At 33.6% G+C, this 72,089-nt stretch overlaps 3 protein-coding genes, 1 long non-coding RNA gene, 1 other non-coding gene and 1 pseudogene across 6 annotated transcripts; 3 read left to right on the top strand and 3 right to left on the bottom strand.

Moving 5' to 3' along the window:
* The first annotated feature begins 10,028 nt into the window (after positions 1–10,028).
* LOC146910531 (small nucleolar RNA R71) lies at positions 10,029–10,135 on the top strand. The gene has a single exon (XR_015020942.1). It is a non-coding gene; the product is annotated as a small nucleolar RNA R71 (small nucleolar RNA).
* Positions 10,136–16,582: 6,447 nt separating this feature from the next.
* LOC146910530 (uncharacterized) lies at positions 16,583–32,322 on the top strand. Of its 2 annotated transcripts, XM_085731120.1 has the most exons (19): positions 16,583–16,685; positions 16,870–16,959; positions 17,915–18,057; positions 18,806–18,996; positions 19,133–19,257; positions 19,947–20,234; positions 21,304–21,453; positions 22,650–22,904; positions 23,041–23,184; positions 23,263–23,553; positions 23,724–23,897; positions 25,197–26,241; positions 26,646–26,764; positions 27,273–27,377; positions 28,453–29,355; positions 29,528–29,686; positions 30,311–30,697; positions 30,802–31,035; positions 31,985–32,322. In XM_085731120.1, exons 2-18 carry the CDS (start codon positions 16,927–16,929, stop codon positions 30,985–30,987), a joined length of 4,698 nt encoding a protein of 1,565 aa, XP_085587246.1. In that variant the 5' UTR covers positions 16,583–16,685; positions 16,870–16,926; the 3' UTR covers positions 30,988–31,035; positions 31,985–32,322. The 2 variants fall into 2 exon arrangements, with proteins under 2 accessions (XP_085587246.1, XP_085587245.1); XM_085731119.1 differs by lacking the exon at positions 29,528–29,686.
* Positions 32,323–32,492: 170 nt separating this feature from the next.
* On the bottom strand, positions 32,493–37,044 carry LOC146910529 (phenylalanine ammonia-lyase). Its single transcript, XM_085731121.1, has 2 exons — positions 36,496–37,044; positions 32,493–34,441 (listed from the first exon to the last, which is right to left on the bottom strand). Exons 1-2 carry the CDS (start codon positions 36,921–36,923, stop codon positions 32,692–32,694), a joined length of 2,178 nt encoding a protein of 725 aa, XP_085587247.1. The 5' UTR covers positions 36,924–37,044; the 3' UTR covers positions 32,493–32,691.
* A 5,347-nt stretch (positions 37,045–42,391) lies between these two features.
* On the bottom strand, positions 42,392–45,339 carry LOC146910528 (phenylalanine ammonia-lyase-like). The gene is made up of 2 exons (XM_085731118.1): positions 44,789–45,339; positions 42,392–44,256 (listed from the first exon to the last, which is right to left on the bottom strand). The coding sequence occupies exons 1-2, from the start codon at positions 45,211–45,213 to the stop codon at positions 42,507–42,509; spliced, it is 2,175 nt and encodes a 724-aa protein (XP_085587244.1). The 5' UTR covers positions 45,214–45,339; the 3' UTR covers positions 42,392–42,506.
* A 15,758-nt stretch (positions 45,340–61,097) lies between these two features.
* LOC146910527 (uncharacterized) lies at positions 61,098–61,849 on the top strand (annotated as a pseudogene).
* Positions 61,850–63,435: 1,586 nt separating this feature from the next.
* LOC146910526 (uncharacterized) lies at positions 63,436–65,475 on the bottom strand. The gene is made up of 3 exons (XR_015018725.1): positions 64,953–65,475; positions 64,729–64,873; positions 63,436–64,646 (listed from the first exon to the last, which is right to left on the bottom strand). It is a non-coding gene; the product is annotated as an uncharacterized LOC146910526 (long non-coding RNA).
* Between the last annotated feature and the right edge of the window lie 6,614 nt (positions 65,476–72,089).

The following is a 72,089-nucleotide window of genomic DNA, read 5'->3' as shown; positions in this document are numbered from 1 at the left end:
TTAATTGCAGTGCAGTCCTCGTCTTTTAGTTAATTGCAGATTTGTCCAAAGGAGTGTTCAAGTCAGGTGCCACGTGGCAAGCACCCATTGGTCCAATCCATACACATGGCATGCTATAAAAGGCAGTCAACAGGTCAATTTTCAGGGGTCCCCAATCATTACACATCTTCCAAAATCTGAGAAATCAGAGAGAGAAAATTTCTCTCCTTTTTCTCTTTCTCACGCGCCACCCTCCTCATCTGTAACTACTTTCAAACTCTCCAAAACTACCCTCTCTCCACCGTAACCGCTTCCTTTCTCCGCCGTAACAACCTTTCCCAACCTCTCAGACCACCATAACTGTCACCTTTAACCACCAAATTCATCCACAAACCATCGCACACCACCAAACTTACCACCATTCCGTCGCTGCTCATCACAAATCCTTCGAAATCGAAGCCAAACACCACGAATCTGGCTCTGCTTCACTGAATCATACACAAGATCGAAATCTCCAGTAGGCATCGCGTTGGATTGTGGATCAACGGTGACAGCACGTAAAGGCTCAGAGAAGAAGCAGGGTTCGTGACGGAGAAAGAATCAACAAAGGAACGCAACGTTCAACTGGACTGAAGCTCTTGGATTCATCAAAACGAGGTATCCCTAACTCTTTCTTCACTCTCAAAAATTTTCGAAGCTTAATCCCTAGATCTAGTCTGTTTTGTTGCTGGTTTCTGAAATCTAAACTGGAATACGAGTAGAGAAGATGAAGAGGAGCGCTTAGCTAAAAAAAATTTTTTGAAAAAAACGGAAGTTTCAACTTCCGACGCGGTGGCGCCGCCGCCTTGGCCGGCCAACCACCGCGTCAGACCACCTCCTCTTCATCTTCCCCGGCGAAGTTTAGTTAGAGAGAGGAGAGAGCATTTTTGTGTTGTGTGAAGGTTAGAGAGAGAAAGTGTAAAGAGAATGAGGATTTGTGAAGAGAACTTGCTTTTATACTCCCACATTCTGCGCTGGATCCCATGTGTGCTAGCCTACCGTGTTGCCATGCGCCCTAGGCCTTCCTGACGTTTGGATCTTGGATCTGATCCAACTGGATCGATCCAACGATCCCTGAGCCTCTTGGGAACCCGTTTTCCAACCTGAACTGGGCCTGGGTTTGATTTATATATCTACTTCGTTTTCTTGCAATGTTTTTGCTATTTTAACACTACTTAATGCTGTTTACACCACTGTCTTTCTAAAAATCCTTTAAAAAACTCCCAAAAAATTTTGTTCAATATTTTCTTGCTATTTTCATTAAATTTTGACATGTCTTACACGTTAATCTTGATGAAGATGCATGAAAATTTTTCTTTGTTAATTCAATTCTTTTTTTACTTTCTTTGTTAAAAAGCCTTGTTAAAAACTTGTAAAATTTTGGGTGAGCTTTATTGCAATGATGTCGATTGATTTAGGATTGTCTCTTGTGAACTTTGAGTGCTGGAAATTGATGGGGGGAATACATGGGAATTTGTGTGTGATTGATGTTGTGTTTTGGTCATATTTTGTGAAGCTTTTTGCACGTTTTAATTCCAATATCTTGGCTCATGATAATTGGTACTTGATGGGTGATCTTAGGGTGTTATTTGTTGCATAACATGTAGTGTTTGGTGCTGTTTTGAATGGGTAATAAGTGGTTGCTTAGTTAGCAAGTTATTTGTCATTTTAATATGTAAATTGGTGCAAAAATAGACCTAGTTTCATATCATGATTCCTTGGCTTACAATTTTCTTGTAACTCTCACATTAGGGCTGACCCCAAAACTCTTTGAAAAATGTTACAATGTGAGGGTTATGGGTCTTTTGTTTGCTTGGAATTTTGGTATCTTGTTAGATGTATTTTGTCATCTTTTCCTTGCCATTTTATCATGTTATCATGCCTCATTTCTTTGTCAATCTTTTCTACTAACACATGCCTATTATTACTAACCATTTGTTCACTTGTTACATACACCATGAGCATTCCATATTCTCATCTCATATTCTCCTTTATCTTCTTGCAATTTAATTTGTACCAAAGTTAGAATGTAAATACTTAGGGGGCTTTTGTAATATGTTACTTCATGCAATTTTTAATTTTCTTGGCAAAGAGGCCATAGAATGTATCTAGGGTATGATGTAAAGGACAATGGACTCTAATGATGTACACCGACACAAGCACCGACACATGCACACACATCACTTTAGACATAGCTAGAATATGCATGTTTAGATGTATGTTTAGGATTGTATGTTTAGATGTATGTTTAGGCTTTACACTTAGAAAAATCATTTCCCAAAAAAATATAATCAAACTTCACTCAAATAATTTTCATAATAAACCTTGGGGTCAAAACCCCATTGATTTTCCTTTCCATTTTCTTAATCAAATTCCAAATGAAAATAATCATACTTTGACCATATTTCGCAAATGACTAATTCCACCTCACAATTTTATAATCTCATGCCCTTGAGGCCTCTTTCTATTCTTCAAAATCCAATTTTTCAAATTTAAAATCAACCAACAAAAACAAAAACATTTTTGGAAGAGAACTACGGTGGATTTGATCCCTTAAACGGGTACGTAGGCAAGGAACAAAATTCCTTCAATTCAACTAAAATAAAAATTCAAACACATTCTTCTCCCTCCAATTCTTCATTTAGCAAATTTTAGGTGTAAATAACATTTCAAAATAGCATTTAAAAATAAAGCGCGCGCGTAGAAATTAAAGACGGTTCCTATAGGTTACTATAGTCGTTATGGGTGCCTAACACCTTCCCGTAGCGAAAACAACTCCCGGACCTCGATTCTCAAGGGTTTTGCTTACTTTTTCCCTTCCCAAGAAAAAATAAGATATCACCGGTTTAGAAAGGTTCAAACATAATCAATGTTTGACACCCGAAAACCAAGATAAAACACAGATCTCATGAGTGTTTGTTTCTAGGTTACTCTTCATCCCATAAGGGTTATAAATGTTTATCTCCTAGTGGCAGAATCTTCATCTCTAAGGATGTTCTCTTTAATGAATATAGATTTCCTTATTGTGATCTGTTTACTGATAAGCCTTATGACCATCTTACTCCTGTTAAGGATGTCTCTCTCTCATCTCCTCCTATACACAACTCTATTGTCAGTCTCTCTAAACCTTTTCCCACACATAAATCCCCATCCCCTCCTTCTAATACATCTGCCACTTCACCCATACCTATTGTCTCTGCTCCCAACACCGAGTCTGTATCTTCTGCTGATTCTTCTCAGCAGTTAGTTTCCTCCAAGTCTGTTTCTGTTCCAACTCCTACTCCTCCTATTAATACTCATCCCATGACAACTCGTTCCAAGTCTAGTATAGTTCTGCCACGTGTCAACCCTACTCTTATGTTGACTCACACTGAACCTAAAACTGTTAGACAGGCCTTGGCTGATCCTCAATGGAAAAATGCTATGCAGAAAGAGTTTGCAGCTCTTCAGAAAAAATCATACTTGAACACTTGTTCCTCTACCACCCAATAGAAAAGCAATTGGTTGTAAATGGGTGTTTAGAGTTAAGGAAAACTCTGATGGTACAGTCAATAGATACAAAGCACGCTTGGTTGCTAAGGGCTTTCATCAACTTCAAGGCTTTGATTTCACTGAGACTTTTTCTCCAGTTGTTAAGCCCATTACCATCAGGTTGATTCTCACTCTTGTTATTTCCTACAAGTGGCCTATTCAACAGCTGTATGTCAACAATGCCTTCCTCAATGGAATCCTTGAGGAAGAAGTTTATATGCAACAACCTCAAGGTTTTGAAAGTGGTGACTCTGGTTTGGTTTGCAAACTTCACAAGGCATTGTATGGTCTGAAGCAGGCCCCTAGACAGTGGTTTGATAGACTTAAAGTTACTCTTCTTCATTTTGGTTTTCAAGCAAGCAAGTGTGATCCCTCTCTATTTACCTAGCCAAACAGAAACAGGTTGTATATCTCCTTGTGTATGTTGATGATATCATCATCACAGGCAGTTCCTCATCCCTTGTTACTTCCCTGATTACTAAACTTGACTCTGTTTTTAGTCTGAAACATCTTGGTCAGTTAGACTATTTCCTTGGCATAGAGGTTAAACATCTTCCTAATCATAATTTACTGCTCACTCAGAGTAAATACATAAGGGATCTTCTCTCTAAAACCAATATGCTTGAGTGTAATTCCATCAATACACCTATGATATCAAGTTGCAAGCTCTCTAAACATGGTTCAGACCACTTTCAGGATATTTCTCTATACAGATCAGTTGTGGGCTCCCTCCAGTATGCCACTATCACAAGACCAGAAATTGCATACTCTGTCAACAAAGTGTGTCAATTTATGTCTCAACCTCTTGAATCTCATTGGGTTGCAGTCAAAAGAATTCTGAGGTATCTCAAAGGCACCCTACACTATGGTTTGAAGTTGTATCCTGGCCCAACCCATAAACCTCTCTCTTTACAAGTGTTTTATGATGCTGACTGGGCAGCAGACCCTGATGATAGAAGGTCCACATCTGGTTCTGCTATGTTCTTTGGTCCTGATGTTATCTCTTGGTGGTCCAGAAAGCAACCTGTTGTTGCCAGATCAAGCACATAAGCAGAGTACAGAGCCTTAGCTCAAGCCACTGCAGATGCTCTATGGGTTCAGACATTACTCAAAGAGCTCAGTGTTCCTTTTTCCTCCCGTGTTATTCTCTGTGATAACCAGTCATCAGTCTTATTGGCTCACAATCCTATTTTACACTCAAGGACCAAACATATGGAGATTGACCTCTTCTTTGTTAGAGAAAAGGTCCTGGCAAAACAGTTGTCTGTTATCCACATTCCTGGTACAGATCAGTGGGATGACATTCTTACTAAACCAGTATCTTCAGCCAAGTTTCTTCTTATGCGCTCCAAACTTAATGTTGCTGAAGCCCCACCTTGAGTTTGAGGGGGGTGTATAAGTGTGTATGTTAGGTTAGCCTTAAGTAGCTTGTATCTAGTGTTAACCTTGTAATAGCCAGCTGTTTACAACTGGCATCTGCACTGACATGTGTCAGTTAGATTCAGGTTAACCTGCTATAGCAGGTAACCTCTCAGGCTCATATATAAAGCCTCTTGTAACAGTTTCAATCAATCAAGGAAAAACAGAATTTGTGATAAAGAAGTTAGTTAGAGAATGCTTTCACTTTCTCTGTAGTTTTACAAATAATGCATCACACAAATAGGATCAACAATTAGCATCGACAATAATGCTCCAACAATGACAACGGTTTGTCAAGATGCAATGTTTTCTTCCAATTAACTTGCCAAGAATAAAAAAGGCAGCAAAATGTAGAGGCATCAATGTATGATGTCATTAATATAACTTAATTTTAACATACCAATATAGTTGAACATACCAATATATATCACATCCTAGAAATTGACAGAAGGATTTAGCAGCTGATATATCTCTGGCAAGTGCACCAAATACTATCGAAGTAGTAAAAATATCGATCCCACGAGGACTGTTTTTAACTTCAATAATTCAATTTCGTTATAAAAGTAGGATGTATAAAAGTTTATTTTGTTTTGCCACTAGGCAGTAGATTTGGTTTGATTTTAAGAAATCAAATAAAATAGTAAAGATTTGATTAAGAAAATAGGAGAGAGATGAGATCAGGTCTTCGAATCCTCTATGTTTCCCCTAATTGGTTACTGCACCTATTATTACTAATGATTCTCTAGTTTCACGATAGTTAACAAATTAGCCCTAATCAATCCCTTGAGTTAGGACCCTCTTTTTAAACTACAGCCCCTAATTCCTTAGGTGGTCTAATAATCATCAAAGGTTTAAGCACGTTAACCTAATATCACTAACAAACGATTATCCATTCCTAGACTAACCATGTTTATTAGAACAATTCAATTAGGTCTAAGTCGAAAGCTATGGTCAGTAGTCATTCGATCTCACAAAATCATGTTTATATTTGATCAGGATATAAAAAGCAGTAAGAACAATTGAATTGAATGAAAACTAGAATATCATTAATAAGTAATAGAGTTTCACAGCAACATATGATCAATTAGGGTTACATAGGTTCATCTCCGACCTAATCTCTAAGAGATTTAGCTACTCATAATTGAGTTTACAAATAGCATAATCAATGAAAGAATTAAAACATACATAAACTGGGTTAGAGATGATGAAATCCTCTCCGCTGCAGCCTTCTGGGTGTTAAAATCGCACTTTCGTTCTCCAAAATCGTAACCCTTGTTCTTCAGATTGAGTGCAGTATTTATAGAAGTCATGGGCCTGACCCATCAAAATCGCGCCGCGCCTTGTTAATTGGCGTGCCGCGATTTCCCTTAAACAGGGAGGATGTAATTTTTCTTCTAAAATCGCAGCACGGCTTGAAATTGGCGTGGCGCGATTTCCTTCGAACAGACTTCAACATTTAAGCTTTTTGCACTCCAGAACAGTAGAAATTGCATAAGAACTCTATCAAAATGTCACAATAAGTCCCTAATATTACGTAATGACAGAATGTCATCACAACCCCAAACTTAAACCATTCCTTGTCCTCAAGGAATTTGCTTGCAACAGTGACAAACGACAGTAAAATAACAGTTACCTGACAAAACGATAGTACCCAAAAGTTCATTCTCCTTCTAGCTAAAGATGAGCTAGTTTGACTTGTTCGCATCCACCAATTCACAACTCCTCGCATCAAATTGAAATAGGGTTCTACCAGTCGACATGCAGGTCTACATATTACCATATGCTTGAAAAGTTTCTAAACATCAATCAAAGTCAATATCATTACACACTTTTGAGGTCTTTAGGGTTATAACGGGGCTTAGGTGAAAGGTGGGATATATTTGGATAAGTAGGCTACAAAAAAATTTGAGTTAGGCATTCCTACGGAAGTTAAAGCACAAAATTCAATCCTTCATTCATTCACCTTGTGGAAATACAATCAATGCAAAGGTACTAGAGAATACTTTTAACATTTAGGGACAATCGAGTTTGAAGTTACTCGGATTTTAAATGTTTTGTCCCTTTTTCATCATTCAATTTCTCTTTTTTTTTTTTTTTTTTTGATACACCATTTTTGTGTATATATTGCATGACAATTTCATATTTCTTTCATTTTTTTGTTCTCTTATTCTCTAGTACCCCCACCCCAAACTTAGTTGGTTGCAAATTCCAATAGCAACCCCAAACTTAATCTTTAGCAACATTCTACAATGCCTTAACTCAGAAATTCATTAAGGGACAAGTCCTAAAAGTCTCTAGGCTTGTAATGTAGTTTGTCACCGAACAAAAAGTTCTAATCCTACCGGCTCACAATTGGTTAAGAAAGGATAAATTCAATTAATATCAGGGTAGGCTTCAAAAAGGCTCACAGGACCAAGCACTTTTGCCTCAGTGTGTAATTGACAAAGACCAATCAATAATAGAGAAACAATGCAAGTTCTAGAAATGTAGTTGCATGGAAAACTAATCTAAATATAAGTAAATTGAAAAACAAGATTTGGCAATGAACCTTATGGCTGAGATTTCTGGGAGTATGTGACTACCTAGCAACGCCGTACACTTCGCCTTTGAATCAAGTCACCCCTCCTTTAGAACTTTTTGGAATATCGTTTCATCAAACAACTGTTACTAAACTGGAATAGGTCACATGAAACAAAACAAATTCATTAATAATAAACAAGTGCAGGAGCAATTACAATAGGGAAATAAGTTCAATGGACTTCGACATTAAAAAGAAAATAAAAACTGAATGTATTGAAAAACAAAGTAAATCTAGTGGGTTGCCTCCCACCCAGCGCTTCTTTATCGTCACTAGCTTGACTGATGACCATCCCTAAGGATTAGTTGATGTGGCTCCCTCTTCATTGTTTGGGAGTCCTCCTTCACGGTACCGTTTCAGCTTTTGTTCCTTACCCTTGAAAGTTCCTTGTGCACCAGACTTCTTGATGTCTATAGCTTCATCAACAGGCTTGTTTCTTGCCATCCCTTCGTCACAGTACCTCCTAATTCTTTCCAAAGTATCAGAGAGAGTTGAATGCATACACCATCGAAAAGCAGCCGGCCCATTACGCATCCCACAGGGAATCCTTCTATAAGCCAATTTACCACCTGGACCAGTGGTAGTAGTCTTTATTTCATTTTTACCAGTTGCCAATCCCCCATACTTGTTGTCACGGATGTCTCCTGATGATTGTTGGTGCATCTGTTCTTTGCTTACTTCCAGTTGCTTAACACCCTCTATCTTTCCAACATCTTCAATCACTTCTTGTCTGTCTATAGATTCCACACTTTCCACCTCCTTAGATTGAATAGGTAGAGATTCAAGGGTTTTATCTTCGACTGTTTCTTCCACAACGTCAATCCGGTAACACTTGGGATTCTCATCTTGGTGCTTCATTGCCTCAAAGATATTGAAGACTACTTGCTCCTTATGGAACCTCAACATTAGCTCTCCACGTTCAACATCAATCAAAGCACGACCAGTTGCAAGGAAAGGTCTTCCTAGAATGAGTGGCATGTCTTCATCTTCAGCCATGTCTAGGACCACAAAGTCTGCTGGGAACACCAAGTCATTAACCTTGACTAGCACATCTTCAAGTATACCGAAAGGGTAAGAGATTGACCGATCAGCTAAAGTAATGGTCATTCTTGTTGGTTTTGGTTCCCCACACTTAAGCTTCTTCATCATTGAAAGTGGCATCAGATTTATACTTGCTCCCAAGTCACATAAAGCTCTTCCAATGTCTACCGGTCCAATTGAACAAGGGATAGTAAAAGCACCAGGATCCTTCAGCTTGGGTGGCAGCTTCTTTTGAAGAATAGCACTACAATTCTCAGAAAGTGCTATGTTCTCATCATCCTTAGGCTTCCTTCGTTTAGTCAACAAGTCTTTCATGAACTTAGCATACAACGACATTTGATCAAGAGCTTCACCGAAAGGAATATTCACCTGAAGTTGTGAGAAAAGTTGCATGAACTTCTTGAATTGGCCTTCATCCTTTTCTTTCTTCTTCGAAAGGTGAGGGTATGGAAGCTTCACATATGATGGAATAACCTGTGGTTTGTCTCCATCTTTCAAAATTTGACTCTTCGACTTCCTCAAGATTGAATCTTCATCAATTAACTTCTCATTTTTTTCTCCCTCTATTTTTTCCTTCCTTTCGTTTTCAACTACTCCATGATCATTTTTTTCAACTACATCATTCTCCTCCACCTCAACTACTTCATCAACCTTCTTTGGAGCTTTTGGAACTAAAGGTGTCAAAACCTTTTTGCTCCTCAGTTCAATAGCATTACAAGACTCATTCTTAGGGTTATCTTTAGTGTTACCTGAGAATCCGCCTTTGTTTTGTTCAGCCAACTGCTTAGCTAATTGCCCCAGTTGAGTTTCAAGCATCTTCCTAGAAGCTTCATTGTTCTTTCTTTCAGCTTCTTGACTCTTCTTCATCTCTTCAAAGTTGCCTTGAGTCATCTTCATGAAGTTCATCATAGTTTCCTCAAGAGCGGATGGCTTCCTTTGTTGTTGTTGAGGAGGAGTGAGCATCTGAGAGTTCAAAGCATTGTTATTTGAGTAGCTTAGATTTGGATGCTTATTAATGCCTGAATTGTAGTATTGATTCTGCCTTTGATATCCTCCCATGAAGTTAGCTTCTTCACTTGATCCTTCCGGAACACATTCACCGTTGGGATGTTCTTCACCACATAAGTCACACTTGATTGCAGCTACTTGTTGTTGCTTATGAGCCAAAGTGAAGCCTTGAAACTCCTTAGTTAGAGCTTCGATTTGTTTGTTCATAGCTGCTTGGTTAGCAAGGATAGCAGTTTGTTCACTCACCCCAAACACTCCTCTTTCTTTCTTTTTAGCTTGATCACGATACTCATTGCCAGCCATGTTTTCAATTAGAGCTTGAACTTCATGATCAGTTTTACTTTTGAGACTACCTCCCGCGGAAGCATCTAAGAACATTCGAGTGTTTGGTGTTACCCCCTCAGTGAAGATTTGGAGGTATTGCTTCTCGGTGAACTCATGATTAGGGCATCTCTTGAGAAGCAAATTGAATCGCTCCCAAGCATCATACAATGATTCACCTTCTCCTTGCTTGAAGTTAGAGATCTCCATCTTCTTGTCCCAATACTTAGACATAGGGAAGTATTTCTCCAAGAACTTCAGCTCTAACTCTTCCCATGTTTGGACAGTCCCGTTTGGAATTGTTAGCAACCAATCTTTTGCTCTTCCCGTCAAGGTGAAAGGAAACAGCCTTAACTTCTTTTGTGCTTCAGTCACGGTGGCTGGTTGCACACAAAACTCACAGGTTTCAGCAAAACGGCTCAAGTGTTCATGAGGACTCATAGCTTCAGTCCCATCGAATTGCTTGTCCCTCAAACCATTGAGGACAGTTGTCTTGATGTCGAACGCTACGGGGTTAGCTGGTTGAAAAGTGTGGGTCAGTTGACCGCGATGAGTGGCTAACCCGTAGTCTCCAAGCTTAGGTCTTGGTGGTACAACTCCTTCTCCTTCCATCGTTGCAGATTTAGGAGAAGAGATTGTTTCAGATTCACTTGAGAGTTGCTCCGGTACTTGTTCTCGAACACCCGGTGGAACGGATTGAGCTAACCTTTGCGATCGGACAGCTTTCCGAAGTGCTCTAGCAGTTCTTTCAATCTCCGGATCGTACTCTAAGTCGTCAGAGCTCTGTTTACCTCGCATAAACAGCAAAATACATTAGTAGCACTGCACAACGCAAAGTAATCAAGTGAATATGAAAACAGAAAAATAAAAATAAAAAAAAACAGAAAATTAAATTGCAAAAACCCTAAATTATAACGTAATTGCCTTGTTGAAATAATTCAACAGTCCCCGGCAACGGCGCCAAAAACTTGATATATCTCTGGCAAGTGCACCAAATACTATCGAAGTAGTAAAAATATCGATCCCACGAGGACTGTTTTTAACTTCAATAATTCAATTTCGTTATAAAAGTAGGATGTATAAAAGTTTATTTTGTTTTGCCACTAGGCAGTAGATTTGGTTTGATTTTAAGAAATCAAATAAAATAGTAAAGATTTGATTAAGAAAATAGGAGAGAGATGAGATCAGGTCTTCGAATCCTCTATGTTTCCCCTAATTGGTTACTGCACCTATTATTACTAATGATTCTCTAGTTTCACGATAGTTAACAAATTAGCCCTAATCAATCCCTTGAGTTAGGACCCTCTTTTTAAACTACAGCCCCTAATTCCTTAGGTGGTCTAATAATCATCAAAGGTTTAAGCACGTTAACCTAATATCACTAACAAACGATTATCCATTCCTAGACTAACCATGTTTATTAGAACAATTCAATTAGGTCTAAGTCGAAAGCTATGGTCAGTAGTCATTCGATCTCACAAAATCATGTTTATATTTGATCAGGATATAAAAAGCAGTAAGAACAATTGAATTGAATGAAAACTAGAATATCATTAATAAGTAATAGAGTTTCACAGCAACATATGATCAATTAGGGTTACATAGGTTCATCTCCGACCTAATCTCTAAGAGATTTAGCTACTCATAATTGAGTTTACAAATAGCATAATCAATGAAAGAATTAAAACATACATAAACTGGGTTAGAGATGATGAAATCCTCTCCGCTGCAGCCTTCTGGGTGTTAAAATCGCACTTTCGTTCTCCAAAATCGTAACCCTTGTTCTTCAGATTGAGTGCAGTATTTATAGAAGTCATGGGCCTGACCCATCAAAATCGCGCCGCGTCTTGTTAATTGGCGTGCCGCGATTTCCCTTAAACAGGGAGGATGTAATTTTTCTTCTAAAATCGCAGCACGGCTTGAAATTGGCGTGGCGCGATTTCCTTCGAACAGACTTCAACATTTAAGCTTTTTGCACTCCAGAACAGTAGAAATTGCATAAGAACTCTATCAAAATGTCACAATAAGTCCCTAATATTACGTAATGACAGAATGTCATCAGCAGCGAGTATACAATATCAATGATTTAAAACAGTGTATATATTGCCAAATGGAACACGTATATATTGTACTACCCTGCAAAAACAAATCAACAACTTAAATGATCATTTATGTTTCAGCACTATTAAGGATAAATTAATTTATGATGAATAGCAAAACAATACATACTTGTATCGATGCCAGATGAACGTATCAACCAAACAGCAACACCAATATCACTTCAGGATTGAAAAATTCACAAATTGCGGAAAACTTCTTTATATACCACGTTTGATGTAGTTTTGATGCAATTGTTGTCTTCATTTGTCAATAGAATTTTCAGACCGTTTCGCGAGGTTACTCTTGATTGCGCAACGTTGTATTTGGATGAAGCAGAACTATTAATAAACTAAAATCTGTGAATTAAACTTTCTTTTAATTTTACTTTGAACATTAATTAGTAGCTAATATTCCTGAGTAGTGGAGGATCACGCCCCTTAATAAGCAATCATAGATCAAATAATAACAAATTTATCATTTGTTTTTAAGTCTCTAAACTTGACACCCGATCTTTTTGCACTCAGTGTATGTAGAACCAAATAAATTTTGATTTGAAACTAATTAATTCCAACCATCTGGAAAACTTTTGAGCTCATCTTGCTTCCCGTTTAATATAATATCTTTTATCACAATCTCAAAAAAAGCCTTATAAAAAATATGTTGTGTATATAAAAAATAACCTGCACTACTCCAAAACTCAATTGCTCGTTGTATACACCTGTCACAGATCAAATTAAGAAAAAGTAAGAAACAATAAAAAAAAGTGAAATTTGAGAAGTAAACCAACTCAGATAAACAACGACAACAAAAAAAACTAAACCAAAACCTAAAAATAATGCAAGAAGTATACCATTGTGAAACATACTATCACTGCGGGCTGCTACAGGTAATCACCACTGCAAAATTGTCACCGTGAGCTGCAACAACATTGAGCGAAAGCAGTAATCACCGACACGTAAGCTATCACAGCGAGCTTTCTGCCAACAATATGGATTTTTTAGAAACTTCATTTCAGAAAGGAAAGAATAAAAACCAAGATAAATGGAACAATAAGAAGATGGGTTAAAGAAACGAAGAAAATGCACAAATTTTCAATTAAAAACTTAAAACCCATTACCATAAAGATTATCTTAGCATCGAAGGACTATAAATTAGAAATTCAACCCAAAATAGTTTTGTAATTGTACGCTCACTCATTTTGCACGCTCACTTCTTCCGCCTCAAATTCTGAAAATAAAATACCCAACAAAAAAGACACGGCATAATGAGACGAAAGCTATAAAAAACTAAATCAAAATAACAAAAAAAAAGAAGAGGAAAATGTGAAATAGCTGAGAGAGAAATAAACCTATCAAATTTTCACCTTCTCATCCTCTTCAACATTTGAATTAAACTATCTAGTTATATAAATCTATCGATCTGAATAATTTCAGCTTGTATTATATAATCACTAATATACTCTAATTAACATTACAAATAATAGTCTAGCCTATCAAATTTGATAGACCCCCCATATCTCAAAAAACTACACCAAATCCATCTGTCTATATTTGCGATATTCGAGAGATCTATAGACAATCAAATTTTTCTAGAGACAAAAATCATTCAGCTATCTTTTTTTTTGAGTCACGATTGAACCGATACAACAAAGCAATACAAACTAAAAACAATATTATCATCAACTACCAAAAATGAAGAATCAACCCCATACCATACCGAAAACATACAAATCAAGATCAATGGGTATACAAAATAAGCTCAAAATCAAATTTTTCCTAAACTATCAACCAATCATGATTATCTCCTCAAAAATCCTATAAACAAAATTTTTAAAAAAAAAAGAAAGAAATTTGAGCTATACCGTGTAGTGTGCACTCACGGAGATAATGCAAATCAATGAAAGGAATGAGTAAACAAATTGAGATGCTGAGATTGATCGAAGAAGCAGATGAGAGCGGTGGAGAGACAGAGATGATTCAAAATACAGAGAGTGATCGAAGAAGCAGATGAAGGTGCTACGACGGCGGTTGACGGCGTGGAAGATGAGACGACAGAGGGAGGCAATAAACAACATGTGAGGCAGAAGATGGGAGAGGCAGCGTTGCCGACGGGAAAGTGTAGAGGCGGTGTGTTGAGGTTGAGGCCAATGACCATGTGAGGGCAGGCGGTGGTGGACAGGGAGAAGCTTGAGGAAGAGAGAAAGCAGCGCTTGAATGACAGAGAAAAAGCCTTGGAAATTACACGCTAGAAGGGAAGAGAACGAGACTCATCTTCCCTATGCACGTGAATCAAATTTCAAGGAGTGAGATTTGATCAACGACTGATATGATAAACTCCCCTAATTACAATGATCCAACGGTCTGGATAGATTGGAGCCAAAAAAGTAGGGTTAGGTTCCCTATGCACGTGAATCAAATTTCAAGGAGTGAGATTTGATCAACGACTGATATGATAACCTCCCCTAATTACAATGATCCAACGGTCTGGATAGATTGGAGCCAAAAAAGTAGGGTTAGGGGTTGGGAATTAGGGTAAGCATGTTTGCTAGGATTAGATATAAATGATTGAAATAGGCGAAAAAAAAAACTGAATTTTAAAATATAACAATAAAACTTTAGAAAAATAACAATAGAGATCCCAAAAGTCTAAAAGTGTGCTTAAACCTTCTTTCTTCTATTGATTCTTATATTTATTGGTTTTGAAGTTGGTCAACGAGAAAGTTATTGTAAAGTTTGATTCAATATTTGGTCTACAATTATAGCTATTGACTTGTAAATTTAAGACTGCCCACCTTCAAATCATTATATCGTGTGTTATTACTGGTTGAGTTAGTTGGTATAATAAGTTGCCCAAAGCAACATTTGTTCTATAGTATGAATCTCAATATTAGTTAACCACTAACCACATCCTCCATAATTCTATATCTATGGAATATGCCTACATGCACGTTCTTATTTAGTATGTTAATATCTTGTTCTTACGGCTGAGCTAAGAGGAAGATATTAATGTTACAACTAATTGTCCATCGGTTGACCAACGCCTAACGATTCATGTTCTCCATATCCCTGTTTTTAGAGGAGTGTATGTGTTATCCATGTTTTTGCCCTTCAAACCGAAGTTGATGTCAAACATTATATATTATCTTCTCTCTTCGTAAACACCTCCCATGTCGTGCTATATATATATATATATAGGAAAGTGGTTTTATGACTTCTGACTTAATAAAATCTTCGATACAGTCATTTGAGCCCTAAGTATTACCACAAACTCAACATGGCCTATACCAACATCCAAACTCGTTTAGACTTGGTAGTTATGGTCAACTGTCATATGAGAACCGATTCAACTCAGCCAATTTTGCATCTATATTAGTTGGTTGTGATGGAGCTGATAGACAAATACTTCCACTTAACTCCAGTGACAAATACGACCCATATGATATTAACATGTGATGATGCAGATTTATTGTCTAACAATGTTAATCATCAATGTTTAATCACCACAAAATAACACCAACAACCACCTTGGATTCAAAGATTATAACCGACTCCTTTCACCTTCGTCGAATTGATGTTACAAAATTTGGCCAAGTGATTTTATCATGCCAGAGTCTCTTCGACACACACTTCCTAAACTTTAAGGTCGAGTTTAACAGGTGACAAGTAAATGAGGTCACACCCTTGCTGGGGTTGCTACATTATCAGTTAGTCCCAATATTTATTATCGTGGTCGTTGGTATAAACTCTCTGATTATTAATGAAATGCTATAAGTATATCTTTTCCTTTAAAAAAAAATTAATTATCTAAAACTAATAAAACTTAGGAAAATACTTAATGCACAAGTTAAGAAATCATCCATAATTTTTTTTTTTAAGAAACCAAATATAGAAACATATTCTTAGAAATTTTGCATTTAATAAAGGAAAATGTTAACCAGTGCTCCCAGGACATTGGTTAAGGGTCAAATATAGTAACATTTGCATTGAGAGGTGTGTAATCAGTGCATTAAAAACTGAAAAAGTATTTTTTTTATTTAAAATTTTCTTTTTGACTTCTCTAACCAGTGCCTCGGGGCACTGGTTAACATGACCCTTTAATAAATTAAAAGTTTAAAATCATATACCTCATGGGTCCATAATAAATGATTTTGTTGACTGTTTCACACTTGTTAATGCACATAGTATTTAATTATGTATTAATTGAGACAAATTCACCAACATTTTATATGTTACTATCAATTGTCTTTGTACAGACTAAAAAATATGATCAAAATATGTTTTTAATTCTATTTTTTAGACCCTTTAGTCCACAAGCTAAAAACCTAAAACCCACGTATTACAGCAAGACACGTATAGAAAGTAGTGGGCGTGTAAAACGCACACACCATGGCCCACCAGCACAGTCCTTCTCCACACCTCCATTCTTGTGTGTGTGTGTCACCTTTTTCGCAAGACTCTTCCTCTTCCTTCGCACGTCATTTTCATTCTTAATGTTTTCTTTACCTTAAAACCTGTAGGGTCCAAAAAATCACTATAAAGTCACATTAACCTTTTTTGCATAAAATTCTCTAGCAAAATTTCACCTCACACCACATTGTTCCCTCGTTTTCTTAAAGAAAATCAACGATTAAGAAGAAAGAGTAACGTTGTTGAACATACTCACAGAACAAGTAAGCTAATGTTGTTTGAATCATGCATAGGGTTTTGTATATTTTTTTTTGAAACGTTTTTTTATGAATGGTTTTGTGTTTTGTTTTTTAAGAGACGAGGTAACAAGAACGTTGTTTGAGTTTTGAGTTTTGAGCTGTTTTTGCAAAGGTTAAATAGGGTTTTCCCCCTTTTTTGTGTTTTCAGGTGCTACGTGATCGCTTGAAAATTATTCTTCAAGAGGACGAGATTTTTGTCCGTGACATGACAGCTAGGAAGAGGGATCGTGTTACTGATGTAGGTTTTTGTGATTTCGTTAATTTTTTCTTATGTTGCTTATATTCTCAGATTGCCTGTTTATTTTAAGGTTGTCACAGACATGATACTGTTACGTCTCGTAATAATTTGAGAAAATAGAATAATCAAATGTTACATGCGTCAATGTCGTGTGTCGGTGAGGGACACAACTTTTATCGAAATGTGGGTGTTATGTAGTGTTGAGATTCCCACATTGGAACCTGAAAATGTGTTTTATACACGGGGGTGGTCCTCACCTCACAATCTGGTTTTGTGAGGCTGTGTTAGACTCAACCACAAATTTTAAGATAGTGTCAGAGCCTATCCAATATCTCAGTGATGTGGCCTGAACAAGCCGCTTTTGTTCATTTTATGCATGATCTATTATGCATGTGCACAAAATATCAACTATTGATTTGTTAATTTTTTTTTTTTTTTTTAAATTGGGGAAGAAGATATTTTTTTTTATTGATTAAAGTGACACTAATAGTCATTTTACAACCGTCTCTGATGAAATTTGACCTCTGACCTTTGACCTTTGAAGTTATAAGGTCAAATTAACCGTCTCATGGACATGGATTCGTTCATTTGATTATAAGTACTTAACGAACTCTGATACATGTGCCTCAGAGAATTATTTTATTTTCATTAGTATTATATTTTCATGACCCTCACGGTTTATAGTATTTATTATTAAATCTTACAGTTTAAGTGCAAATTTTACAATGTGATATTCTCTAGTGTGTTTTGTTTAAAGGTTTTTCAAAAATCACCGTTTCTATTACACTAAAGTATAACATTTTCCACTTATTATCACTCACTTCACATTCTAAAGCAACTTGCTGATTTTAGAGGTGTCAAACTCAAATCCTTGTTTTTGGGGTCAAGAATTGCATTCTGTTTTCACATTTATTTGTAAGTTGCTGCGTTGATTTGAACTTATACATCTTGATAGGATGGAGGGAGTTCCTTTTCAAAGTGTGTCAAGAAATTGGCGGAAGAATACAAAGGAAAAACACGAGTGGATCCTCATGGGAAAAATGGAAAAGGAGATGGAGATATTGTATGTGACAAGTGTTTGCTTGAAGGAACACTCTTGTAAGTTTCTGGAATTCAGCTCATTGTAGATTGAGTCCTTTTTTCACCTTATAATCCTATGCTCTTCTCCTTCATAAATGTTTTGCTACTTAGAAGTTCAATTCTTGCCTTTTTCTCCATGATTTCTTCTGTAACTTATTTTTTGCAAGAACATTTTATATTTCTGTTTCCTTTCATTTCCTCCATGCTTGTATATGCTCTAAACTGCTTGTGTATATTTTTAACTTTGCAGCATTTTTATATTAACAGCAGCTCTGTGTTTGCCATAATCTTACTGTACATTTGCTATACTGTGCAGTACTATCTTGTATACTTTGATAATAACAATGTTGATTCTATCTTTACCGATTCAATTATTTGTGGTTTTGACAACGTATTAGTCTCTTCTGGTCAAAATTAAACACTTGCTTGTGATGATGGTCATGTATGATACTTAAATTTTATGTTACTTGATTGGACAAATGTAATGCATTTTTTAGCCTCTTTTTTTTAAATGTCCATGAGGATTTTTGAATATCTACCGAATCCACGATGAACTTTGCCCTATCTCTCAAATCCTATATTCTTCTTTGGTATTTCTAGCATTGTAGAAAACATTCCCTAACATAATTCCTCTTCAACGGCAACTTTCTTTATGTCAAATAATGGAAAATGGTTTTATGCGTGTCTGTATTTGTTTAAATTAACTTAAGCATTATTTATTAAGACATATTATGCTTTTGTTTGTTGACGTGGAACTATATTTTAGGTTCTGTTGTGGTAAAGGATGTCAAAGGAGGTATCACCCGTCTTGTTTGGATCCTCTTCTCAAATTTCTTCCTATAGGGTTTTGGCATTGCCTTTGGTGTGTTGAGAAAAAAATAAAGCTTGGTGTGCATTCTGTTTCTAAAGGGGTAGAATCCATATTGGATTCCCGAGAAGTCGTTTCAAAAGATAAAGGTACGGTTTATAAATTTTTTCCTACCTCCCCTAAATTTTGCTGTTATGTTTCACCTATACTTATTGTTCATGGAATATATATTAGATCCTAGTAAATTTGGTTATTAATTATAATTAGTTTATAACTTGTTGCTAGTGATCCAAAGGGAGTATTTTGTCAAGTATCAGGACCTCGCTCATGCTCACAACTGTTGGATTCCAGAAAAGCAAATTCTTATTGAGGCTCCAAAGCTTTTGAAAAAGTATAAGAATACAAAACAGGTTAAGTCACTGTTCATATTCTTACACGGATAAACATTAAAGTGAACAGGGAAAAATATAAGGGAGGTTGAATTAAATTTTCTTAACCATGAAAATGAGATAGGACACAAATAAGGGTCTTATCAGGTTTTTGTAAATATAAATTATTTCAATAAGTTTTTTAAAAAAGTTAGCTAAGATGAATTGACTTCAACCTCCAAGTTAAATGAAATTATACCCTAACTCCGTTATCAGCGATGAGATCCGAGAATCCAAAATCGATAGCGAATAGTCAAAATCTTTTATTAGACACACTTTAGTATCTGCATAGGAAGCACTATGCATAAGGCAGACAGATGAAATCTTCAGTCTTATATATCTTTCGATGGATTGAGTGTAAAGTCCTTTATCATGAGACACTTCATACTTTACTTTCCTCTTAGTTAACTCATTCTCAGAGATTTTTCTTAATGTCAAAAGAAGGTTCATGAAAATAAGAACTTTTCATTTTTAAAATATCATGTTACGTTGATTTCAGTCTGTACATGACAAAAAAGGTTAAACATACATTATAAACTTTGTTATTATCCAAACTCTTTAAGGATTGGATGAATCAGTCATTTCGGTTTCAACAAAACATTTTTTTTAGTTAGTACTTTCTTTAGATGTATCCATTAACAATGTTTCTTCTTTAAACATCAAATTACCAGGTTGTCCGGTGGAAAAAAGATTGGAGTATACCTCACCGGTTGCTGCTAAAAAGGAAAATTATATTGTCAAAGAAAAATGCTCACCTTTTTGATGGGAATGATGACAATGATTTAGTTTGCCAATATGAATGGCTTGTGAAATGGACTGGTCTTGGTTATGATCATGTTACATGGGAGTTAGACGACGCTTCCTTTATGACTTCATCTAAAGGCAAGGAACTCGTGGACAATTATGAAAATCGTCAAAAGAAATCAGATGGACCGTCAGCTTCTTTTGAAGCTAATGAGGTCCTCTTTATTTAACTGAATATAATTTATTTTTTGTTATTGTTCATGATAATGTCGTCATCTTTATAAAAGTTTTAATTTTCAAGTTTTTTGTTTAAATTTACTCAAGAGACCATTCTCATCTTTATTGAGATTGTATCATTGTAGGCTTCGACAATTTGGTCCCTACAAATTGTAATTCCACAATGATCCATGAAATTGAATATCTTCGATCATGTTAGTTTTTGGATCAATCAATGAAATTTTCCGTAAGGAATTAATGTGATAAACGATTTTCAATTTCAGGGATCATTTTGAAATTTTGTTAATTTGGAAGCCAAATTGTTTGACTGCTACAATTTTAGGGTCAAAATTGGCTATTTACTCAATTTTTGCTGTCTCTCAAAAGAGAATGAAAACATATAATATATGTATGGATAAGCATAATTTCTTTTACTTCGATATTAAGAATTGATTTTAATCTGAGCTGGTTTTCATGCATGCGTTCAATTGAAAGTTTTGTAAACTCAGAAAATGCACTTCAAGCACTCGTGGCAACATTAAATGATCACTTAATTTGTTGCTTCTGAAGTTGTCAACGTGTCTTCAGTCTGGAGTGATGTATTATTATATAAAGATTCCAGTAGCTTTGTTCAACTGGGTTATTTTGTAAGAAATTTGATCGGTTAAAGTTAAAATGTGAATGAGATAAATACGAGAGTAGGGATGGCGGTGCATTATTGCCTGTAATTATCACTAGTCTAAATTTGTTGCTTCCTGGTCCCAAGTGTTCATTAGCTTTTCAGATAAATACATTGATAACATGTCAAAGTGGAGAAAAATAACCTGTCACTGGAGAATTTAAGTCACTTATTATAATGACACAATTATTTATCAGATGATACTTTCAGTCACTTATTATAATGACACAATTATTTATCAGATGATACTTACTTTCACAACAGAAAGAGAACGTCTTTTGACTTGGTGGGCTAAATGTAGCTCTTCACATCTTGAACAATCATGTTTTAGATTTATATTTTATAGCACTGGTGTATTTCTCTAACGGGCAGTTTGTTTGACCTTGCAGGAGAGTAAAGTTTCCTTTACTGAATTATCAGAGCTATCATCTGGAGATTCACCAGGATTGTATAACCAGCATTTGAGTTATGTGAACAGGCTGCGCATGCATTGGCACAAAGGTCAGCGTGCTGTTATTGTTGATGATCAAATTGACCAGGTAATTTTTTCTCCATACACTCTTGTTTTCATCTTATATAATCAATTTTCTTAGCTTTTCATGCTTGTTTTCTACATTAATATTCATCTCTTTAGATACTCTGTAATTAAATAAAACTTTTGATGCTTGAGGTACCTCATTTAAAGAGCATATGATTCAAAAACAGGCAAGTTTGGAACAGCTTATTTGGGCTTATCTTACGAAATACTAAGTACTTGGCTAAGTATTTGGGAGAGCTTATGAAAATAATTTATGACATGTTTCTAAACTGTTTTCCGCAGCTCCCTAGAACTGCTTTTGAAAATAACACAATTTATATGAAAATAGTTTAATCCGATTCTCTCTTTGATTATAGAAATAATTTATACAGATAAACATTTATGCAATAAGTGCTTAATTAAGCTTTATGTTCAAATGCACCCCTCAATATCTTGGTTTCTAAAGGTGTGTTTGGATTGAAGGTTTAGGAGGGGAAGGGAAGGGAGGGTTCACTTTTAATTTTTAAATTACGAACAACGTAAAATGTTTTTTTAAAATAAATTATGTGTTTTTGAAGTACTATATAATCATTTATCATGTTGTTAATTTAATTTTCTAAAAATCATTTTATAATGTCCGTAATTTAAAAAAGAAAAGTAAGCCCTCCCCTCCCTTCCCCTCCTAAACCCTCCATCCAAACACACCCTAAGTGTTTTCTTTTGTAAGTTTCTTGTAAGAGTGCTTTATTCTCTAGCCTCGTACTTGATAAATACCAAAAGTACAAAAAGTGTGTAATAGCTATTATCGTAGATTTCTTGCTCCACTTGTCTTATTTTTCGGTATCTTGGAGAATAGACAAGATGAATTTGTATACAACCTTTTCCCCTCCCTCCAGAAAACTACCATCAAAAGGTCATCCAAAACAGCCACACAAACCAACCTCCTTCTAATCAAGAATAAGCTGCACCGAAGCATCAACCTTTTGACATTCATCTTTAATAAGCATCCAAACATTGCAGCTTTTACTTGTCTTGTTGTATGTTTATAATTGAAAAAGAATTTTAGCTAGATTAATATGAAGACATGCTGTAAGAAAAATATTACACTAATTTTTGAAGTGTCAAATGTATAAGCTAGAGGCTGGAGTTTGCAATGGTTGGTGAATTATTCAGATTCCACAGTAGAATACCTGATTTATTGTTAAACTACATTTGCAGGAGCGGGTTAGGAAGATGATTTTGTTTATATTATCGTTGAGTTGCGATGTGAAAAAGCCTTTTCTCATCATCTCAACTTCTACTGGCCTCTCTGCATGGGAAACTGAATTCTTACATTTGGCACCATCTGCCAATCTTGTAGTTTACAAGGGAAAGGAAGATGTACGCCGTAGAATCAGGGCATTAGATTTTTATAATGAAGATGGTGGTATTTTATTTCAAATATTACTATCATCATCTGATAGTATCAGTGAGGTATATTCATATATCTAACCCAACAGCTTCGTTATATAAGTGATTTTCAGAAACAATTTGAGTTTTTTTTCATATACCAAAAGTTTCACCGTACCATTAATATTCTGTGTTCGTTATGTTTTAATGAAATATGCAGGACTTACATGCTCTAAGATGCATTCCATGGGAAGCAATAGTAATTGATGAATGCCAGCGACCCATGATTTTAAGACACATTGACAATTTCAGTATTCTAGCAGCTGACATAAGAAGGCTTCTTCTCGTTAGTGGACAAATCAAGGTGACAATTTCAATAATACTGCTTGTGCTCAATATTGATATTTTTCATTGTAATGACTTCTGTCTGACGGATTTTCAGGAAGATCGAGATTACATCAAACTGCTTTCATTCCTTAAGTCTGGACATGATGAGTTACATTTCTCATCTGGAAGCATCTCCAATTTGCAAAGTGAATTGGAACAATATACTGTATTGAAATGCAATTCTGTCTCCAGCAGGTTTATAGAGTATTGGGTTCCTGCCCAGTTTTCCAGTATGCAGCTTAAGCAGTATTGTTCAATGCTGCTTTCAAACTCAATGTTGTTATGCTCTGGCCAAAGGTCCGACTCTGTTGGTGCCCTCCGTGAGCTTGTCATCTCAACAAAGAAGGTAGGCACAATAAGAAGCAGATAAGCTGAATAAATTTGGCTGCCAACCAACTTTTAGTTAAACCTTCCTTTCATGATTAATACTTACTCAACTTTTATGAAAGCAGTAGCTCTAAATGAATTGTCAATAGGGCTTCATAATGATAATTGCACATGTGTTGTTGTTTACAGTGCTGCAACCATCCTTATCTCCTCAACCCGTCACTGAATAATTTAGTCACTAGAGGTCTGCCTGTTGAAGAGCATTTTGATATTGGAATAAAAGCAAGTGGAAAATTGCAACTTCTTGAAAAGATCCTTTTTGAAGCTAAAAGTCGTAAGCTAAGAGTGATCATATTATTTCAGGTGATTACCTTTTGTGGTCCCATGCTTCTTGTTTGTCTGTTTTATTTCTTGTATTCCTGCGAGTTTGTTCATTTCATGTTATACTGAGAAAGAGCTTTGATGCTGATTTCTTGGCTGTGCTATGATGCAGTTTTACCTCATTAAGACAGATCATGTTTGATCATTTGTAATTATTTAAGGCACAGCCATTTTGGATTAAGTATATTCATCATACGTTGTTATAATATTCTTAAAATTAAAAATATATTCATCATAAGCATTAATTTATCATTCTCTACAAAAATACTCTTTCAAAAAATGTGAAAGATTTCTCTATTTTTTCCTATATTTCCGAACCCCTAAAGCCTTCCCATCCCCTCCAAACTCCCAAACTTAAATGTTTTGGTTCTTTATCTATTTACCTTGAGATGTTGTTAAAGTTCCTTATGTCCTATCTCAGACATAAAATGCTGGTTTTATTATGTAAATAATTTATGTCTACTAAGTTTTAGAATTTTGAGTGGAGTTTAAATTTGAAATGGTTCTGTTTATGCTATTAGATATATAATTCAGGTGTTGAATTGGAGAACAATACAAGCAGCATACAAGAAAACTGCACCTATGTTTTGTCCTAGTTGACGATCATTGATTAAATGTTTGTGGTTTTTGAACAATGCCTTAGACTATTATACGGTTTGATATTAAAGAAATATTAAAAAGTAATTAGCTGTGGGTCTACCATTTGGTGCCGATCTGTCACATAATTGAATTTCTCAGAAATAATGTTGGGAGTTGACCAGTGATTTTTCAGCGTTTGTTTATTTTATTCGGAAAGTAGCAAGGCCTGGACTGACATATATAAACGTTGTATGCTCCTATTTTAATCAGTTGTTACTGAAATTTCAAAAAGCGATTTTAAAGTTGAATGTCGGATACTCAAATGGAATTGCTTTGTCTTTTACAATTACAGTGATATGATTTCAATGAGATGCACAAACTTTGAGCAGCGTCTCATTCTTTGGCAATTCTATTACTTTGTTAGCCTTGTTTATCTAGGTGAGCAATTATTGAGTTCAGAAATAGTGTCAATAATTGTTTACTCACCCTGCTAATGCATTTATTTACTGGCTTCTTTTTGTTATCAATTGCAATTCCTGTAAAGGGGCTAGAGATATGAGAATTCCTTTTCTCACAAAACTATGCTTCACATTGTGGTCAATTATCTTCATGGTTAAAGACTGGTGTATTTTTATATTCTCAAGGATTTAATTATTTGTTTCTTTCTTTCCTCATTTTTTTTTAATTTTATAAAAACTGCAGTCTAGTTGTGGTTCTAGATCAATTGGAGATATTTTGGATGATGTTCTCTGTCATAGATTTGGAGAAGATTGCTATGTACGATATTGCAAGGATTACATTCCTTCAAAGAATCAAGCTGCTTTGGACACATTTAATGATAGAGAAAGTGGAACATTTGTTTTCTTGATAGAGAACCGTGCTTGTACCTCTAGCATTAAGCTCTCATCGGTGGATACTATTATATTATTTGACAGTGATTTGGACCCGCAAAATGACCTAAAATGCGTACAAAAAATGTCAATCAGCGCAAACTTCAAACAGCTAACAGTTTTGAGATTGTACTCATACTTCACTGTTGAAGAAAAGGTTTTAGCGCTTGCAAAAGAGGGTATAGCTCTCGACAGAAATATGCAGCTAAACCAGAGCAGTATTCACACCCTGCTTAAATGGGGCGCCTCTTATCTGTTTAGTAAGTTTGATGACTTACATGGAAGTGGCACCTCAGTCTCAGCTTCAGGCATCTCTGATCAGTCAATTCTAAATGATGTAATCTGTGAATTATCATCCAAATTGGCCTGTGATAGCGATGCCACTGATTCTCACGGACAGTCTTTCATATCGAGAGTAAAGCAGAATGGCGGGGAATATGCAAGGAACATTTCACTTCTAGGAGAGAGGGAAATGATGAAATTGGGCAATGATACACATGCTTTTTCCTGGAGTGATCTCCTCAAAGGAAGGAATCCTCACTGGAATTTTTTGCCTGTTTCGTCTCAAAGGATCAGAAAAACAGTTGAACATTTTCCTCACACAGTGAAAGGACCTGAATATGAAAATGATGCCATTATAAGGAAGAAAAGGACAGAGTCCATGGATAATGTTTTTCCCATAAGAAAGAACGTGTCCAAGGATAATGTAGATCCTGAGGAGAGGGCAATCACCAAGGATAATATTGACCCAAAAAGAAGGAAACTGTCCAAGGAAATTGTTGATTCCAAGCATCTGAAAAAAAAGTGGATGAACAAGAAGAGTCGAAGTGCTGGTAAAAGGAAAGGCAAATTCAATGGTACTGCTGAATTTCTTTTTAATTTTTGTAGTCTTTTATTTATTTATGGGTCATGCTAACTTGTGCCCGTAGGGCACAAGTTAAGAAGCTAAATATTGTCTTGAAAATATAAGATTTTAAATTTCTAAAACATGGAATGCACAATTTCCAATAAAATATTTCTATGTTTAGTTCATTAACTTGTGCCTTAAGGGCACAAGTTAGCATTTCCCTTTATTTATTTCTTGATGCACACTACACTTTTTAAATCAAACCATCAATTTTATCCTTTCTGCAAATAAAAGAAACACGTCTTACCACTGTTTCTGAAAGGTACATCCTACTTCTGATTCGTTTTCATGCACAAATTGGGTTTTCTAACGTACCTGACCCCATAAAACATTCTTTGACCGATGAAATGACAGGAGCAGCTGTAATGAAGAAACAAATTCCAAAACAAAAGAAACTGCATGGCATGCCCAAGAGTACCAAACTCTTGTCAAAGCCTGATATATCTGGTCTCTGTGATGTTCTACACTTTTCGGTAGGATCTCAATAACTTCAGTAACCTTTACTTGAACATAAATGGTTTTGCTTTATTGTGAAAACTTTCATAGGAGCTGCATTAGTCTAAATTGAGTCATTGAAACTTTTTTGCTAATGTAGTAATATTGAGATTTTGCTAGGAAAAATCATTGACGACTTACCAAAAGTCATAGACCAATATATGAACTCATAACTTGTAAGGCAACAAGTCAAACTATACTCCCATGAACAGATAACAGCATCCATGGTCTAAAATCTAATCTGGTCAGCAGCTCCCTTGGCTGCATCTTCTAGCTGAGGTCAGGGTTTCCTGATAAAAGCTACTTCTCTCATGAGTCATGACTAGCAAGGTCAAACCTTCCACTATGATATTATGCTGAATCGCTGCCCAGATCAGTATTGGATTTACATCGGCACTGGATTATATTGATTATATTTCAATAACACTAGAAAGATTGTTTTGCGGCTTTGTCCTGATCATTTGATTTTTTCTTTCATATATGCAGACAAATGTCAAAGCTGTTGCCATTAGGATTCTTGAGTATGTATTCGAAAATTACAACGTTAACTGCCGGGAAGTTTCTACAGTGCATGCATTTGAAATATCTGTGGTAAGTATTTGTTCTTTTTTTATGATATATCTATGTGTGTGTGTGTGTGTGTAAATCATTGTGCATCTTTTGAGAAAGAAAGAAGCCATTGGACTGGGTTTTGTTGTTGTCGTTGTTATTATTATTTATTAGTACGGTCAGCCAAAGTAGTAATTTTGCATTGGGAACAATTTTTTAAATTCTAAAAAATTGAATTCACCACTTTTTAACACAATATTTCTATATTTATTCCCTTAACCAAAGTCCTAAGGGCACTTTTTAACATTTTCCTTATGGTTATTATTGTCTCCAGTCAATAATTTGACTTCTTGCTAGCTTATATGCGTTTTTGTTTGAGTCCTCTTTGTTCATAAAACAAATGTGACTCAAACAAGGGTGGGTCAGCAACAGTGAGTCATTGATCCAACCATTTTACAGTTTCCTCCTTGTTTTTTGCTTTATTTTCTACCTGTTAAGAATAAGAAAATCTGTTGTGTGAATTATGAAAATGTTGATCACTACAGTTATGGTCATTTTAACGTTCATTTAATGTTGCTCATTTAGGGGTTTATTTGGGGGAAAATGATTGAAAAAGTATGTTTGTAGAATCCGTCCAGCAACATATATTCTGGTATAGGTTGAGATGCAGGTCCCTACATTGTGATCAATTGATATGATGCTTACATACTTTTTTATCATGTATCTCACTCTGTCCTCTCACACTTCCAAATTCTTATTTTTTAACTAATGTTTCAATCTGGTATCCAAGTGGCATTGTACACCTCTAAAGCTAGGTCGTACCCTAGCCTTGTTAAAAGAGTACAAAATATTAACAATAATTCCGGCAATCCCCAAGGTTGATCTTGACTGTCGCATTTTCATTCTTGTTTTTTCTTGGCTTCTGATCATAGTGTATGGTTGATCAAAAATCACATTCAGTTCAAAACCTTTACTGTGCCCAATTTGTTGCGACAAGTACTGTACATTTTTTGTCTATGCATGTTGTTTATTTGAGCATTTACATGCTTTGATATTACTTGTATGAAATATGTTACACATTGTGTTCTAAGTCGTGTAACCAAATGTGTATTTCCAGTGTTGGATAGCAGCTTCTTTGTTAAAACACAAGATTGATAGGAAACATTCACTTGATCTTGCAAAACGGCACTTGAACTTCGATTGCAAGGAGGAAGAAGCCACCGATGTTTATCATGTACTGAAGAAGTGTGAGAAAGATTTTTCAAGCTGTTTACAAAATGAACCATGTGTTGAGAGAAGTACTATAAATGGTGGTTCAGGCTCCTTGACACCTGAGCTGCAAGATTCGGTAGAGGAGGAGAATCAAAAGGGTTTTCAGCGTCCTCATGTTTTAAATCTTGTAAAATCTGCCACAAATGACCCTGATCTTCCAAGAAAATCTCCCACAACAGTACTATTTTCACAAGACCAGATCTATACAGAAAACATTCATAACGAACCTTATATGGCTCATGAAATTTCTACATCTCAAAAGACCCCTGGTAATTTGTCTGTGGAAATGGAAGTAGATGCTACTTCCATGGAATCTGAAGCAGATGAGAGAATAAATGTCGTGAACTCGGTAGCAGCTGAAGTTTCATCCCTCGAGCACTGGGATAAAGTCCCCAATTCAAGTAATGATATCAATTATGTCAGCCCTGTTACAGGTTCTTTGGAAAGACAGAGTCACGTTGTAAATGCAGATATTACACAATTTGATGGCAGAGTTTTTATAGATCCTCAAACTTTAATGAATCAATTGACTGACATTGACAATTCTTTGAATATGTCAACTCATCCTGCACAACTTCACAATGTCGAGACAGATACTGTAACTTTTGATAGAACTGCTGTTCCTGATGTCAGACAGCGGTACAGTACAGTGAGTCCTGTATGTGGTGTGTCAACTACTTCAGGGTTTGCTGAGTGTCCTTTACCATATATGCAACTGTCACATGCTAATTTGACGCCATTCCCACAGGTTAGTAAATTTTGGTTCCAGAAGTCTTTTGGTGCTATTCTTTAGTCTTTATTGATAATCTTTGTGTTGCTGCAATGCAACAAATTCCGGTCAACTTCCTTTTTCTACTTTTCTATTATTTTTGTGCATTTTAACAGATTTGAAAGTTTATTCTGTACGCCCCATTCAGCAGGTTAAGATTTTAGATTGCTTCTTTTTTCGTGGTATTAAAAGAGGTAGAGGAAGACCTAGGAAAACTATAAGAGAAACTATTAGAAAAGATTTAGAGGTCAATGAGTTGGATCCAAATATGGTTTATGATAGAACACCATGGCGTAATTTGATCCATGTAGCCGACCCCACTTAGTGGGATAAGGCTTGGTTGTTGTTGTTGTATTAGTTTATGGCAAAACATTTGAAAGTTTAGTGTGGACTGTTTCTTTTCTTCTATTTCTATTGGTATGTAATGTGGGCCTGTACTTTAACTACCTTTCTAGCCTATTGGCCTTCGGTTTAGTTACTGTGGTAGAGATTTTGAGCAATTATTTGGTCATGTAAGTATTAATCTCAGGTCAACTGGTTCTTCAACATGTTAAAGGAAAAAAAAATGCATCTTACAGAAATATTGTGTTGTAGGGTATATTTCTTCTAACAGCCACTACATTAGCTCTTCTATAGGAATGTCATCACTTCTTTTATACTAGAATCATTTTCAGCACTTTATCTTTCTCTATACGAAAATCTCTTTGAACCTAACGTTGAAAGCAGTACTTTCATTATTTGATGATGGCGAAAAGCATATGATTCAAACCCTCCATTTTCTAACTAGCTGTTAAAAGTTATACATTTTATTATGCATTGACATCAGATGTACAGTTCACTGATGTGTAATTTGTGTATTTCAATTACCGATCTTTTTGTGTAGCATGCACTGTTTTCATTGCAATAATTTATACCTGCTTCTTGTACCTTCCAGACGTTGTCAGCTAGTCCATCATTTATGGAGGACTTATCTCGGTCAGTAATGCCTCTGGATAGATTTATAAATCATAATGGTCGAGATCATCGTTACATACGCGGGTCTGAAGAAAGGTTGCAAGCACTGTATGACCCTGTGGAACTGGCTAGCTCTTCCTTTGTTTCGCCTGTGACATCGCAACCCTCCAGTTATGCGCTCTGGAATGAAAATGCTATTCATGTTCCTCATGACATTACTAATCCGGGATATATGAGCAGTGATCCTTTTCAAGCTCATTATGTGACATATCAAATGCCCCATGTTGCAGACCCAGATCCACTACTAATTGAAATGGAGAGAATAAGAAAGATGAATGAATGCGCCGTCAAGACACATGAGGAAAAAGTATGAGCAATAATCCAGTTCATTTGTCCCATCCCTTTTCAATATTGTCTGTTGGGCACTGCAACTTTCTATTTTTAATTTACATTCTGTTACTTCGTAACCAGATATTGCAGCTGCAGTCTGACTACAAAAAGGAGTTTGAGACGTTATGTGAAAAGCACTGTATGATGGTTCAGAACGTCAATACTGCAGTAGCATTAAAGAATAAGGAACTTGAGACACAGCGTGATATCGTTCTCATGAATATGATATTAGCTGATGTTTGGGTGCGAAATGATAGTAGTTGGTAAAGAGATCTGCAGCCCAATGCACATAACATGGTATATATTCTCCTTAAGGTATGTTTGTTGAAATTCCAAGTACCAATTCTCCAATTTATACTCAAATGTTAATTAGACTTGGTCATCTTGATGGTTTCATTTAGTAGCTTAAGGAACAATTGTTTTAAAACCAAAAAATAATTATTTTCAGGTGTCTTAGTTAGTCTCTCCAAAATAAAGGAGATATTGGTGTTGGAATCATGGAATGCCTTTTTATCCTAAAAATTGCTTCATTGATTATGGTATTAATTGTGATCATTTACAAAAAGCCGGTGAACTATCATCGATGCTAAAAACTGCTATTGGCACTGTCCTCTAATTTCGTACAATATTCTATTTATATACCTTACGTTCTATTTATGTACTGTCTCATGATGATTAAGTAGACTTTATTTTTTATCTGACTTAATATGAAAAATACTAGCAACAAATTCTCTAACACGCCACAGACTTCTTTCTATTGGTTGAAATCCAGACGAGACTCACTAAATTTGTGACGCCTATATTATTATTATTATTATTGTTATTGTTATTGTTATTGTTATTGTTGTTATTGTTATTATTATTATTATTATGCGAGTCTCATTTAAATTTTTACCAACAGGAGGGAGTGTCTTGAAAAGTGTGTGTTGGTAACATCCTCTTTCATTATTTATAAGTCACTGATTTGATGAGTATAAAGCTTGTGAAATCTCAACACCTCAGCATTGAAAGAGCACATAAATTTTTTTTTTCTCACTTTGCACTGTCCTTCATTCTTTGCTCAAATATTATGTTGACTTAAAAATATATTTTGCTCCCTGAAAATATAAATATTTTCCGCAATTATCATGTTTAGCCATAATTCAAAATTCTACATTGATATTTTTGCACCTATAGGAGGAAGTACTTAATTATTGCATTTTAATGAATAATATGCAACTCTTAAATCTTAATTGCTCTTACTGACTGTTCTCCCCCTTCACAGTGGCAATGCCCTAGCTGCTCAAAGACTTGAACAATTTTTGGAAACATCGAGTCGTAATTCACCCATCCATGTCCACTCCAACGCTGGTGGTTAATCCTGCAGAAGCCCAGGATTCAGGTCAGCAATTGGTTCAAAATTAGTTCAATTGCAACATTAGTGACAAGTAGAAAGCACAGGCAACATTAGTGACAAGTAGAAAGCACAGGTAAAACATACTAACAAGTTGTACAAAGTAAGTTCCATTTTGATGACTTTGGTCCCGGTCGATGTACTTTGTATAGAATTATGAATTAATGTAGTCATCTAGTGAGATTAATGTCAATAGTTGTCTTCAAGACCAGTGGAAATTGTGCGAAGCTTCAAGATTTTTTTTATTTTGGCGGGACAAGTGAATTAGGGTATTAAAATGATTAATTAACTATCTGCTCGGAGACCAAAATAACTTTTAAGAAAAGTATGATTAACATCAGAGCTATTTTATATATATAGTTGCACAATGTACTAAAAATTCGGCAAACAAATGAAACTCTATTATAAAATAAACATTCTCCTAAAATAAATTACAAGTTTCACCGTGACATTGGAGGAAACTGAACTGGAGCTTTTAGCTTTCCATATTAATTTGTTAAAGGCATGAAAAACCTATATGATTTTTGATACACTTGTATAAAATACAAATAAAGCATTTTCAAAAGTAACCAACAAAGTTAACAAATAGGAAGAGGAGCACCGTTCCACTCTCCCAAACATTCAAGAAGAGGATCGATGATTTTTCCCTGACACATAGCTGAAAATAGTTTGTCACACTCCTCACCCGGTGAAATGACATTTTCTCCGGTTAGTAAACCAGTTCCTAGCTCCTCTCTCACAAACTTGTAAAGTGGATAAGATCTGCATCCATTGATCTTGTTTGGGATTGTTGGGTTTCCACTCTCATATGCGGTCCTTGCACTTTCAACCTCTTTTGGCAAGAGGGTCTTCAACTCTTCCTCAAAAGTAGCAATCTTTTGAAAGATTGAAGTGTTAAAATTCTTCTCACTCTCTCCATTAACTAGTGCATGATCTACCAACACTTGCCTTAGTTTTTGACTCAACGGGTATGTAGCGCTACAAGGATCATCAATATAAGCAAATACATGCTCCCTGTCAACCACTTTCAACAAGTCTTTTTCACAGAATCTTGAAGGGTGAAGTTCTCCATTGACACCCATGGTAAGAGTCTTTTTGGCAACTTGACTTACGGTGTTCTTGACTGAGTTTTTCAAGTTCTCCTCCAAATGTCTTAAATCAATTGCTTGGCATAGTGCAATCAAGAAGGTGGAAGACATGAGCTGAAGGATCTCAATGGCTTCATTTGTTTTTCTAGCAGAAATCAAACCCAAAGAGTTCACATCTTGGTTGTGCTGCTCAGCACTTTGGACGTGGGTTGTAACCGGATTTGCAAGATATTGCAACTCAGAACAATAGGAAGCCATGGCAATTTCAGCTCCCTTGAAACCATAATCCAAGCTAGGATTTCTACTAGCAGAAAGATTTGAAGGCAATCCATTGTTGTAAAAGTCATTAACAAGCTCAGAGAATTGAGCAAACATAAGTTTGCCAATTGATGCGAGAGCCAAACGTGTATTATCCATGGATACTCCAATAGGTGTTCCTTGAAAGTTTCCACCATGCAAAGCTTTGTTTCTTGAAACATCAATCAAAGGGTTGTCATTGACAGAGTTGATCTCTCTCTCAATTGACTTGGTAGAGAATCTAATCACTTCAACCAAAGGACCAAGCCATTGTGGTGAAGTTCTAAGTGCATATCTATCTTGTTTTGGCTTCTGCAAAGGATCTATCTCATGCAACTTCTTAGCTGCTTTGACATAAGCACTTCCGTCCAAAATGTGTTCCATAATAGCAGCAGCCTCAATTTGACCAGGGTGGTGTTTCAACTTGTGTGTCAAATGATCGGTAAATTCAGGTTTCCCTTGCATAACTTCAGCAAAAATAGCTGATAGAACTTCAGACAACACAGCCAAAATGTTAGCCTCAAAGAGAACAATAGAAGCTAAACCGGAACCAACAGCTGTTCCGTTAACAAGGGCAAGACCTTCTTTTGGTTGTAATTCAAAGAACTCAGCATTGATTCCAGCCAAATTAAAAGCTTCTTTTGCATTAAGTACTTCTCCAGATGGTCCATGAGCTTTTGAATTTGGTCTTCCGGTGAGTAAACCAGCAATGTATGAAAGAGGAACTAAATCTCCTGAAGCTGTGATTGTACCACGAAGCGGTAAACATGGAGTGACGGTTTCGTTAAGGAGCTTAGTGATGGCTTCCAAGATTTCAAATCTAATTCCTGAATAACCTTGGAGGAGTGTGTTGATTCTCACTAGCATGGCTGCTCTTGTTGCCGTGCGTGGTAGTGTGTGATTTGACTCTGTTCCATTTCCGAATATTCCTGCATTCAAAAACCTGGAAAACAAGAAGTAAGAAGAATAAGTATTAGGAAATTTTGTTTAATGTTGTTTCTTAACCATAAAACAGACACCGACAAGAAGAAGAAGGATTTGCCTAAAATAAAAATCATATAATTGCAAGTATTTTATATAATTATTTTTTTGAACAAGAGTATTTTTATAATTGGTTTTGTTTATAAGTTAAAAACAATTGCTGTAACTCATCTTTCTGTTTAAGCATTCTAGTTTAGTCTCCTATAAAAGCAATGTAAGTAAAAATTATAAATTTAGTTTATTAAACGGTTTAACTAGTAAACTGGAACATGATCGAAAATGAACATGGTCAAATATGGTATGCAATATACAAGCCAATCGTTGAAGTCAAACATGGTATGCAGCAGATGGAGTTAACAAAACATCAATTATCATCCCACTTGTCCTATCTTCCTTACACAACATCAAATATGGAGATTTATTATGATATATATTTTCTCTGCCCTGATTTGCATTATGTGATATTTTTTTTAATGGGTTGGAGTATCCCATTATTATCATTTTCTTAAAAAATATATTTTGTTTATAGAAAAAAAAAACTTTCAACATATTCGAAGAAACCAACACCTATATTATGAGATCATGTAAATCACTATTACATTTTGACTGATTCTAGTTACACCCCATAAACTTTCAGGTACACCCACTTTAGACAAAAATACCCTTGATGGTTATTCTTGTGTTTTGATTTCCGTCCAAGTGGTAGAGGTATACGTCAATTAAATCCACGTACTTACGAAAATAGACGTGAACTAACTTCACGTGTGTATCACTTAGTTTTTATAACACACACGTTTTTTCACTTCACGTACACCTTCAATTCTTTGTGTGAAATTGGTATTCAATTCACATGTACGTGTAACCTACAAAATTTTAGCATGGATTCTTTTCACATCATATGCCTGTCACGCCTCCATCAAAATGAAGAAGGCCAATTGTATATGTAACTTGTGTTATTCCTAGAGTTTGTTGCCAATTCAATTCAGTCATGTTCTCCAAAAAAATTCATTTCATGTATAATTATTCACTCTATTCCTAAATACAAGTGAACTGGGTTCAGTACACCCATGTGAATTGAGTTTATGCAATATCTGGAAAGTATGATTTTACAAACCTTATGTCAATTGTATAGAAATGAAGATAACATATAGAAATCACAGAAACACGGTGATTTAACTATGCAATATTGTATATATTGATCAAAGAGCTTATGCTTCAATCTTGAATTGTTTATCAAAATCGGTCACTTTTGATGGATGTTTGTGAGAGGTGAAAAGTTACAGAGATAAAGAAGAAAAATTACTTTTGAATTTATTTATTTTATGAACAAGGGCGGGCTTTCTCGGTATTATGATATAATTTTAATAGATTTTGGGTGTAACTAGATTTTTTTGGGGTGTAACAAGAAAAAGTCTTACATTTTAGCATTATTATTTGAATTTTTGTACACACTTTTAAAAAGTCACGCATTAAATATTTCTAATTTAAAAAAAGATATAATTAGACTAAAATAAATGAGAAGACACTCTTATAAAAAAGTAAGTTTCTTTAGGCAAATTAAAAAAGTTACTGAAATACTTTCAGAATTTTTAAAAGAAGTAACTTAACAAGTTTCACTTTTATATTAATATTAAAAATTATAACATTCTATATAAAAAAAACGGAAGTAAAGTGAGTGGTTTAGAATACCCTACCATTTGTTTTAATTTTAAAGATAGATGTTGACAAGTTACACTTTTAACATTCATTAACAAATTAAAAGTTACAATTAGCAAATGTACTCCTAAAAAAATTAATATACAAGAGTATTAGTAATCCAATTAAAGGACAATTTAAGAAAAATCCAATTTATATTAATTAAATTTGTTAATTAAATATATGAAATGCATAATAATTTAATTTTAAAGTCATTGTTAATAATTTAAATTAAATCAATGCTATAATACATTCTTATGAAAATCCATGGAAAAAATTATATCAAAATAGAGCAAATTGAGAATGGAAGTAGTGTATTACCTGATGAGTTCTTTCTGCAAAGCACCACCTTGTTTGGTACGGCGGTGCGAGGTGGCGCCGAACCCGGTGGTGACACCGTAACTGTCCGTGCCTTTGTTCATACTCTCCATCACCCAGTCACTGCTGGCCTTAACTCCATCCCTAGCAGATTCAGACAGCTCCACCTGCACACCATGGTCATGTGCAGCAATGGCAGCCACCTGAGAAATCGTCAGTGTCTCGCCACCAAGACGGACCACCGGCTTCCGGTACTCCTCCACCATACGCTTCACCTCATCAAGGTGACTGCCTTTCATTGCCTCAGCTGCCACACCCCAATTCAAAGGATCAGCTTCATTCACTTTCATGTTATTATTATTCTTTGCATGAATCAAGCAGAATGATTCATTGGCATTGTTTTTTGTGATAGCTGCTGATATTGTTTCCATATCTTAATAGTATTGATTAATGTTCCTTAATATGTTGTGTGGTGGTACCTAGAATTTTGATAGAATGGAAATTCTAATGATTATGAGAGAAAGAAATGAATATTAGAGTTGTGAATTTCCTGAGATGTGAAGGAAGAGTTATTGAGCTTTATATAGAGGTTTGTTTTGGAGGATTATATCATTCATTGCATGTGTGTTTGGTAGGTAGCTAGGGAGAGACAAGTTGCACAAGGTGTAGAAAAAAAAAATGTAGGTTTGTTGAAAATTAATCATGAGCGTTGGATTATCGCTTACTTACTTTTGACCGGTTATGATATTGCAACGTGGCACTCTAGGATTTTGGTATTCTTTGATGCTTGGTTGGTAGATTGGTGTGAGTGGAATTGGAAGAAAACAAAAAAGAGGTAGTTGGTGAGAAACATAGTGGAAGCAACCAGCTAGCCAGAGAGCGAGCTGTGAGTCAATTACATGCATGAATTGACCATGACTCTCATTCAACTCTAAACGTCAGTCAACCTCTACAAATCCATAACATCATTTTTATAGTATATACTACTAACTAATCATGCATCATTTACTTATAGAGTGTCTAAGTGCTTATAATATAAAAATAACTATGTATAGACAATTTATGATTATGAAATTAGTGTCTAAGTGCTTATAATATAAACATAACTACGTATAGACAATTTATGATTATGAAGTAATACATGTACAATCATACTATAATGTACAATCATCATCATACTATCATGGGAAAACACTTTGGTGACATTGGGGTGCCAATGTCATGTGATTGACCAACCACAATGTCACAAATGTACAAAAAGATAAAAAATCCTTGTAAGTGAGAGAGAACAAAACCATGATTTTTTTGTCTTTTTGTACACTTGTGACATTATGGTTGGCCAATGTCACATGACATTGGCACCCCAATGTCACCCAAGTGCTACCCACTATAATGAGGCTTATTTGATCTTGAGTTTGTAAATGTAACTTGTAATCTTTCATTATTTTTCTTTTGATAGGTAGACGAAATATAATGACAATTGTCACATACAAGTTGAGGAGGCAGTATTCAAATTCAAACCCTAATCACAACGTTTGATATAAGAATTTCAACATTTTTATTAGTTGAACTAGAACTTCCAGATAACTCTCACTATTTTTGTTTTGAAGGGAATTAAGTATAAACCCTCATTATTAGATTATTAGTCTTTGAAACTGACTAGCGTTATCAATGGCAAGTTCGACCTACTAACTTTCAATAAAAATGAGAGCACACATGAAAGAACAACACAAAAAAAATCATTGAAGAACATGGACGATAAGAAATGTGTGGTGGGAACGCAAGAGAGAAGTTTCTGTTCTTCTTAAAAGTTTTCTAACTTTTAAAACAAAACGGAAGAGACAAGAGAGATATGCTAACTTGCTTTAATGTTTATTTGAGTAAAATGGTGAGGTGGAAGATGTTTTTTGGCTTTTCATAAAAAATTACATAAATCATAAACTTGATTCAAACTCATGAGTCTATCCAAATCTATCCGAATTTATGTGAGTTTATCTGAGTTTTAAGATAATCTACCATAAATACGAGTTTGAGTGCGAGTCAACTCGTTTTTGTCACATAAACTCGTAAACTCATACGAGTTGACTTGTGAGTTCGACAGCCATGCATGTTTTATTGTATAATGTTCATTTTAATTTAATTTATATATTATTGATAACATCTATGTTTTATGAACGAGTAAACCATCAATTTGGTCCCTGTCTTTGTAAGTGATTCTTAAATTAGCCTCCGACTCTATTAATATTTCAAAATAGTCATTGTCTTTGTCAAAAGTTTCTCAATTAAGTTTCTCGTCATGTAAAAAAAACATGGAAACATGGGTTTAATTCAGAAACTTTTGACAAGGACATAGACCATTTTGAAATGTTGTCAAAATGTTTCTATGTTTTTTTTTTTTTTTCACATGACGAGGGACTTAATTGAGAAACTTTTGACAAAGACAGAAACTATTTTGAAATATTAATAGAGTCAGGGACTAATTTGAGAATCACTTGGGACCAGAATAGTGGTTTACTCTTTTATGAACTGATATAATTACAATTTTAATATTTTTGTTTTTAATTTAAATTAAATCTAGAACGTAACGTTGTTGTTAAAAAGAAAAATTATAATATAATGTTTTGGCATAGATAACGGTTTTCCCTATTGAAATAAGTATCAATATTCTAGCTAACAGAGAGTGATTTTTTATTTTGTTGAATAATCAGAGAGTGATTGTTTTGTCTGGAAAAGAAAAGAGAAATTTAAATATGAAAAAGAAATAAAATACTCCATCTATTTTACGATGAGTGATTAGTTTATAAAAAAAAATTATACTAAAAGAATGACACTTTTGCTTTTTAAAGGAATATTAATTGATTGTTTTCTAATTTCACCCTCTGATTACTACTACTTTCATCACTATCAAGCCAATATTACATTATGCTTGGTAAAAAAATTACACCAATATATAATAAAAGATAATTAATTAAAATATCACTCACTCATTCATTTATACATTGTTGTTAGTCAATGTAAAATGATCAAATAGATCACTCGTTACGAGGCCTGAGGGACTAAAGACTATACATGTTGCCCACAAGTAAATTACATGCAACATTGCGTTTGATGCGTCTTGTTGTTACGGTATTGCCATTAAATGCAAATCTAAGAAGGTGTGCGTGGATTTCAGTCATTGATGTGATGAAAAAATACCCCCTCCGTCCCGATATGTAACCACCCTTTCTCTCTAATAAAAAAGTGTTTACATATAGGAACGGAGGGAGTATTTATTAGTGTGGTGTGGAAGGGGCGGCATTTGGGTCCCCGACATTTGTTATTGAATGGAATAGTAAAGTGATTAATTATGTTCTCACTAGTATAGTAGTATCTCAGTGTTTTTCTTTTCATTACAAAACTTCAAAGGGAATTGTTGAGTAAGATGAAGCTTACAAAGGTATTTTTTTATAGAGCGGAAGTATGAATTCTCAGAAAACTAGGTGGGTTCGACTTGACACTGTGTTTGACTAATAGTTTGGGGAGTGTTAAAGATGTTGAGCTTTTTAATTTGACATTATTGGATAAATGAAAATGAAGATTTTTGTTGGATAAGAAGTCGTTTGAAACAGGTTAATGGAGCTAAAATACATAAGTACTCCATTATACTAGATAATTTGTGTTTTGAACAAGTTCATCTCATATACCATGGACAATATGGTGGAAGGATCTAGTCTTAGTTGAGCTAATTATTACGAGTAAGACAACAATTCAAAGACTAGAAATTAGTTAAAAATATTTTAAAAAATATCGAGAAAATTATTAGATCATAACGACCAAATGTCTTTTATTATTTATTTTTAGGTCATGCTAACTAGTTAAGGAGGTCAAAAATAGAAATTTTTCATTAAAAACAACTTTTTAACTTTCATAAAGTTAAATATTCCACTTTTCATCAATTTCAAATGCAAAGTTTTTATATTAATCTTCTTAACTAATGCCTTGAGAGCATTAGTTAGTTAGCATTTCTTTTATTTTTAACAAGTATATTGTAAAAAGCTAACTATTGCGAGTTAGCCAACAATTCAAAGACTAGATTGTAAAATGCTTTGCCATTTTTCCATAAGTATAGCCACCATTTTGCCACTCTCTCTTTTTCTTTATGAATATAACTTGTAATCCAAAAGAAACAAAGTCAGAAAGCCTGCACCAAGGCTAACACCTGCAGTTACACAAACAGAGACATTTCTCAAATTCAAGTGGATGCAGTAAGAAATATCTTTATTTTTACTCGCAGCTTCTCTTACCTTGAGTGCAACCTCAACCGTTGAATCTACTAAGATATGCATAATAAATATAATTATTGATTCAAATATTTTCCTTTCCTTTTTCTTTCTATTTATATATTCTTTATTTCAAAGTGTATCTCTAAAGTAATTTACTTAGATATAGGCGAGATTGATCTTATCTATAAATAGATTGACATTTATTTTAGCCATGATAATGTTCTATGGTGCGAATGCATCCAACGAACAAATAAACAAAGTGTAAATGTTTTCCATTATCACCCATGATGTCAGCATCCTCCTCATGAATTCCACTAGAAGTGAAAATTTAAGTTTGACCATCCAATATAGGCTAAGCACGTGTTGTTTCGATGATTTTCGTCGCACTATGTGTCGCACCAAATAGCAATTCTTTTAGCAATTATGTTCAATGCCTAGCTAACCATTCTATTCATTTTTTTAAGGGAAGCTAGTCATTCTATTTATATAGGTATGAATTATAAATGTAAGCTTATGTTTTTGCTTCTGCATATATTTAAAGTAAAATTTGCTGTTACTGAAACTATTTTAACTTTTAAGACCATTTTTTTTTTTAACTTTGCGGCGGAAAAAAGTTGCCGCAATTGTAAGGCAGAAAAATAAATTTTAATTTTGCGGCAGACAAAAGCCGCTGCATATGTAAGGCGGGATTTTTGTTTTTCAAATTTGATTTTTGCGGTAGACAAAAGCCGTTGCAAATGCGCAATGTTCATAATTTTTTTCCTATATAAATTGACCTCAATCAACTTCATTTTTACATTTTTTGTCTCTACAATCATTCTTCCTCATTTCTCTCTATAAATTTTTCAATGCAAATTTTTCTCTGTGTATTTTTATTAGGTTGTAACTCTTTATCCTCACACTAGAGGATAGAAAATAGGGTTAATGTTAACAGTAAAAGAAGGGATAAGAAAAAGAAGAGATGGAAAAACAGTCATGTCTCTTATGTAAATTCTTGAACAAAAAATCTAGAGAAATGTCTGGAAAGAGAGAGCAAACTTGAGAGGAACGCAGTGAGAAAGAGATCTGGATGAGGGAGAAGACAACAAACAATGCAGATGACATAAAAGGAGCACAATGTAGCGCAAAGGGACTGGCCTGATGAAGACTTTAAAGTCTTATTATGGAAAGAGAGAAACATCAATGCTAGCACAAGGGAGAGTAAGCGTTGAAATAGACTAAACCAAACTTAGAATTATGTGATATAGTTGCCCAATGGCAACTAAAGACTCCGACAAACAAATGAAAGTGTGTTCCAAAAGTAGGAAAATTCAAATATTATGCCTTAAGAAATTAAATGTGAAACTATTGTTTTGAAAAGTGACTTCAATACCTCTAAATTTTAAAAACTATACTTTTCAACACAATAATCCTCAATTTTTTTTTTTAATTTCTTACCAAGTACCCTTAGAACCAACAATTGATTGATTTAAGTGGTAAGATATTTGAACCCCATAAGCAAGTAATTAGAGGTTTGATCTCTGACTCTTGCGTATGAAAACTTCATATCGATAATATGTAACCAAAAAAATAAATAAGTCTCCTTAGGACACACATTAGCAATACCATAAAAGTAAATTAGAAGTTTGACATTAATATTGAAGAAAATTGGAAATGAAATTTTCAATATTAATTAAAGGCATGAAAAACATAATGATTATTGTTGCACTTGTATAGATACAAATAAAACATTTTCAGAATTAACCAACAAAGTTAACAAATTGGAAGAGGAGCACCATTCCACTCTCCCAAACATTCAAGAAGAGGATCAATGATTTTTCCATGACACATAGCTGAAAATAGTTTGTCACACTCCTCACCCGGTGAAATGACATTTTCTCCGGTTAGTAAACCAGTTCCTAGCTCCTCTCTAACAAACTTGTAAAGTGGATAAGACCTGCATCCAATGATCTTGTTTGGAATTGTTGGGTTTCCACTCTCATATGCGGACCTTGCACTTTCAACCTCTTTTGGCAAGAGGGTCTTCAACTCTTCCTCAAAGGTCGAAATCTTTTGAAAGATTGAAGTGTTCAAATTCTTCTCACTCTCTCCATTAACTAGTGCATGATCTACCAACACTTGCCTGAGTTTTTGACTCAAAGGGTATGTAGCGCTACAAGGATCATCAATATAAGCAAATACATGCTCCCTGTCAACCACTTTCAACAAGTCTTTTTCACAGAATCTTGAAGGGTGAAGTTCTCCATTGACACCCATGGTAAGAGTCTTTTTGGCAACTTGACTTACGGTGTTCTTGACTGAGTTTTTCAAGTTCTCCTCCAAATGTCTTAAATCAATTGCTTGGGATAGTGCAATCAAGAAGGTGGAAGACATGAGCTGAAGGATCTCAATGGCTTCATATGTTTTTCTAGAAGAAATCAAACCCAAAGAGTTCACATCTTGGTTGTGCTGCTCGGCACTTTGGACGTGGGTCGTAACCGGATTTGCAAGATATTGTAACTCAGAACAATAGGAAGCCATGGCAATTTCAGATCCCTTGAAACCATAATCCAAGCTAGGATTTCTACTCGCAGAAAGATTTGAAGGCAATCCATTGTTGTAAAAATCATTGACAAGCTCAGAGAATTGAGCAAACATCAGTTTGCCAATCGATGCGAGTGCCAAACGTGTATTATCCATGGATACTCCAATAGGGGTTCCTTGAAAATTTCCACCATGCAAAGCTTTGTTTCTTGAAACATCAATCAAAGGGTTGTCATTGACAGAGTTGATCTCTCTCTCAATTGACTTGGTAGAGAATCTAATCACTTCAACCAAAGGACCAAGCCATTGTGGTGAAGTTCTAAGTGCATATCTATCTTGTTTTGGCTTCTGCAAAGGATCTATCTCATGCAACTTCTTAGCTGCTTTGACATAAGCACTTCCGTCCAAAATGTGTTCCATAATAGCAGCAGCCTCAATTTGACCAGGGTGGTGTTTCAACTTGTGTGTCAAATGATCGGTAAATTCAGGCTTCCCTTGCATAACTTCAGCAAAAATAGCTGATAGAACTTCAGACAACACAGCCAAAATGTTAGCCTCAAAGAGAACAATAGAAGCTAAACCGGAACCAACAGCTGTTCCGTTAACAAGGGCAAGGCCTTCTTTTGGTTGTAATTCAAAGAACTCAGCATTGATTCCAGCCAATGTAAAAGCTTCTTTTGCATTAAGTATTTCTCCGGATGGTCCATGAGCTTTAGAATTTGATCGTCCGGTTAGCAATCCAGCAATGTAAGACAGAGGGACCAAATCTCCTGAAGCTGTGATCGTACCACGAAGTGGTAAACATGGAGTGACGTTGTTGTTAAGGAGCTTAGTGATGGCTTCCAAGATTTCAAATCTAATTCCCGAATAACCTTGGAGCAGTGTGTTGATTCTCACTAGCATGGCTGCTCTTGTTGCCGTGTGTGGTAGTGTGTGACTTGACTCAGTTCCGTTTCCAAATATTCCAGCATTCAAAAACCTAAAAACAAGAATTAAGTAGCATAAGCACTTGTAACTTCTATTCAGTTATTTATTTATGCTGACTATAAACTAAAACGAGTTACTAATATACTTCCATATTTTTTTTTTAAAAGAAGTAACAAAATCATTTGCACCAATTTAAATAAATTTTAAAATATTCATAACATTCTCCTACACATGTATTATTGTATTGAGAGATAGTGGTTAGCATACCCTACCACTTGTTTTCATTTCAAAGTAGTGCGTTTTTATTTTTACAGTACTATGTTGAGAAGTTACACCTTTATTTGATTTAAAATATTACATATAGTTAGTATTCTTAAATAAAAAAATATGGGAGTAGATTAGAAATCCAAAATAACAAGGATAATTTTTTGAAAAAATAGATAATGTATATTTTTTTTTGAAGTGATTACTAATAATTTATAATTTAAACTTTAAATCAATTGAACAATACATTTTATTATGAAATCCAAGAAAAAAGTACTTATAAGGACATAGCAATTAGATGTGCAATTTAAGAATAATACCTTATGAGTTCTTTCTGCAAAGCACCACCTTGTTTGGTACGGCGGTGCGAGGTGGCGCCGAACCCGGTGGTGACACCGTAACTGTCGGTGCCTTTGTTCATACTCTCCATCACCCAGTCACTGCTGGCCTTAACTCCAGCCCTAGCAGATTCAGACAGCTCCACCTGCACACCATGGTCATGTGCAGCAATGGCAGCCACCTGAGAAATCGTCAGTGTCTCGCCACCAAGACGGACCACCGGCTTCCGGTACTCCTCCACCATACGCTTCACCTCATCAAGGTGACTGCCTTTCATTGCCTCAGCTGCCACACCCCAATTCAAAGGATCAGCTTCATTCACTTTCATGTTATTATTCTTTGCATGAATCAAGCAGAATGATTCATTGGCATTGTTTTTTGTGATAGCTGCTGATATTGCTTCCATGATCTTAGTTGATGCTAGTTAAAGTTCCTTAATTTGTTGTGTGGTGGTACCTAGAATTTTGATAGAATTGGAAATTCAAATGATTATGAAATAATAAAGGAATAATGTTAGAGTTGTGAATTTCCTGAGATGAGAAGGAAGTAATTGAGCTTTATATAGAGGTTTGTTTTGGAGGCTACATTATTATTCTAATATGTTATCTCTTGCATGTGTGTTGGTGTGCTATGTGTGTTTGGTAGGTGGGGATGGACAATGCACAAGTTGAATAAAAAAGTGGGTTTGTTGAAAATTAATTATGGCCGTTTGATTATACTTATTATTGAGCGTTAATGATTTTGCAGCTTGGCACCATAGGATTGTGTCTTGCTTGGTTGGTAGATGCATGTGTGGATGGAATTGGACTAAAACTAAGATTAGTTAGTTGGTGAGAAATATAGTGGAAGCAGCAACCATGCATGACCATGACTCCAAATTCAACTCAAAATGTCGGTCAACCCAATCCTATCGTTTATATATAGTATACTAATACTAAACTTTGATTAAAAAAAAAAAAAAAACTAATACTATTACTTTTTCTTGAGGGGTACTACTACTAAAACTGATACCTGTTCATTTAAAAAAAAGTATACTATTACTAATTTTGTCACCAAAAAATATACTAATACTAATTTCATTTAAAAAATATAAATTCATACTAAACAATCATCATCATATCCAAGTGATTTCTCCTTACAACTCTTCAACTCGTGAAAATCTTTTTAGGTGTAGGTTTATACTAGATATTGAAGGGTCTAATTGCTGCTATTGGGTCTAATTGTAATGACTAAGGAACTTGTTTGGTTTTTTCAGCCTTTTACTTCTTTGGAGTTTGCTCTTGCCTCAAACGGCATTTGGCTAAGTTTGACATTCAGCGGTGAGGTTGATCTTAAAGTGTCAAAATGATGTCATATTGTTAAATATGGCGGTGAATGTTGAGCAATTAGTGAATCATTTCAGATCCTTCTTTCGAAAGTGATTTTTGGTTAAGTCATTGAAATCTCCTAGTACTTTCTATCAATGGGTTGGATATAGGGTGGGTATACAAAATTCGACCTAGTCATTTAGCTGAGCCCGATCCATTGGCTTCAGGTCGGGTTTGAATCGAATCCAACCCGACAAAAGATGGGGCAAATACATGAACCAATACTAAAAAAGAGATTGTGTCCCGAGTTTATCCTCAGGTTACCCATCCCGTCCCAAACATTATTTAGGACAAGAGTATTATATTATTTTGGGTTAAATATGTTTTTAGTCCCTATAAATATGTCAACTTTTCGTTTTAGTCACTCTAAAATTTTCTTTCAATTTTTAGTCCCTATAAAATTTTCAATGACTACTTTTGGTCCCTATTTTTAATTTAATTTTTGTATTTTTTAATGAAATTGTGCAGAAATGTGTAAAATATTCTAAAAAAAATTCCTAAAAAAAATTAGAATTTTTTAACAAAACACAAATTAAATATGAATTTTTAACCGTAAAAAATATAAAAATTCATATTAAATTCATGTTTTGTTAAAAAATTCTGAATTTTTTTGGAGTGATTCTTATAATATTTTGAATTTTTCTGGAAAATTTTATTAAATAATATGAATTATACATATGAGTTTACTTTAAAAGAGTGACCAAAAGTGAAGATTGAAAATTTTAGAGAGACTAAAAATTGAAGGAAAATTTTAGAGGGACTAAAACGAAAAGTTGACATATTTATAGGGACCAAAAACATATTTAACCCTATTATTTTTTACTCATATTTTCTTATGAGTCAAATTTTTTATCTGGCAATTTTTTTTTTAACACTTAGACAATGATTCCCAAACTTTCAAGAATTTGTTGAAGTTTGAACTTAAAATTTTGAGATTATTGTTGTTCCTATTGCATTTATATATATTGTCCCTATTGTATTTATATATATGATTGATTTTGATTAGAATATTATTGTTCATATTGTTACGTGGTTGATTCTCATCAGATATATATATTCCTATTGTTCCTATTGTCAAGTAACAAAAGTTTGGTCTCTTGTTGATTATTTTTGTTTAATACTAATCTAATTTAATTGTAGAGAAATGATATTTGTACAACCTTTTTTGACAACTTTTAGACAACTTTCTCTCTCATATTCACATTATATTTTTACTCTCTCTTCCTTTTTCTCCTTCCATTGTTTTTGACCAATGAGAAGAGAGAAAAAAGAGGTTGTCATAAAAGTTGTTAGCAAATGGTTGATCAAATATCATTGCTCTTAATTGTATTACCATGAGTTACTTTTTGATTAATTTTGTTTTTCCAAAAATAACTTTATGTATTACTCCCTCCATTTCTTTTCTTTTGATGTTTTAGCTCTTGACACAAGTTTTAAGGAGTAATTAAAGTATATAAATATTTATGTGTTTTTGATTAAAATGTCCTTATTTATCATTAAACTCACACGTGATAAACCAAATGTCACAACTACTTTAATAGTTTATGGTGTTTTCCAACAAGGGTAAACTTGAGAAAACAATAATAAATTTACTAAAACATCAAAAGTTTTGGAATCTATATAATATAAATTTACGGCCGATTCCATAGCTCTTTATGGAAATGTTTTTTCTCCTCTTATTCTTATGACACGTGGCACTCTCATCCTATTCTCTTTTCAAATACTCTCACCACATTCATCCTCACAAAATACTCTCACCACATTCATCCTCAGAAATTTGTATTTATTGTTTATGTATAAAAGGAAGTTTTACAATTTCAAATTCTAATATGCTTCAAATTTCAAATCAAACATTTCCTATTCATTCAAAAAATACGAATTCCAAATTATTGTTGATTTATTTTGTGAAAACGTATGCTTTATATTTGTAAAAATAATTAAATGTTTTTTCTTTCTGCTAAACTTTTCGTATTTTAGAAATACAAATACAAAAGGAAGTTTTGCAAATTCAAATTCTAATATGCTTTTTTTGAATAATCAAATAATTTAAATTAATATATTTGCATTCAGATATTAAAATAAAACAAGTAATATCTAATTAAAATATGATTAATGAAATAATTATTTAAATATCAAAGAGATGAAATAATTGATATATGTCAAATAATAAAAATATGATTTGATTTGTCAAAAAAAAAAGTGTAACTTTTTAAAATAATTTAATTAGATTTGGTAGTAACCATTAATTTGTTATATAATTTAACTAGATACATTTTACTTGGTACCCAAAAAAATAATATTTGGTTATTTTGTTAAGGTCATGTATGATACAAATATTTACTAGACTAAAAAGTATACGTTATTTTTGTCAAAGGATAAATTCCACCACAATTAAATTTTTTAATAAAACGCCGATTACCGCAAAAAAAAAGAGGACGTAAACCCCATGTTTTTCTTATTAGATATTTCTATTTTTGGTAGAATCATGTAATTTAATTTTGGTTGAAATACAAAAAGAAAAATATTAAATGCTATTAATTTGGTTCCTCTTTTTTTTTTAACGTAAATTGATTCCTCTTTTTTTTGGCAATAATATAAATTGATTCTATTTAATGGTCTTGCTAAAATAAATGTTGAACCTTCCCTAAAAAAATAAAGTAAGCCTTAAACCAAAAAAAAAATTAGGAATTGCTTAATAGCTAAAAAAAAAAATATTTCAAGACCTTTCCTCTAAAATCGCAAAAACCGTTGAACAGATTTCACCAAAAAAAATTTAATGAATTTCGTTCAATTGTTAAATGTTTGTTTTATGAAAGAAAAAGAAAATCGGATACTTTATTTTAGGACAGAAAAAGATTGGAATTGGAGGTATTTAATTTGAATTGAAAACGTATCATTAGAGAATATCAAAAATATGATTTCAGTTGATTCTATTTAGTGGACCTGCTCTAAAAAAAATAAGCATTAAACCAAAAAAAAAAATCGAAATTGCTTAATAGATAAAAAAAAATTATTTCAACACCTTTCCTCTAAAATCACAATGGCCAAACGAGATTATATCAATAAATTGACAATGTTATTAAAAAAATTCCCAACATCATTCAATGAATGTGTATCTCTTCTATTAAAAAAAATATCGCAGGAATAATGCAAAAAAATATTACATATGTGTATCTCTACATTTTGTTATTAACACGGTTCAAATATAATTTGATTTTTCAAATCATTATTTTTTATTATTTTATATTAGTTTTTATTTTCATTCATAAGAATTTCAATTCACATGTTTTACTTTGATAGTACACGTGACAACCTTATATTGAAAGGTGCATTTAATATTTTATTTCATATACACATCAAAATGTTATTTGCTAAAATTCGGAGGAGTATTTAATGTACCAGAATGACAGCCGAAAATTTACATATGAAATTACTCTAATGAACCGAAAATTTTGGAGGAGTATTTAAACTTCTATTTTTATTCTTAAAAAAAAAATATCCCCACTCTATTATATTTTCCAAGAATTTTTTTAAAAAAAAGTGTTCAGTATGAAAAAATAATGTTTTTATTTTGATATTAGAAATTTATATTTCATACACATTTAAATTTTAAAAAAAATGACATTTTCTGGGCGTTAATAATAATTGATTAAGACTTTGATGATAATTAATTGCATAAAGATTGATTTCAATTTTAGTTAAAAAAACAACCGTAAATATGGCTATAGTAAAAAAAGTCTTAACAGAAAAGCATAAATCACTCTCTCAAAAAAAACATAAATCATGGAACATACGTTATTCCAAGACTCTACTTTGTTTTTACAAGTATTTATATATTTTTATAAAAAAATAATTTGTTTTTATTGTGTACTCTTGATGTGGAAAAAAATATGCGCTTTACAAAAAATAATTGGGCATTCTTCAAAAAAAAATTGTACATATTTAATTAAATAATTATTCATTTGATTTTTTAACCATTTAAATTATGTTAAAAAAACGATACGTAAATAAAAAATCTTTATTATATGTTTTTCGTTTTTCGCAATCAATATATTGTTATAATAAAAAAAATTGTGAGTTTGATTATTTCAAATTAAAAGACTAATATATCATGAGTATGTGTATGAGTTTGTTTCAAAAATTAATGTATAAGTTATTCCCAATTATTGCATCCATTAATCAATGGAATAATTTTTGTGGTTATTTGGTGTTTTTTGGCTATAAATATTGCTTTTGAAGCTCATGTTTTCCACACCATTTTTCAGATCATCTCTAATTTCATACAAGAATTTTAAAATAGTTTTCGAAATCCATCTTTCAATGTATTGATTTTTTTTCTTATTTTCATAGATCTGTCTCCAAAAATTGATTCTATTTTTTATATTTTCCACGGGTACAACAATTAAACTTATTTCACTCTAATTTTCTTTCTTTCAGCTGAACATATGGAAATTCAGCATATGGAAACCTATTTCACCTTCTCTTTAGGTGTTCAAAATGTGGATCTCGAAGAACGAATTTGATGAAATATGATGCACACGATGACTACTTTTTTTTTAAAACTATTCATGCACTTAATTTTAGAGTTACGATTTGTATTGTTGATCATATTTTACATTTCAAATAGCAATGTTTCTTTTGCTCACCGACTATGTTATGATTTTAATGTTGATTAAAATCATATTGAATATTATAGATAGTTGTTGTTAACTTGCTTTGTGTAATTAGGAAATTAGAGTGAACACTATCCTTTTTTATTGATTTAATTTCTTTGATGAGTGTTGTATCATATATATGACTTTTTTTTTTCCTATTATCTTCATCCCTTTACCACAACAATGTTGCTAAAATTAAATATATAGATAAATATTAACACCTAAAAAGATGAATATAATATCCCTAAAAAAAGAGATAAATATAGTAGGCCATCATGATAAAAAAAAACAAATTATATATATGTAAAAAAAGGTTTTTTGAAGTGATATATGTAAAAAAAAGTTACTTTCTTAATTTCCGATAATCTAAACTCTCAAATAATAATTTTGAATGATAATGATTTTTTGTGCTGACCCTCCAGTTTCTATGGAAGGTCTATGATAGTATGGAGTTTGACCTGAGTCTAAGTAAAATTTAACCAATAATGGTCTAACAATATTTTCAAAAATCAATTGACTCATTAAACAAAAGAAGCTATTGGCTTAAGACAAAACATAATTGCTATGAGCAGATCTTTTGAGCATTTAATTGCAGACACGTATACTCAATAGATATTATATTTTTGGTATAATATCAAAGGAGTAATTCGCTTTTTATCATTTACAAATAAGGATTACGGATTCAATCTCACATGGTCCAATACATGGTAATATTTATAAGTTTTATACAAGTAAGTATAAAATGCCTAAAAAAAAAAACAAGAATAATTATTATTTTTCGATAATCATTAAGAATAATAAATGACAATTTTTATCAATTTTTTTAATAAAAAAACGAAAATAACTAAAGGATTCACATCTACCACTGCTTATAATGATTATTTTTTTTTTAGAAATATTCATAATGAACTTGTGGACAATTGTCATGTGTAGACATTAGTAAATCATATGTATATTGGCTACAATAATATGGTGTGTACCACTTTCTTATCGTGTTGTGTTGTTGGTGTAAATATTTATTCTTTGGAAAAGCATTTTAAGAATCTCAAGTTCTATATATGGTCTTCGTTGTTCACCATCAAACAATAAATATTTGTTTTCAAACTGATGAAGAAATACAAATATTCAAAAGGACCATAAAAAAAACAAATGATATTAATGTAATAAAAAATTTCTAAATCATTAATCACATTTTAATATTAATGAAGATATTCTCCTTAATGAGAGGGCTGTGTTTATATATATATATATATATATATATATATATATATATATATATATATATATATATATATATATATATTTCGTTAATGAGAATCACATTTTAAAAAATTTCTAAATCATTAATCACATTTTAATATTAATGAAGATATTCTCCTTAATGACTACTTTACTCCTATACAGGTAATGAGAATCACATTATTTAAATGATTTAATTTTGTTTAAATCGATTTAATATCATTAATAAAATACTTTAGATATTTAATGGAGAAATAAAGGAGAATCACGTGATTTTAATGCATTAATCACATATAAACTGGTTTTAATCTTTACAGATATTCGACTTACTTGAGACATTTTTATCAGTGTTTTATTAAATAAATTTTATACAAACATAATTTTAAGTGTATATAAAAAATTATTGAATTTTGAGATATTTGACTTCGATAAGAAGTTCGTACGAGTGTTTAACAAATTTTATACAAATATAATTTTAAACATATATAAAAAGTTTTTTTTTGAATGTATATATAAAAAAGTTTTAGAAATCTTATTTTTTTTTTTGACAAAAGAAATCTTAATTAAGAAACCCAAATATAAACATATATAAAGAGAAATGCTAGCTACTTATAGAAGTTTGTATGAGTGTTTAACAAATTTGGAACATATATGCTTATGAAAGTTATATTTTCTTATATTTATAGAGAATTAAATTTTTGCTTATATGCTTTAGCAAATTTAGGTCTGACTCTTAATGATTATACTAACTGCAATAGCATCTCTGCCCAAATTAGTGAGTATTCTGTTGGAAACAAGTTTGGTTTATCAAACTTTAGATTCTTAAATTTATGAGAGTTTTGGTTTGGTCTCTCCTCTTTTTCTATTGTATATATTTTTTATTTAATATATTTTGGTGAGGTGATACTCTAATTGCCCACTTTTGGTTTAAAAATAAAAATTATTGAAGACGGTATAAATCCCATTAATATTATTGATATACTAAATAACATATTCCATTTTTCAAACAATGAATAAAAAATACAGCCTAGCAAAATCAATGCAAATATTTTGCTACCACAATATAGCCTTTTAAAATTGGTCTTTCAACTATCAATGATAATTTTCGGTAAACCATCATACGCATAAACGACCCATGGTTTGGGAAAAATGTATGTTATTTGTATCACATTCATTTTGAGGTGTAATATGGACCTCTAAAAATGATGTGTGGATAAAGAAGTTAGTACAAGAGAGTATGATCAGTTTTGGAACATGGAATATAGACACTCTTATAGAAAAATATATTAAAATAGTTGGTGCTATGACTAGAAGGAAGATTATTGTACGTGCATATAGGAAAATAAGTGGTTGGATTAAAGGGCGAAAAAATTAGATAGTTCAAGGTTTAAGAATTGGTACACTAACAAAGTTAGATCGAGAAATGAGGTAGACATTATAATGAATACAGAATCAAAGAAGGATATTGTATATGTAAAAAGGATAGGACATCATATCATAGCTATACAATTTATAGTGTAACAGTACGTCTTTAGTGTTACAAGTTAGACAGAAAAATAGGGTAGACATTATTGTTGGTGAGGAATGAAAGAAGGATATTATAGATGTGAAAAGGATAGGAGATCATATTCCTAAAAAGTGTAGTGGAACAATACATCTTTAATATCATGAAATTAAGTGGGTGGATGAAAGGGCGAAAGAATTAGATAGTTCAAGGTTTTAGAATTGGTACACTAATAAAGTTAGAACGAGAAATGAGGTAGACATCATAGTGAATACGGAATCAAAGAAGGATGTTGTATATGTAAAGAGGATAGGACATCATATCATAGTTATACAATTTATAGTGTAACAATACGTCTTTAGTGTTATAAGTTAGACCGACAAATAGGGTAGACATTATTGTTGATGAGGAATGAAAGAAGGATATTATAAATGTGAAAAGGATAGAAGATCATATCATATTCCTAAAAGTTATAGTGGAACAATACATCTTTAATATCATTAGTGCTTATGCACCCTGGGCAGGGTTAAAAAAAACTTTAAAAGTAAATTTTGGGATGATTTAGGAGGCTTAATTCTAAATATACCACTAGGAGAAAATATTTTTCTACGAGGGAACCTAAATGTGAATGTAGGGAGTGTTTTGAAGGATTGAATAGGGGTATGATCTAAGGGAGATATATGCGGATGGTAAATTCATATACAAGGGTCGGGTGCAATAATCATGAGGCCAAGGTGTACACTAGGTTGCCTTAATCAAAGACCAAAACCAGCAAAGTACAACGACAAACCGTGGTGCTGCCTACACGAGAGTACCCCTGTCTCACAACCTAATGCCCACAAAGATCCTCTAAAAAATCGCAGCTGCACAGCAGCAAAGCTGCACTACAACAGGCTGAAATACCTGCAACTAAAAAACAGAAAAGCCAAGCGGACGCAACAGCAATTATGCACACACAAAAGCCTCCCAGCCAGCGGCTACATCACGTAATAGCAGCGCAGAACTGACACTAACACACCCACAAATAATGCAAACAACATAAGGTTAATGCATGACCTACTATCAACGCCACAAAACTGTTCTTTAATTGATTAATTTTTCACGTTATCTAGATTAGTGAGCATTCATGACATCTTTTTGTAGCAGTTTCTATATCTATTTATTTTCGCGTTAATTAGATAATGGCTTGGGAAATCCTTTACAAATAAGCTTATTTTTTTAGTTTGAGTTAAGCTGAAAGAAGCTTTTTTCGATTAAGAATTGAGTCGTAACTTTAATATCATTTTTTCCATTGCATTGCATATATTCTCTTACTATCATTTTTAGTTTTTATGACAAAGACAGAAGTGAAAATAACATGTTTCAAGACATAATGATATTTTTTTTTAAGGCCAGAACATGTTGCAATTGTCATTGATGAGAATTAGAACAAATGGCGTGTCATTATGCAACTTTAAAAGGAAAAGCTGCACTTAAAATGCATTAAGAGGTAACATAAAACTTCAAAGTAAAAACAAGTCTCCACTGAGATATGCTTTGTTAGTGTTGTCTCCACTGCACTTCTCTTTGCGTACTCCTTTGTTGTTGTTTTTGAAGCAACACAAGTCAAATACTGCTTGAAATTCTGGGATGACGAGTTTAGCATCAGGGTGCAAATGACATGGACGAGGCAATTATAGTAAAGAACAAACCAAGAGTTACTAACTCTACGATACCATTCAGCATTTTCTACATTTTTTAAGCTGATATGTTTAAATATAAAGAATTCTCATATAAAGCTAATATTTTATCTTTCTCTTCAACGTGCACACATATGTATGCAAAGGTGTTAATATTAATTTCGGGACTTTACATTTAATATGCAGATCTGCGTATCAGTGACGATGACTTGAAGAATCTGTGTTTGATTGAAATTGAAATGCTGCTTCAGGAAAACGAACGGTCTCTTATTGACTTCAAATCTATGCCCAGACCAAATGCAGCAGACATGCCAACTTTCACAAACAAGCTTATCGTTGATGAGCTAAATGACAACAAAGATGAACTGGATAAGACACACGCTGATGTTGACTGATGAACAAAGATGTGTGCATGACAAGATCATGGAGTCCGTTGGTTCTGACGACAGTGGTTTCTTTTTCTTATATGGTTACGGTGGTACTAGAAAAATCTTTATATGGAAAACTTTGTCAGATGTTGTTAGATCGAAGGGGTTAATTGTATTGAATGTTGCATCCAGCGGTATATCGGCTTTTCTATTACCAGGTGGAAGAACCGCGCACTCGACGCTGACAGTCGCTATTGAGATTAATGAGGCATCATCGCTTACGATGGAAAAGGATAGTTCTAGGGCCGACCTGGTGTGCGCTGCAAAGTTGATAATTTGGGATGAGACTCCAATGATGCACCGATGGTGCTTTGAGGCAGTTGACCGATCAATGTGTGATGTCCAAGAATGATCCCCTAAACGAGTTTAGACCTTTTGGTGGAATGACAGTAGTTTTAGGTGGTGATTTCAGGCAGATATTGTCTGTTGTCCGAAAAGGAACGAGGCGGGATATTGTTGATGCCTCAATCAATTCATCAAAGATATGGGCTTATTGTAATTTGTTGAGGCTTACTGTTAATATGAGATTGGGTGCATCTTTGGTACCTGCAGAGCATGCAGAGCAGGAAGAAATTCCTAATTTTGGCAAGTGGATACTCTCAACTGGAGACGACAATGACGCTTCGGATGAGAATGGTGAAATGAAGGTAGAAATTCCTGAATATTTGCTCATATCGACACAACAAACCCGTTGATGTCAATTATAAACTTTGTGTATCCTGATTTGAATGATAACATTGGTGACCAGCTATTTTTCCAAGAAAGGGGAATACTAGCACCAACGCTTGATTCAGTTGAGCATGTTAACGAATATATGATGTCGCTGATTCCAAGTGAAGAGAAAGAGTATTTAAGCTCTGATTCTGTTTGTCGATCGTGTGAAAATTATGATGTCCAAAGCGAGTATTTCACAACAGAATTTCTTAATGGTAGTAAGAGCTCTGGAATTCCAAATCACCGGTTGAAACTAAGGGTGGGCTGTCCGGCTATGCTGATGAGAAACATTGATCAGGCCAATGGACTGTGTAATGGTACGAGGCTGACAGTTACACATCTAGGGAAGAGCACGGTAGTTGCTACTGTAATTACAGGAGAAAGGGCAGTACCAGGGTATTCATTCCCAGGATGAATCTTATTCCGAGTGATCCAGAACTACCCTTCAAATTCAGACGCATGCAATTTTCATTGACGCTTTGTTTTGCGATGACAATAAATAAAAGTCACGGTCAATCTTTATCTCGAGTGGGAGTTTATCTTCCTAAGCCCGTGTTCACGCATGGACAACTCTATGTCGTTGTCTCTCGAGTTACTTCTAGAAAAGGTTTGAAGCTGCTCATCTTGGATGAAGATAATAATGTTTGCAAGGAAACCAAAAATGTTGTGTATCGTGAAGTTTTTCAAAAAGTATGATCATTGGCTATGTTTTAGAATTGTTGTTGCTATAATTTAAAAAACTAAAGTTACGTATTGTTTGGAAGTTGTTTTTCGTTTTTAATTTCTTTGTAAGGCGTATTGGTAGACATGGCAACAAACCCCGCCCCCGCAAGACCCGGCCGCCTCCGCCCCGAATTTAACGGGGAAAAGCCGATTTAACCGGGTGCGGGTACGGGTGTGGGGGAAATTTGGAGTTTTAGTACGGGGGCGGGTGCGGGGTATGCTTACTCGCGCCCCGCACCCACACCCGCCCCGCACCCGTTTTTTAAAACTTTCTTTCTTAAATTTTATAATCTTATTTCCATAAGTACCAACCTATTTTAATATAATATTACTCTTTAGAAACATATTTATTATAATTATTTTGCTCTTTTGAAAAAAGTTTATTAGATAAATAATTATTAATGTAATTATTGTGTTTTTGTTGCTATGAAAAAATGAAAAAATATGCATTTTTTAAATATTTTATAAAAAATAAAGTTTTCGCGGGTGGGGGTGGGGGCGGAGCCGGGAGTTGAGGGCGGGGTTGGGTGTTCAATTTTTACCCCTGATATGGTTTGGGGACGGAGGCGGGGGGTGGGTACGGGTGCATGGAAGCGGGGGCGGGGATTCTCAAACCCGCCCCTGATCCGCCCCGTTGCCATGTCTACGTATTGGTCATTACAGGACATGCAATTTTTATATAAGCAGATCCTCCTGCCATTGACTTTTAATTGATGCACTTTTCAGGTATAATAGTACGCAGAACTTTTTTTTTACATCGTTGTTACCCCAAAATACAAATTTACATTAGACCATTGGTTTTGTAAAAAATAAAAACAAATAACAATCGACGTTTCTGTAGCCCAAACTATATTTAGACACACCCATAAAAAATTTAACGTTTGCATTCACAGGCTATGGGTATACATCTGACACTGACTGTTATATAAAAAAAATATAATCTTTTTAGTTTTTATGATTAATAAAATATATTATGTCAACAAATAATAATATACAGTAAGTCGGCGTATTTTTGCATAAATATTACATATGCTAAGTTTAACAATGAGTACATCTTATACTACAAATAATTAGTATAAGTATAAATCCAAATACTTTAATCGTTATGTGCAATGTTTAGATATTTCAAAATATATACAAAATTAACAACATTAAGATGATATTTTTTTCCATATCAAATTTAAATTATAACCACATTTATAATTTTAAGATAACATAATATAAAATCTATACATTTGATCAAAAAAGTTTTTTATTTCCCGTGCTTGGCACGGGTCACTATACTAGTATAATTGAAACTCTAAAACATCAAAAGAAAAAAAATGGAGGGAGTACTATTTGGCGGCTCTTCTTGGGATCAATCGGTTGTCTTTGTAACGTCACATAAAATTTTATCGGGTTTAGATTCGGGTCATGTCTAGTCTAATATTATAGGCTTGGGCGAGAGACACACAAAATTCGAGTTAACACGTCCTTTGTACATCCGTAATTGTGAATTCTACTCCCTATAACTTTTGGGATAGTTTTATGATTCTTCTCCGGTTCTTCCTAATAATTCTTATCTTCGATGTTATTATGTCTTGCCTAACTTTCTCTTTATCATTGTAATGGATTGAATAGACTTGTACTCACTTTTTTTAAATATATTATTTGCCATTATAAAAACTCCTATATTATACTTTAAAATAAATAGTGACCATATATCTCAACCAGCTGAATAAATGAGAACACAATATAGCCCTACTATGAGATAATGGGAGTGAGCCTTTAACGAAAGTGATGACGTATTTCAATCTCTCCTTGTCTAAATTATTTTCGTTGATGAAATTGATCATCAATTGATGAGTTAGACTTTGATCTATATTTTTCACTTTTTGCTTACTAAAAATAGACGAAGTGTGAATCACACATGGTGGACTGAACCACACATGGGGTTGGGCCAACACTGCAACTGTAGTTTTGAGGTGGCTGACCAAGTCAATGATTAATGATGACTCAAATTCAATGGAACTCCACTTTTAATTTAACTGCAATTGAAAAAAAAAATTTAATATAACATTAAAATTTGAAATTAGTCATTCATTTTAAAACAATTTTTATTTTAAATCAAAAAAAATGCAAAGGGTTGATAATTTTTTTTTAAAACAATTTAAAATTTAAAATTTTTCTTTTAATATAGAAGAAAAAGAAATGCTATTCCTTGTTTCTTTGTTGACGGTGCTCTGATTGAAGGGGTTGATAATGTGCGAAATGCAGTGTTTTCTCATTTTTCCTCTCATTTTAAATCAAGTCAAGCTGATCGCCCCGGGTTGGATGGTTTGAATTTTCGAACCCTGTCTGTCAGGGAGGGGGCTGGTTTGGTTAAACCGTTTACTATGGATGAAGTGAAGGCAGCGGTGTGGGAGATTGATAATTTTAAATGCCTAGGTCCGGATGGTGTGACTTTTGGCTTCATAAAAATTTTTTGGGACCTTCTGAAGGATGATGTAATGTGTTTTTTGGTGGAATTTCATAGAAGTCGTCGGTTGGCCAAGGGGATCAACAGTACTTTCATTGCTCTTATCCCGAAGGTTGACAATCCTCAACGGTTGAATGACTTCCGTCCTATCTCTTTGGTGGAAAGTATGTACAAAATTTTGGCAAAGGTCCTTGCTATTAGGCTTCGAGTGGTGATTGGCTCAGTCATTTCAGAGTCTCAGTCTGCTTTCATTAAAGGTCGTCAGATTCTTGATGGTATTTTGGTGGCTAATGAGGTTGTCGACGAAGCTCGGAAACAAAAAAAAAGAATTGTTATTTTTTAAGGTGGATTTTGAGAAAGCCTACGATTCTATCGATTGGCGTTATTTAGATGCGGTGTTGTTGAAAATGGGGTTTCCAACTTTATGGTGGAAATGGATTAAAGAATGTATTGGAACAGCCTCAACTTCGGTTTTGGTTAATGGTTCACCTACTGATGAGTTCAACTTGGAGAAGGGGCTGAGACAAGGCGATCCCCTATTTCCATTTTTATTTCTTCTGGCTGCAGAGGGGTTTAATGTCTTGATGGAATCTTTATTACTTCATAATATTTTTACTGGTTACAAGGTTGGTGCTAGTGATCCGGTGGTGGTGTCTCATCTTCAGTTTGCAGATGACACTTTAATTTTACGAGAAAAATCGTGGGCAAACATTCGTGCAATGCGGGCTGTTCTATTATTGTTTGAAGCTTTGTCTGGGCTGAAGGTGATTTTTTCTAAAAGTCAGTTGGTAGGCGCTAATGTGTCTATTTCTTGGTTAGCAGAAGCCGATTTGGTTCTGAATTGTAACGTTGGTTCTCTTCCCTTTGTGTATCTCGGGCTGCCTATAGGTGGTAATGCGAGACGTTTGGCTTTTTGGGAACCTGTGCTTAATCGTATTAAATCTAGACTGTTTGTGTGGAATTGCAAACATTTATCATTGGGCGGACGCTTGGTTCTTTTGAAGTCAGTCCTGTCATCTCTGCTTGTTTATGCGCTATCCTTCTTTAAAGCTCCTTCAGGTATTGTCTCCTCTATAGAATCTATTTTAAATTGTTTTTTTTTTTGGGGAGTGAGGACCACAAAAAAATATCTTGGGTTGATTGGAACACTGTTTGTAGGAGTAAGGAGGTTGGAGGTTTTGGGGTAAGGAGTATTAAAGAGTTTAACGTAGCTTTATTGGGGAAGTGGTGTTGGAGGTTGTTAATGGAGAGAGAGAGAGAGCTTGTGGTGTCGGGTGTTGTCAACTCGTTATGGTGTGGAGGGAGGGCATGTGTTGGAGGGGGGGCGTGAGGTTTCTCATTGGTGGCGCATTATTGCTGCTTTGCGTAGAGAACCTTGGTTTGTTGATAATTGTAGGCGTTTGATTGGAAACGGAATTACTACTTCTTTCTGGTCGGATGTCTGGGTGGGTGGTGTATCTTTTAGAAGCAGGTTTAGTAGATTATATGATTTATCAGAGTTTAAGGGGGGGACTGTGTCTGAGATGTGTCAGCTTGGTTGGGGGTATGAGGGTGATGCTTGGAGGTGGAGGAGGAGGTTGTTTTCATGGGAGGAGGAGCAGCTGGGGGAGCTTACTCTTTTACTTCAAAATGTTAATCTGCAGGTTGACAAAGAGGATACATGGTATTGGACATTGGAGAGTTCTCGTGTTTATTCTGTTCGTAGTGCTTACCATTTCCTGACGGTTCAACATCTTAATACATCTTCCGTGGCGTCGACATCGTTATGGAATAAGGATATCCCGTTGAAGGTAGTGCTTTTTGCTTGGCGCCTGTTTCGCAATAGGTTACCTACAAAGGATAACTTATTTCGCCGTGGGGTTATTGATTTTGATTCTCGGTTGTGTGCTTCTGGATGTGGTTCTTTGGAAAATTCTTCTCATTTATTTTTGCATTGCAGCAGTTTCGGATCTGTTTGGAACTATATTTATAGGTGGATTGTATTTATACGGTTACTCCTTGTTTTGTAGTTGATCATTTTAATCAATTTTCTTTTGCTGGTGGTGGGGCTAGGGCTCGGCATCCTATTATTCAGGTGATTTGGTTTGCTACCGTGTGGGAAATCTGGAAAGAAAGAAACAATAGGATTTTCAATGCAAAAGAGTGCTCCTTGTTACAAGTAGTGGATAAAATAAAGGCTACTTCCTATGCGTGGTTGAAGGCGAAATGTGCCTCTCTTCCACTAAATTATCATGGGTGGTGGCTTAGTCCATTTATTATGTTAGGCACTACATAGATCTGTTGCTTTCTTTTTTCTCTTTGTTTGTACATATTGTATTGACTCATTGTTCTTCCTTAGTACACCTTGTGCTAGGGAGAACATTTTGATTTGGTAATATACTCCCTCTGTCCCATATTACTTGACCTAGTTGACTCTGTCACGTATGCCAATGCATAATTTTAAACTTAAATTTCTTTAAAAATCTAGTAGAAAAAATTACGAAAATTTGATATTTTGAAAATATTAATCGAGACGAATCTAACAACATCTTATATGATGTATTTTATTTTTATATATTAGTAGAAAAATGTAGTCAAAGCATGATACATGAATAGTGCAAATATTTTAAATATGTCAAGTAATATGGGACCGAGAGAGTATATCATTTTAACCTCTTAAAAAAAAAATTCTTTTACATATATGATATTCATTGTGGGACGGCATGACTATTAGCGGTCAAATATGCCGTCAGCGGAGCTATATGTGTTCTTGTATGTATATATATATTTTTCTACGTGTTCTAACTTCTAACATGATAGTGGTATACTATTTTTGGTATGGAAAAATAGACATGATACACTAATTGTTTTTTTTACTATACTATACAATTGATTTTCATGTTAGTTGCCACCTACCACATGCATACAAATACAATACGTCAACTAGACTTTTCACCCGTGCTGTCGCACGGGTCATATAAAATTGGAAAACTTAATTTCAACTAATATTATTCAATTTCTAAAAACCTCTCGATACACCACTTTTAAAGTTGTGTTAACTAAGTTGCGATATTTATCGGTGAGCAAAATCTTCCAACAACTTCATTTAGAGCACCATTATCGGCTGTCTTTTGAGTTTAGGTCACCCTTTGTGTCAGATAAAAGGCACGGCACCTGTGGATAATTCAGCAAGTGTTAATTTCCAATTTTTAACTACGGTAACCAACAATGGACACGGTTCCATTCATTTATTTCAAAGCTTTTGGAAGTAAAAAATTAAAGAAGTAAAATAGTGACACATTTCCACTTTGTTTCAATTACACATTTTATATATCAATATAAAATATAAAGTTTGAGTATATTGTAGAATTTAGTGGACCCATTTTAGAGTTTTAGATAAGTGATATTAATATTTGAAAAATGTAATTGAGTGATTTAAAGAATTGAGAAGTGTGACTCCTTATCCCATGCAATTTCATTTGAGATGTCAATACTCCCTCCGGTCCTTATTATAAAAAATAAAACTAAAAAAACATCAAAACGAATACAATCATTAATTAATGAAACTTTTTGAATATTTTTACAAATATACCCTCATAAAAAATTGAGAAACATTACATAAACCCACTAATATTAAAATGAAAGTATTAAATGAGTGATAGAAAAGTCTTTTAAATAATAACTACGCTTTAAAAGTTGTAACATTTTCTTATAAATATGACCATTTTTTTTTTTGAAAATTTTCTTATAGTAAGGACCAAAAGAAGTAATATATTCGGTGGAGTCAATTTGTACCATCCATACATACATGTACACCCTCCGGTCACTAATATAAGCAAAAATCCACTTTTTAGATACATTCAATTAATGATGTATGTGACATATAATAAAGAATTGAATGTATCTAAAAAGTGGATTTTTGCTTATATTAGTGACCGGAGGGTGTAGCATGAATGTGAATGCTCTTAAAATCCACAATTCTCAACATGATAATTTATTACCCCATCCACGGTTAAGAAAGCTTAGTATATTGAGCTTTGTAGTCTTGAATGCATACAACTAAATACCTTCACACTAAACACGCCAACAGTTGGTGGTGCATTGAAAACCGCTGGCGTTGATGATTAGACTACACCTCGTTAATATATATTGATTGATATTGATATCTCAAATGAAATTTCATGGGATAAGGTGTTTACACTATTTATGTGACTTTAGAAATACCAATGTGTATATACACTTATATACTATAATAATCATCAGAAATACATTGCACAATTTTTTAGAGGAATACATATCGTTTGGATATAGTTGCACATCACAGGAAGACTCCTTGTATTATTCATAATATAATCTTGATGGTTTTTATATGATAAAGTGAAAATTATTAACATGAGACAAATATAAATCATATATGACAATATTTTTTTATGAAAATCTAAGATGAATTTTAATAACAGGTTTATATATCACATGATATATATATATAAAAATTAAATTTATGTATCCCTAAAAAAAAAATCAACTAATGATATTAGTTGTTACGTTGCAGTTTAACAATTAAATTGCACATTTGTCTCCATTTGTGTCAAATGTTTCTGTTTATAAAATGAAAATAATTGACATGACATATATATAAACCAAACGACAGTTTTTTTTTTCTTCATGAAAATATAATACCAATTTTAATCGTAGTAGGTTTTGGTTAATACTTTGCTCAAAAAAAAAAGGTTTTGGTTAATACTTTATCAATAAATCGACCATATCCTTTATCAATAAGATCAAGCATTGAAACAGCAACCACTAACCCACAGACCATGCAAAAGCACTACCCAGGACTACTAATATCGAATAATTCAAAAATACAGCATCTCGTTACTCCCAACAGCAAGTTCACCCACCATAACATGAGAACCTCACGTAGCCTTCTTGCAAAAACCAATCGTTTAAAACCACCGCCAACTTTAAAATGGTCATATGGACATCTACCAAAACTGAGACTGCAATCTTACCTTCCCACAGTCATCCATCAACCTCAAAGCAGTAGTCCTTATATCAACTGCGAGTTCACAAAATCCATTGTAAGCAAATTCCTGGTAAAATAAAACAGCTAGTTATCATATGAAAATATACCCACGTGAAGGATGGATTAAAAAAGTCATGTAAACACCTTACCAAACAACCATTCTTGATATCTCAAATGAAGACAACCTCTTCTCTTACATGCTCAACGTCGAACTCAACCACATATGTTCGACATTTCCGGCAAAGCTTGTTAACCATCGTATCAAATCTCCAACGGGGTTGGGATCCAATGGCACTGCAAAATCACCAACCAAATCAGAAATCTTATGCCAATACAAATAGAAAAACAGACTAATCGAACTTTATAGTTTTACCAGACAGGCAATGGTATGATAGCAGTGTTTGGATATCTCTGTTAGGCATGGCACAACTGATAAGAAGAAAAGCCAAAGTAATGCATGCTGATGTGGGAATTAGAGCATGTATATAGACACATAGGTGCGTGGAAAATAACATCCTTATATAGGCATAATTAGCATGGAAGGCGTGTACCTAGGTGCATGACAGAGCTCATTGGTACTCACTACATTGGAAACACGCACATTAGCATAGATGGAATAGAAAAAGCTGGACCATGCATTTAAGGAGTTAAATAAGCTGTAGTTGGAAAATTTGAAATTCAAATTTGGATATTTTGTTTTGCTCTTCTGGAAGTTAAACGTGGGGGACAAAGCATGCCATTTAATTATTTTTTTTGGTAGTGGAAGCATGCCAGTCCCCATTTAATTAGCCTGAAACAATATTGGTAATTGCAATAGTTTTGGGGGGAAATTTTTAGGGTTAGGGTTATGTAAGGGTTGTTTGCAATGGTACCTTTGGATTAGATATAAAGATTATATGCTTTTTAGTCGTAGAGTTGTCGGTCTTCATTCAATATTGCAGTTAAGAAGAACAAATAAAAAACCATGGTGCAGTTGTTAGAGAAACAGTTTAATTAATGGATAAAATTTCATAAACTATTCTTGGAATATGAAAGTCTTCACCTAATTTGCTTCTGATGTAGAAGATAATTGTCAAAACATGTTTGAAGAAAATCGTGCTTCTATGGAAAAAATGGACATCCCTCGTCCTGTCACTCTGGTGGAGAAGGTTGATACAAATATCGATGCTAGCGATACTGCTCACTGCTCAAGTAAAAATCAATGAAGATGTTAACCGAACTTCAAGGACAAACCCAAATTTAAACTAGGACAGTTTGGTATTCAAAATTTAAAATGGGACAGATTGGTATATAAATTTCACACTAGGGGAAGATATATGGAAAAGGAATCCCAAACTCGAACGAACAACGGAAATGGAAGTAGTGTTATGGCTGACGTGAATGCCGGAAAGAAACAATCTCGAAAATACTTGAGCCAAATACTGGTCCAACATAAACTTTTTTTTACGTATGGTGTGTAACTGAATGAATGGAATATATTTGTAAGTATAGAAAAGACATCCTTATATGAAGATATTTTATAATTTTTTTTTTTAATTCTATTGGATTTGATTCAGGTTCATCTAGACTTTTATTTTTCTTTTTTCATAATAAATTTGCGCACTTATAAAAAAACACAAATAGTTAAGGTTTAAGCATAAAAGATACAATGTGTTAGGACTTAAGCATGCATGGATAACTCGATTTAAAAAGACTATTCCATAAGATAGAAGTAGGGTGGAGCCGTGTTTATGACTCAAGGGGTATACCACCATTGCTTTTTAGTTTATAAATAACCGTTAATTTACACCCAACTAAAAATAAAAAGGTGTAAATTAACATGTGTGCAGTTTTTTATTCGAAAAAAAAAGCTCACTTACTACTATTCAAATCAAATTTAACTAAAATGCTAGTTTTGTCAAATTTATTTAATTAACTAAAAAAGAATCTAAAATCACCGACACATCAAAACACGAGTAAAAATTTCTTCATTTATAAAAATAAATGAATATTATCATTATGAGAGACATGTATACGAAAAGTAGATGGTGGATCCTATCATTAAATTAATCACATATTCATTAATTGTTTTCAAGTTTTATTGTGTTTTTATATCTTTAAATAAAAAAATATAAAAGATTATAAATAAAGGGCTTAAATATGCATTTAGTCCCTGCATTTTCATCAGATTTTGACATTGGTCCCTGCATTTTTTTTTTGTTTGGAATTGGTCCTTGCACTTTGTAAAAATATTGGTATTGGTTCCTCTGTTAACTTTCTGTTAAAAAACACAAAACTATTGGTATTGGTCTCTGCACTTTGTAAAAATATTGGTATTGGTGCCACGTGGCATGAAATGATTGGGTCACGTTCATGCCACGTGGCACTCCGTTAGTTTTGTGTTTTTTTTAACAGAAAGTTAACAGAAGGACCAATACCAATATTTTTACAAAGTACAGTGACCAACGCCAAACAAAAAAAAGTGCAGGGACCAATGTCAAAATCTGATGAAAGTGCAGGGACCAATGACACATTTAAACCTAAATAAAGAGGATCCTAACTCTCAAAACAACGTTTCTAGATAACATGAGAAACATGTGTTTTGAAAGGCGCATTTGGAAATGCCTTAATGATGGAACGACTACTCCTGATATGTTAAAGGGTGGGTACTCATGACCTTGCTAAGGTGCAATATACAAAAAGTATGTGATGACTTGTGACATGTTAGTTACATGTCAATAGACACACCATTTTGAAAGAAACACGTTTCAACGAGACTTTGTTCACAATGAATTTGGCAAATTCAAAATCAAGGAAAAGTCAACATTTCAGTAAAAATATATTTGGCAATCGACAAACACTTGGCCATGAAAGTTGACTTGTGTCTACCCCTATGTTTTATAGGGACTGATCTCTTCCATTTTGTTTTTTCTTTTTTTCTCGTGTCTTCGTTGTTGTCAGTTTTTCGTAACTCAACTTACTTCTAATTGTAAAATGCTTAATCCAATTTGAAGTTTTAAATATTGTTGTTACTGTTGTTAAGTCATAAATGTGTGTTTTGATCAAATATAGAAGTTTTTCCTGCACGTGCTCATTTCATACGATGTATAAGTTTTTTTTTTTTTACTACAAGTTGGATTCAATGGTTCCCATTCAAATTAGTGACGTGTCATATATGTTGTGTATCAAAGTGTGTGTGAGATAAAAATCTTATATTGAATCGAAAAGCGAATGTTAAAACAATAGCAATAGATCTATAAACTCAATATTTTTGGTACAAATGTCATTATATCGTCTATTTCTTTATTGCAATTACGTCTATTTTTCTTTAATGCTATTATCTTCTTGACCATCCTCGACCTTGATCACTATTGTAGACCTCAGAATTTGATGACGACTAAAGGACCTCATCACTATATTCGACGAATCGACTAAAGCCACACTTCCTCCAGAGGTACAATGACTAGCCTTGAAGACCCTTCCTCCAGACGGGTGGTGACTGTCCTTGAAGCCACTTCCTCCGGTGGCACAGTAACTGGCCTTGAAGGCCCTTCCTCTAGAGGGGCAGTCACTGCCCCTACAATTTATATGTTTCATCACCATTTACCATCAAGTAATTTGTTGGGATTTTTTTTGTACAATTTGTTGGGATTTCTATAATGTGATTTCAATATTAATTTTTGAATAAGTAATATGATTTCAATATTAATAATAGTGTGGTTGCTTGACACACTTATTATTTCGACAAAAAACTCCAATCATTCAATTTATCATGAATACTCTAAATTACCTACATTATGTCATCAATGCTCAAATGTATCATTTAATTTATTATTCGAATACACTAAGGTACCGTTTGGCCCAGCTTTTCTATGACTTATTTTATCACTTTAAGGAGAAGTCGGGCCAAACATTAATTCAATTAAGTACTTAAATAAATAAGAACTTTTTTTTCAATGAAGAAAAATGGTAGAAAAGGAGCGCCCAAGAAAAAGTTGTAAATATCAACTTTTTCGGTGGCTTTCTACTTATTTTCATGTTGGTCTTCGACACCCACCTCCATACATTTAAGATATTATTTTATTTTTTTTCCAAAATGAAAACGCAAGTCCCAGCATCTAAAATACATTTTTTTTAGAGGCAGTAGCTAAAATACTTTAAATACATTTATCCAGATTTTTTTTTTTTGGAAAGAATGTTATCCAATACCAATAATAACACTGCACTTCATAATATAATAACAAAGCAGTATGTTCTTGTCAAAAAAAAATAAAAAATAATAAAGCAGTATGTTCTTGTAAAAAAAAATATAATAATAATAATAATAATAAAGCAGTATGTTCTTGTCAAAAAAATAAAGCAGTATGTTATACTATTATCGTTTTGACAAAATATTGTAATTTATAATAATAAATTACATTTTTTAACATTTTTTCATAATATTAAATTTTTAACATTTTTTCATAAAAATTAATCAATATTCTTTGTTATGAGTAATAAAAATTTTAAAAAAGTAATTCTTATTCCGTCGACGCTTTAGGTAAATAAGATTTAATCATTATAATTGTCAATGATAGAAAATAATTGTTTTTCTTTAGAAAAACAACTAATTTAATTTAATTATTAATTTAATGATTTGATATACCGGTACACTCAAAATTTTGGGTGTACCGCAGAATTTGCCTATAAAATATATTAGCAAACAATTTTTAGCTTAAAGATAGCCTTTAAGTTTAAAAAAATATAATTTACCAAACAACTTTAAATTTATTTTTAAAGGACTTATATATTATTTTAAGCTGAAAGTAGCTTTAAACCTAAAATAAAGTCGGGCCAAACGCAACCTAAGATTTCTCTGAACCAGCAAACATATAACATAACAACTTTTTTTTTTTTGGATGGAAATATAACATAACAACTTGTTACTATAATAAAAACTTCAAAGAGCACACATAATTGGTTGGTGGATAGGGATATTATTTCTTTTAAATTGAGTACCATTTCGTTTGAAAGACTTTCACTCTGATTGTGAAGGGTTTGGTTCGGGTATGGTGGCAGTTTGGAGGGATTGTTTAGGCATCGTTTGCTAATGCAGCATCACAACATTAAATATTTAAATTATGAAGGAATACAGAGACAAATAATTATGGGTTAAATTGATCAGTATTCCTCACATGGAGCCTTTGATACAATTTTGATGCAAATGAGAATGACACATTTGAGAAGAGAAAATGGAAGTAGTTTGATGATGTGAAATCACGTTTAAAATATTTTGTAACCGTGATATATGGTGTGTTTTTTGTTCTATCTTTTAAGATGGTGCTAATATTAGTGTTTTAGATAGATATAAGATGGTGCTAATATTAGTGTTTTAGATAGATATAAGGGTTAATACGTTTTTACCCCCTGTAATATAGGCGAGTTCCGGTTTTCCCCCTGTAAAAAAGATTCTTTCGATTCCAACCCTGTAATATAAAGATTCTGTCGAAAACCCCCCTGAGCACATTTGAGACCCCCCAGCTGATGACGTGGCGCGCTGAGTCACCCTTGTCTGTTGACGTGGCTTGCTGACTGTATAATTAATTTTATTTTTTATTTTTTTATAGGGTACACGTGACATTTGTAATTTTTTTTATGTCTTTACCCCCCTGTAATTTAGGCGAGTTCCAGTTTTACCCCCTGTAAAAATTTTAAAAATAAAAATAAAATCTGGAAAATTTAAAAAAAATAATAAAATGAAAAAATAGATTTTTTTTGAAATTTTAAAAATTATAAAAAAGTTCGGATTTTTTTTGAAATTTAGAAGATATTTAAAAATACTGGAATTTAATTTTCAAAATAAAAAAGTTTAGATTTTTTTGCGAAGCTCAAAAGACATTGGAAGAGCAACTTGAGGTACTCACTTTTTAAATTTTAATGTCTCTTAAATAAGACACTTTTTAAGAATTTTTTTAAGTAAAAAGAAAAATACATTAAAAAAAAGAGAGAGAGATACAGAGACTGGGGGGACATAAAACCTAACCCAAGTAAAACCCAAAACGGGCATACATCATTATAAATCAGACCAAGCGAAACAGTCCTAAAATATCCTAACAAAAATTCACTAATCATGAGCATAACATAGCGAACCCGCGTACGGGAACGAAACCAGATTACAAAAAAAATATATGAACAGTGAACATTTGTCAAAAACAATTAGGATTTAATTTTAGCAAATGGATTGACTGCCAACACAATAACAAACCCAAGTGCCAACAACTCCCTGCTCAAGCAGCAAGCATAAAGCGCTTTCGAGCTCGATGAACCTGAGTGTAAGCGGACACTTTTTAAAATTTTACACGCATTAATAATTCTTTTTACAAAAATATTCCTATGTAATTCAAGCTTCTCAGATTTTTTTTTCTAAATTTTTAATTAAACTAAAATCAATTTTTTTCTTCAGATTATATGATTTTTTAAATTTAATTTTCATATTGTAATTGGATTTTAAAAAAATATATATCCAGATTTTTAAAATTTAAAATATTTTCCAGTTTTTTTATTTTGCAAAAAAATCTAATCTTTTTTATTTTGAAAATTAAATTTCAGTATTTTTAAATATCTTCTAAATTTAAAAAAAAATCCGAACTTTTTTACAATTTTTTAAATTTCAAAAAAAATCTAGATGTCTTTTCTGCTTTTTTATTTTATTTTTCGAAAAAAATAATCTGATTTTTTGTTATTTTTAAAATTTAAAATAAAATCAATCTTTTATTTTTTTAAAAAAATAATCTGATTTTTTGTTATTTTTAAAAGATTTTCAGTTTTTAATTTTTATTATTAAAATGATTTAATGATGTGGTATGTATATACACACATGTCATGCGAATTTTTTTCCAGATTTTTAATTTTTTTGTATTTTTTCATTATTTTCAATTTTTATTAATTTTCCAGCATTTTTTTAAAAAAATAAATTTTTTTTTTTTTAATTTTCCATATTTTATTTTTTATTTTTAATTTTTTTACAGGGAGTAAAACTGGAACTCGCCTAAATTACAGGGGGGTAAAGACATAAAAAAAATTACAAATGCCACGTGTACCCTATAAAAAAATAAAAAATAAAAATAATTATACAGTCAGCAAACCACGTCAGCAGACAAGGGTGACTCAGCGCGCCACGTCACGCACGTCATCAGCTGGGGGGTCTCAAATGTGCTCAGGGGGGTTTTCGACGGAATCTTTATATTACAGGGTTGGAATCGAAAGAATCTTTTTTACATGGGGAAAACCGGAACTCGCCTATATTACAGGGGGGTAAAAACGTATTAACCCTAGATATAATATAGTTAATTTTTTATTGGCTAAAATATGGTATTGGTCCCTGCAAAATAGACCAGTTTTGGTTTTAGTCCCTGCAATTTTTTTTATAGTTTTTGGTCCATGCAAAAATAGGCCAGTTTTGGTTTTAGTCCCTGCAATTTTTTTTTATAGTTTTTGGTCCTGCAAAAATTTTTGTTTTTGGAAATAGGCCCTGACCCCAGTTATGTGATGA

The sequence above is a fragment of the Medicago sativa genome, chromosome 7 (genome assembly GCF_051527215.1).
Source record: "Medicago sativa cultivar Bolivia chromosome 7, Bolivia_mono, whole genome shotgun sequence".
Taxonomy (NCBI): Eukaryota; Viridiplantae; Streptophyta; class Magnoliopsida; order Fabales; family Fabaceae; genus Medicago; species Medicago sativa.
The sequence above is the reverse complement of the archived record's forward strand: the minus strand, read 5'-3'. Positions and strand labels throughout refer to the sequence as shown.

Coding starts and splice junctions, on each gene's coding strand:
- LOC146910530 (XM_085731120.1), top strand. CDS start 16,927: ATGACAGCTAGGAAGAGGGATCGTGTTACTGAT. Junction 20,235..21,303: donor CTTCTTTTGAAGCTAATGAG/GTCCTCTTTATT, acceptor TTGACCTTGCAG/GAGAGTAAAGTTTCCTTTAC. Junction 26,242..26,645: donor AAGGAAAGGCAAATTCAATG/GTACTGCTGAAT, acceptor ATGAAATGACAG/GAGCAGCTGTAATGAAGAAA.
- LOC146910529 (XM_085731121.1), bottom strand. CDS start 36,923: ATGGAAACAATATCAGCAGCTATCACAAAAAACAATGCCAATGAATCA. Junction 34,442..36,495: donor TTGCAGAAAGAACTCATCAG/GTAATACACTAC, acceptor CTTGTTTTCCAG/GTTTTTGAATGCAGGAATAT.
- LOC146910528 (XM_085731118.1), bottom strand. CDS start 45,213: ATGGAAGCAATATCAGCAGCTATCACAAAAAACAATGCCAATGAATCA. Junction 44,257..44,788: donor TTGCAGAAAGAACTCATAAG/GTATTATTCTTA, acceptor TCTTGTTTTTAG/GTTTTTGAATGCTGGAATAT.